Source organism: Mastacembelus armatus, chromosome 23 (assembly GCF_900324485.2).
Source record: "Mastacembelus armatus chromosome 23, fMasArm1.2, whole genome shotgun sequence".
NCBI classification, from domain to species: Eukaryota; Metazoa; Chordata; class Actinopteri; order Synbranchiformes; family Mastacembelidae; genus Mastacembelus; species Mastacembelus armatus.
Genome location: NC_046655.1, coordinates 722916 through 774681, shown reverse-complemented (window position 1 = coordinate 774681; position 51766 = coordinate 722916). Strand labels below are relative to the sequence as shown.

General features: G+C 40.9%; 2 protein-coding genes across 2 annotated transcripts; both read left to right on the top strand.

Moving 5' to 3' along the window:
• Window positions 1-4475: 4475 nt before the first annotated feature.
• mkrn1 (makorin, ring finger protein, 1) lies at window positions 4476-45303 on the top strand. The gene is made up of 8 exons (XM_026326803.1): window positions 4476-4621; window positions 5372-5503; window positions 31550-31731; window positions 39774-39997; window positions 40484-40698; window positions 41608-41718; window positions 42221-42365; window positions 43234-45303. Exons 1-8 carry the CDS (start codon window positions 4548-4550, stop codon window positions 43444-43446), a joined length of 1296 nt encoding a protein of 431 aa, XP_026182588.1. The 5' UTR covers window positions 4476-4547; the 3' UTR covers window positions 43447-45303.
• Window positions 45304-47714: 2411 nt separating this feature from the next.
• On the top strand, window positions 47715-48893 carry tmem121b (transmembrane protein 121B). The gene has a single exon (XM_026327339.1). It carries the CDS (start codon window positions 47715-47717, stop codon window positions 48891-48893), a length of 1179 nt encoding a protein of 392 aa, XP_026183124.1.
• Window positions 48894-51766: the final 2873 nt, after the last annotated feature.

The following is a 51766-nucleotide window of genomic DNA, read 5'->3' as shown; positions in this document are numbered from 1 at the left end:
TCCCTCTCATTTATACACACGTACTCTCTTTTACTGTGGCTAACCTTCATTCCTCTCCTTTCCAGAGCAAATCTCCACCTCTCTAGATTTTCCTCCACCTGCTCCCTGCTCTCACTACAGATGACAATGTCATCTGCAAACATCATGGTCCACAGAGATTCCTGTCTAACCTCATCTGTCAGCCTGTCCATCACCACAGCAAACAAGAAGGGGCTCAAAGCCGATCCTTGGTCCAGTCCCACCTCCACCTTGAACTCCTCTGTCACCCCCACAGCACACCTCACCACTGTGTCTTACAGCTCTCATATATGTCCTGCACCACTCAAACATACTTCTCTGCCACTCCAGACTTCCTCATACAAAACCACAGCTCCTCTCTCAGTACCCTGTCATACGCTTTTTCCAAATCTACAAAGACACAATGCAGCTCGTTCTGGCTAGCTAGAGGCTGAGTTTAGTTGAGTGTGGTTGAGTCATGGCAACTGGACTTTCAGTTCTTTAAGGCTGAAATGTTTGGCCACCCATTCAAGTGGCTTCATCAGTCTGAAAAAGGCTGGACTGGAACCTCCGAATCAATTTCCCAGGTTAGTTTCAATCCACCCTTAGTCCAATAGGCTCGCTAAATTAGCTAAGCAAATCAGGTGAGAGTCGTTAGACCCACGCCCCTGAGTTAGTTTCACTTCACACCTAGTCTGAATAGGCTCATTAAGTGACCAAAGGAGTGAGCTCAGGTGAGGGTCATTAGGATCTAATGGTGGACTACTTCTGATTCTCCAACTGTCCAGTCTGTCCTTCCTGAGAAACATTGAGTTTGTTCCTTAATTTGCTGGGAACAGATGAAAGGGCAGCCTGGTATATTGAAGATAGATTATGTCTGAGTCCTACACCCCTATTGAGAGAGGGTTTCTGCAGAGGACTTAGATAGCTTCTCTAGCCTTCTATACTTGTCCTGCTAGACCTTGCTGCAGTTGACACCATTGACCACATCATCTTATTATAGAGACTAGAGCATGTCACTGGAATCAAAGGAGCAGCATTAAAATGTTTTCAAGCTTATTTATTGGTAAGATTCCAATGTGTTCATGTCCATGATGAACCTTCCACTTCCATCTATGAAACTGTTGTGTCTGTACGAGGGAGGAGGACCCACATGCAAATATGATAAGAAAAAAAAGTGTTTTTTATTTAAATAATATTTGCAAAAGACGAAGGGCATCTTGGTCCATGGAAAACAGCTCCCTGGTGAGTGGTGGTTTGCTGGCTGTAGGCAGAGGAAGTTGGGAGGAAGCCAGCGGCACGCTGTCGGCAGGAGGGGAGGAGAATCCCCAAGTTTAGGAAGACGCAGGTGGCTGAGGCTGAGGTGAGGCGACCTGCAGAGAAATTACTTGGGTGATTAAAAGACAAGCATCAAGTGGTTTAAGCCAAAAGGTAGTTACTACCGGTGAGGTAGACTGACGAACAGGCAATTTGACTGGTGAAGAGCCGAAAACCAACCAAAGTCCAGGGATCTGCCCCTATAATGCCCCAGGATTTAGGGTAACCTGGGTGAACAGCCCCTCAGGTGGGTTGGGACCCGGGGCTGCTCAGGAGGATGACCCCTAGGGAGAGATGGGGTCCGAGGTGAGAGACCAGCCGGAGAACAAAGTGAGATGCAGGCCTGAGACTTAGGTGGGAGGCTTGCTGGAAACTCAAGTGAATGGCTGGCCAACGGCTGGGTCGGATGGCTAGCCAGAAACTGAGGTGAAGGACTAGCTGGAGACTCAGGGGAAGGGCTGGCCAGAGGCTCGGGTGAGGGGCTAGCTGGAGACTGAGATGAGGCACTTGCTGAAGACTCAGGTGAATGGCTGGCCAGAAACTGAGGTAAGAGGCTTGCCAAAGACTCAGGTGAAAGGCTGGCCGGAGACTGAGACAATGAAGTTCTGGGGTCTGTCTCTTCGGACGGCGGCGATTCCGTCGTCGAGGCTGAAGGACAGGGGAGTCTGGTGACGATGCTGGAGGCTCAGGCTGCTGCGGCGCTGGAGACTCTAGCTGCTGTGTGGTGCTGGAGACTCTGGCGGAGAGAAGGCAGCTCTGGGCTCTGGCTGCAGGGCCAGAGATCCGGTTAGCCCTTTCTGACGGTACTGCTGGCAGTGGCAACGCTGTGAGACAAGGGACTGAGGGAGTCAGGGTTCAGGCTGAGGGAGTGAGGGCTCAGGCTCAGTGCCTTGAGATTATTGTATTGTGATTTGGCGCTATACAAATAAAATTGAATTGAATTGAATTGAATTTCTCCACATGCCTTTTGCCTGTTCCTGATCACTTTATCTTTAACATTTGGAAAACTTGAAGTATATGAATTCAAGAACAGAGTGTGGCCTCTGGTATGGGTTAGCTCATTAACATATTGACTAAGACTGTAGGTTTCAAGGACAACAGAAAGTTCTTTGACATTTCTGTCACAGGCCTTATCCATGTGAACATTAAAATCAGCTGTAACAACTAAACAGTCAAACTCTGTGAATACAACTGAAAGCATCTCAGTAAAATCATCAATAAAATTTTGACATTATTGGGGTGGCTTGTAAATGAATATGTACAGTAGCCTATAGAGGGAGATAATTCTAGCTCCAATTTAAAAGATACGTACTCGAATGATGAAAATTCCTGTATTCCTTAAAACGACACAGACAGCACCACCCTTTTTGTGTGAAATGTAAAATTGGGTGAGTTGGATTCAGTAAGAACTGCATTACCCATCTTGCTGTCTAACCATGTTTCTGTTAAAAACATAAAAAATTAAGATTATAAGAGGAAATACAATTGTTGATTAAAAATTATTTGTTACATAAATATCTGACATTGAGCACTGCAAGTTTTAAACCAGTTTGAGTAGGTCCTGAAACTATCTGTTTGCAAGGGATTTGAATCAGAGTCTAACTGTCACGCTCTTATGCACTTGACAACTTCTGACTGGAGCTATAGCTCTGAGAGTGCTTTCTCCCTGTGCCTCAGGTTGAAAAGTGGTTTATTATGACAAAACGTCCTGGAACAGCAGAGTCCCTGGGTGTCCTAGATGCTAGTCAGGGTCTTTTGTCTGGAAGCAGGCTGGGAGGTTTAACAGGGGTGCTTTGAGGAAAGACAGGTGTTGGCTGAGGTGGTCAGGCCATCTGCTCAACTAATACACTTTTGCTTCTATGTTTGAAGAGCTGTGTTTTCAGCAGTTACTGTGAGACTCTTCAAAGGGGTATAGTAAAATAGGCATGATATAACGTACCTCTGTGGCTTACTTGATTAGGTTACATCTGGGTTTTAAGATAAGATGAACCTTTATTTGTCCCACTATGGGGAAATTCCAAAAAACTAACAATGAAACACAAATACTATAAGTACTACAAGTACAGGTACTACAAGGAGAAGGAAAACAAAAAAACCAAGAGAAACATTAGGAAAAAAATTCAGCAGCGAGCAGGAGCTGCTGCAACAGGCTGCCACTCTCGGGGAGTAAATGTCTGCTTTGTGACTGTTCTTAATGGAACCAAAATCAGAAACATTGTCTTTCTGAATCACCTTCTGCTAATGATAAACATCAATTTGAACACCTTGTATATTTATATGCACAGAAAACTTTACTTTTTATTCATTTTACAACACTACAGTACTTTATCAAGCCTATTTGTTGTGCCTACCTTATGAATGTCAAAATCTGATTGGATTTATTTTACAGAATCTCATCCTATTTGTCATTGCTAATGGTATTAGGGAAGATGTTAAATAAGTGTGTAGTTTAGAGAAGCTATTTAGGCGTAACTTTAAGATATCTTTTACAAATCAGTTGAATGAAACAGTTTCTGTTTTTTTTAGTTTTTCACATTTCTCAAAACAACAGTGTATAGAAATGGAAGATAAAGATCACACAGGATTATTTAACAAAAAAATAACAGTTTAATGCAGACTTTCACTAATCTGGAGAGTCCTGTTTTTATGTTATACAGTACCAGTTAAAAGTTTGGACATGCCTTCTCATTTAATGGCTTTTCTGTTTTTCCTACTGCTTTTTCCCCCCGCTATTTTTCTGCATTGTAGATGCAAGAAACAAGTTATTGTGGTGACCCAGGACATCCCTCCATATATGGAGGGCTATATGGAGGAAGGAGAGTGATGGAGTGCTGCATTAGATGACCCGACCTAAACCTGGGGTGGTTGTGGAACTCCTTCAAGACTGTCATTCCAGCTTACTAACGCTACCTCATGAAGTTTGCTGAAAGAATGCCAATGCAAACAAATGGTGGTTGTTACAATTTAAAACATAATTTGCGTGGTTATACATTTTGCTAGCTGCTTAATTCCATGTGTTTTATTCCATAGTTTTGAAGTCTTATAAATATAATATAATATAAAATATAAATTGAAGACTTATTTACAATAAGTGAGTGTGGCAATAGTGCCCCGTAGTGGACAGTGGACTACGCGAGTTAAACTTCGATTTGAGCCGTACATATGCGAAAAAAGCCGAAGCTGGAGCGAAGCTGTACGGAACATCCGGTTTTAGCTTCTCAACATAAACAGCAATGGCGGAGGCAGCAGCAGTGTCAGTGGCGGCTTCAACAGTAACAGGAGGTTGGACCAAACACGTTACCTGCAGGTCAGAAAAGATAAACGATTATAAAAATATCGAAGGTGTTTGTGTTATTCTATATTTTTATATTAACCATCGTCGCCGCTATGGTAGCAGGCGAAGCGACTACTAAGCGATAGTTTTCTGAGGCTGGGCTCAGCTGTTGGCTAACGTTGACGTTAACTGTTAACATACTGAGTTGTACGTTAGACTACTGTGTTATGGGCAAACAGCAGACTTGTTCAGTAGGTTAACCGTTAGTTTATTAGTTGCGTTTTACAGTGAAACACGGCTAGCATTAATGCCACTAGACTTAAGTAAAACAGCTGTCATAACTTAACATTACACCAATGTGGTACATTTCTTAACATTTTTGTACGCAGTATCTTACCAACCTATATTTTAAAACGTTAAAACCAACGACCTTTCCTGCGATGTGCGTTTAAATTTCATATTAGCCATAGCACCTGCTACGTGCTAACGCCACTTCCAGACTAGATTACCTAACGCTATTGGTCGCACTGGTGAGTATGCTAGGATTAACTGGATTGCGTTACGAATGTGAAAGTGAAAGCCGACTTTCAGGCCACGGTAACCTTGTTAAACTGTTAGATCTAGGGGGCAGCTAGCATTTTTAATCTTATAAGGTTCACTTTGAGATGTCGGTTTCAATTAACTAACAAAGCTCATTTTCGTGCCCCTAAAATTCTAACATTAGCTAGTTTACCTGATGAAAATCGTCCATTAACCATGCAATTTTGTTCTTTGTATTTTCAGATATTTCATGCATGGTCTTTGCAAAGAGGGAGACAACTGTAGATATTCTCATGATCTGACCAACAGCAAACCTGCAGTCATGATTTGCAAATTCTTTCAGAAGGGAAACTGCGTGTTTGGGGACCGTTGCAGGTAACACAACTGAAAATTAAGTGTTAAAGATAAATCACGTGTATATGTATTTATAAAGGCAAGGATGGTTTGTATTCAAGTATCATGTTCAAATTCAGTTGCCACAGCCTAAAAAAGCGTTCCAGTTGTCAGTTGAGTTTCATTATAACTTCCTTTCTAAAACTGGCCATGCTCTCAGCCAAGTAACAGCACTGCAGCTTTACAGGCAGGTTTCTCAGAAGTGTTTCTGTTTGGTCCTCAAGGCGATCTGACACCTTAGACTACTGCTTTTGAATGTCATCATGTTATTAGTCTGCCTGTGGCAGCTCAGCACATGTTCCAGGAAATGGAACAACTTGTCTATAGCATAACATTACTCTCCTGGAAGAAACAATGTTATATGTAGTATGCTCTCTGTCTTGAGTGTTTGTAGATTTAGTGTATGTTCAGCATGCCTGCCAGCATTATCGCCCTTCTGGCTTTTTCACCATAGGTCTTTGGGGAGAAAACAGGACATGTCTAGGGTACAGGCCTGGCACTTGGCTTATCATAGCTTTTTTTTGTGTGATTTTTATGTTTTGTTTATTCAAAATCTTGCCTGTAAGATGTACATGTCTGGCTTGAGTCTGAATGTGGTGAATGGAAGAGTTTTTATCTTAAAGTGTATGGAGCCAATGTGATGTCTCTAAGTTTTGGCATTGTAAATGAAGTTTGGCATTGAAAAAAGAAGCATTGGCATTGAAAATAAACTTTTGGCATTGGAAAAAAGCATTGGCATTGAAACACCTTTTTTGCAAATGGGTGTTAAAAATATTTTATTTTGTATATTTTTGCATTTTGGTGTGTTTTTCAGTGATAATCTTTTGATACTACTTTTTTTTTTTTTTTTCAATGATAGAAAGTCATCGAAAAAAAGAATTTTCTTTTTTCTTGTACGATTCCGCTTTTTTTTTTTTTTTACAATGCCAGTGCTTTTCAGTTCCAACTTTCTCACACCGTTTTTGGTGTGGAGGCCCACCGCGGGCCGCCGAGTAGCCAAAGGAGAAGCGGCCAACTTGCACTCCACTGACTCAGCCTGTTGCTCACCACGGACAACGTACAAGTTCTCCTGGAGCTCCTAAACCACAAATGAGTCTGTATTCTCTGCCATTCTTTATTCAGAAAGAAGTAGGATCTGTTAACATTAACTTCTAAATGAATTTTGGCTGCTTTAGTAGCAGCTGAAATAACCTAACAGCTAGCGTTAGCTAGTTAACATTAGCAATAACATTGAGTATATAACGCTATATATTGTAATGGCTATGGTGTTTTGTTCTGTTGCCTGGGTTGTTCTTTGGGGGGCTGGGAGGAGGAGCTAGAGAGATGGATGCTGCAGGGTAGAAGAAGAGACATACTGTGTGCGCGTGTGTGGATGGTGAGACAGTGGAGAGAGAGTGGGTGGTGAGTGAGAGCTAGCTAGGATCGTTGTTCAGCGTAGGCTACGGCTGAGACAGTCTCTCTGTTCCTATTTAAGGCTTAAATAAAGGAAGGAGTTAAAAAGATAACGACTCATCTGGTGGCTGGAGGTGTAATGGCCATTGCAACATTTTCAACAGCACTCCGTGGTGGAGTGAGCACCTTTTTCCCCCAACATGAGTTCACCAGGAGCTGTTTTAAATCAAGAGTATGAACTTTTACGCTCTTTTCAAAGTGTTGGCACAGAAACACTTAAATGAGGTTTGGGAGCTCCTGGTAAACTCATGTTGGGGGACAAAGGTGCTCACTCCACTACGGAGTGCTGTTAAAACTATATAGCGCTATATAATTCAATTAAATTCAGTTTTATTTGTATAGCGCCAAATCACAATACAAATCATCTCAAGGCACTTTACAAAAACAAAAAACCCAACAACAAATCCCATATACTCAGTAATGTTGTTGCTAATGTTAGCTAGGTAACGCTAGCTGTTAGCTTATTTCAGCTGCTACTAAACAGCGAAAACTCATTTAGAAGTTAATGTTAACCGATCCTATTCTTGCTCATAACTCGAACTTCCTTCAAACATGAAATTGGTTGCAACCTCTTTAAATATAATTTGTATGTAAATTAGTTGCATCATTTCCTATGACCATGCCTAAAAATAATAATTTAAATAATTATATTAAGCCAATATTTTTTAAACAGCTTGCAGGGCTGCAACAACTAATTGATAAAATTGCTAAAAATTGATTATTAAAATAGTTGGCAATAGTTTGCCACAGCTCACATTGATATGGTGAGCAGCTGCAGAGATGAAATGGCAGAAGCAGAGAAGAGTACAAGTCACATTTTCCCCAATTAAACAATTTTTACACTGTCATGTGGATAGCAGTGATGCCTTCTTGTTTTTCTGTTGTTGGACCAGATAATCAGTCATTAAGTAAAATGTTTACATTTCCAAGGCTAATTCAAACAGTGCATCTCACTGAGCAGACAGACTTCTGTTTTATGTGTCAGTCCACTCTAACTGTAAGACACAGGCATGAAACCCATTTATACCTTAACCTCTGTGTTTTTTAGGCTTCATGTCTGTATTTTATTATCTGACCAACAGCAAACCTGCAGTCATGATTTGCAAATTTTAAAGCTGCTGTCTGAAGGTGAAAATGCCATACCCACACACTCCGCTGTACTGATGACCAAACGTGGGTTGTAGTGGATTAAATGTTAGCGTTTTCACATATAAACTCTGGACACTGTCATGAGAATCACACACAGAGATAGTTGTCATTTTAACACATGCAGTACGCATCAGGAGATTTTCCAGGAAAAAAATCCTGTTGATTCAGTCCCCGAATTTGACTTCATCCCAGGCCACTCTGTAAATGCGAAAGATATTGGTCGACAAGCAGGTGGACAGGTGCCTTGCATTATATTTGCAGAATCGTATGCGCACCATTTGAGTGGCATAAGTCTAGCTAACTGGTTTGTGTTATCAGGTTTCATAGACAATGTGAGTGTCATTTGCATAGCAGTTAGGGATGCACCGAAATGAAAATTCTTGGCCGAAACCGAAAAAGAGGAAACCAAGACCGAAAAAGAGGAAACCAAGGCCGAAAAAGAGGAAACCAAGGCCGAAAAAGAGGAAACCAAGGCCGAAAACCAAAACACTGAAAGAAATTATGCCAATTATTAGTACCATTGCATTTATGGCTGTGGCTGTGTACTAACTTTACTAAAATCAAGGCATTGCAATTGCATAAATTAATATTAAAGTTTCAAAGACTAAATCAATTACAAATTATGCAAATATTTTGCTTCAGACAAGCACGTGCAGGTCGCTGTTTCTGTTTGCGTCATCATAACATTTCGGCCGCAATGTTTCGGTGATAAAAGTCTTTCGGCCGAAAACCGAAAATGCACCTTTGGGCCATTTTCGGTGGCCGAATATTCAGTACATCCCTAATAGCAGTGGTAATTAATAGAGTGCTTCCTAATAACGTTGCCTAAAGGAAGCATGTACAAGGTGAACAGAATAGGTCCTAGCACAGAACCTTGTGGAACTCCATAACTAACGTGGAAGGTTCATCAATCACATGAACAAACTGGAATCTGTCCGATAAATAGGATTGGAACCATTTTAACGCTGTTCCTCTGATACCAATCACATGCTCCAGTCTCTGTAATAGGATGCTGTAGTTGATAGTGTCAAATGTCTAGCAGGACAATAAATAAAGAAATTAAATTAGAAATAAATGATAGGTTGGAATTTGGTCTATGATTAGCCAAGACTCCTGGATCAAGACTAGGCTTTTGAGTAAGGGTTTGATTACTGCAGTCTTAAAAGCCTGTGGTACGTAGCCTGATAATAGAGATAAATTTACTAAAAGGCAAAGGCAAATTTATTTGTATAGCACCTTTCATACACTACGCAATTCAAAGTGCTTTACAAGGCATATAATTACATTAAAAGCATTGAAAAGAGCATTTAAAAGTAAAGACATTTAACATAAAATAAATTTAAATCAAGTAAAGTAAATTAAAATAAAACATAAAAGCACATTAAGAAAACAAGGATGAACAATTATTCGAAGGCAGCAGTAAACAACAGAGTTTTCAGTCCTGATTTGAATGAGCTGACAGTTTGAGCAGACCTCAGGTGTTCAGGAAGTTTGTTCCACAAGTGAGGAGCATAGTGACTGAATGCTGCTTCACTTTGTTTGGTTCTGGTTCTGGGAACACACAGTAGACCTGTCCCAGATGACCTGAGGGGTCTGGAAACCTCATAGGGAACCAAAATATCTTGGATATATTTCGGTCCACAAACATTTAGTGCTTTATAAACTAGCAATAAGATTTTAAAATCTATCCTTTGACTAACGGGAAGCCAGTGTAGTGATCTAAGAACTGGTGTGATATGGTCCAGTTTCTTGGTGTTTGTAAGGACTCTGGCAGCAGCATTCTGGATTAGCTGTAGCTGCCTGATTGACTTTTTGCTAAGACCTGTGAACAAGCCATTACAATAATCTAACCTACTGAAAATAAATGCGTGAACAAGTTTTTCTGCATCTTGTTTAGACAGAAAACCTTTTATTCTAGCAATGTTTTTCAGGTGGTAATAGGAAGATTTAGTGATGGATTTTATGTGGTTGTTAAAATTCAGGTCTGAGTCAATGATTACACCAAGGTTTCTGGCTTGATTTGTAGCTTTCAATGACATGGAGTCAAGGTGAGCAAGGACCTTTGACCTTTCATTTTTGGGGCCAAAAACAATCACTTCTGTCTTGTCTGTATTGAGCTGGAGAAAATTCTGGCGCATCCATACTTTGACTTGATTAATACACTCACATAATGAAATTAGAGGACTATAATCATGAGATGATACTGATATATAAAGTTGGGTGTCATCTGCATAGGTATGGTAGTCAATGTTGTAGTATTCCATAATCTGAGCAAGGGGCAGCATGTAGATATTGAATAAGAGAGGACCAAGAATAGACCCCTGAGGAACCCCACATTTCATTTTTGTTCGCTCAGACTCATAGTTACCAAGTGAGACAAAATAGTCTCTATCTTGTAAGTAAGATTTTAGCCAATTTAACACTGAGCCAGTAACTCCCCCCACGCTTCTAGTCTATCAAGCAGCACATCATGATCAACTGTGTCAAATGCAGCACTGAGATCCAGTAGTACTAAAACAGATTTAACAAACCATAAATCTGAATTTGTTGAGAAACTACTTTTTCAATTATTTTTCCCAGAAATGGAAGATTTGATATTGGCCTGTAGTTACTTACTGCTGAAGCATCTAGATTAGGCTTTTTAAGAAGAGGTTTTATAACAGCAGTTTTTAAGGCCTGGGGAAACTGCCCTGACTGAAGAGAACTATTGACAATCTGCAATACATCTGGAGCTAAGCTGTTAAAAACATTTTTTTAAAAATTTGTTGGTAAAATATCAAGGCAGCATGATGTAGATTTTAATTGTAGAAGCGTTTCTGCCAGAGATCAAAATGTTCTAGATTCACTGGAGAACAAGGAGGCACAGGTGATATTGTCATGTTCCTAGGACTGCAGCTAGAGATAGTTTGTCTTATCTTTGATATTTTGTCTGTGAAAAAGGCTGCAAAATCATTGCATGACTTTTTGGACAGCAGTTCAGAAGGAAGAGAGGGTGCTGGGTTTGTGAGTCTGTCTACAACAGAAAACAATGTGCGGGCATTATTGCTGTTTCTATTGATAACCTCTGAGAAAAATGATTGCCTTGTATTTTTTAGTTTTTGGTTATAGTTGTGAAGACTCTCTTTGTACAAGTCGAAATGTACCTGGAGTTTGGTTTTTCGCCACTTGCGTTCTGCTTGTCTGCATATTCTTTTCTGAATTTTAACCACTGTGGCTTTTCTCCAAGGTGACTTTGACTTTTTTCTTGCTGACAATACCTTGATTCTAACTGGGGCAATGGAATCAATAACAGTCATAACTTTGGAACTGAAACTTCTTACAAGATCATCAACAGGGGCTGATGGCATGGTTGATGATGGTGCAAAAGCCTGAATGAATAATGCACAGCTCTTCTCATTAATATTCCGCTTTTTGACTACCTCTGTTTCACCTGTGTTCAAAACAGCAGGGGTGGTTGTTTTAAAAAAACACAGTAATGATCAGAAAGAGCAACATTGGTCACCACCACCTCAGAAATATTAAGACCTTTAGAGATTATTAGATCCAGTGTGTCCCTTGATGTGTGTTGGATATGTTACATGCTGAGAAAGCCCAAAGTTGTCCAGGATGTTCAAGAGCTCTTTTGCACTTGCATCATTGAGATTATCAACATGAATGTTAAAGTCACCCACTAAAACAATACAATCAAAATCAATGCATACAATAGATAGTAATTTAGCAAACTCGTCAAAAAAATGTGCATTGTACTTTGGGGGTCTATAAATAGTTACAAATATTGCTCGACAGGAGGATTTGGTATGAAGAGCAACATATTCAAAGGAGTCAAACTTTCCATATGATATGTTTTTGCGTTTGAGGCTATCACTAAATAAAATAGCAAATCCACCTCCTTTCTTATGTATTCTTGTTTCACTCATGAAACTGAAATTTGGAGGGGTTGATTCAATAAGAACTGCAGCATTATTATCTTGTCCTAGCCATGTTTCGGTTAAAAACATAAAATCAAGCTTGTGCTTAATAATAAAATCATTGATTAAAAATGATTTGCCTACCAAAGACCTGACATTTAAAAGAGCTAAATTTAGTGTGTTAAAAACATTGTTTTCCCCATGTTCTGGGACATACTGTGGTTGGCAAGGGATACATAAATTTGCAGAATGCGTTGGGTAAGTCTTATTTCTCTGTAGATTTACCAAACTTTTTCTGTTACCTATCAAAACTGGGATTGAAACATCTATTTGCATATTGGGCCCCGGCTTTTCCTGGAGAGAGCCATGACTAACAGTATTGCAGCCTGGACCCAGCACATATCAGTTAGAGCTTACTGTGCTGTTATCAGGCTGTGGAGACAAAGAATGATTTTGGTGACGGCGTGGAGGAGGGGTTGGTGGATGCTGCAATTGTGATTGCAGCAGAGCTTGCTGAGGAATTGGTGGGGCATGCCGCTTTGAGGGGCTTCTGGGGGTGAAAATGACACTGGGGGAGGAGGTCAGTTTGGGCCCAGTAGTGATGTGCTTCATCAGGTTGGCGAGGTTCTTGGTGATGGGGAATGGGATGCCCCGGGAAGATGGTGAACTAGGTAGGGTTTGCGGGGTTGTGGGAAGTGAATCCTCACAGGCAGTGTCTGCTAGTGGAGGGGTGTGGCCTCCTCATCTTTGCTCTGACTTCTCTCCATGTTAGAGCATTCGGGGGGGGGAGTGTTGGCTTTGGATGTTTTGATGTTTCTTCATTTTGTTTAGATTCCCGTATCTTGTCCTTGGCAGATTCCCGTCGTATCTTGTCCTTGGCAGAGGGAAGATTGTGGCGCAGGAAGAAAAATAGGCTGGAGGTGAAAGCTTTTACTCCTGATTTATTTAGAGACAATCTGTCTCCCTTAAAAAGATGCCTGGGATCCCAGAAATGGTTAAAATTATCAATAAAATGTACTGAGTGGACATCACATGCAGTTGAAAGCCATGTGTTCAGTGCTAGTAACCTGCTGAATTTCTCAGTTCCTCCTCTTACTGGTGGTAGAGGTCCACTGATTAAAAACTTCTGCATTTAGCGACCTTACTGTGTTTAACAGATTATTAAAGTCCTTTTTGAGGATTTCGGACTGCTGCTTCACAATATCATTTGCCCGTGTGTAGTACGAGGTTTTTCACAGTTGGGTTTTCTGCAACAATGCTCAGGATTTTGTCAATAGTGTCAGAGACCATATCTTTTGGGAAATACAGCACTTTTGTGTTGTTACTGCACATCCGTCTCACATCTTTTATGGCCAAGTCGCCCACAATCAGAGTCTGAGGCCCTGTTAACTTTCCTCTTAGTTTTATGTCTTCTGTTGAGTTTTCAGACCTTACCCCTCTCTGTGGATGTGGAGGATTGGAGCGAATCTATTTTGTAGCTGTACAGTTAGTTTCTTAGGAGTTTTGTTGCTCCTTTTCCCTTTAGCTGTTATCCATGGCTGTGCTTTCCTCTGCACAGGAGTTGAGGAGGATGATAACGCTGGCCAGCCTGTCGCATCACAGATTTCTGGGCGCTGAGTTCTGCCTGTTGCTTGTCCTGATTTAGTCTTTGGCTTTGCTCCTAGAGCGTGCCAAGGAGCACTGATACCAGTAGTTTTATTTATCCGGACACAACCCTCCTGTTGCTCGGTCTTGTTAGTGCTAGTTATCTGTATACTAGCATGCTCTTGTCTGCTACTATGGTAGAGTGGTAGAGTAGTGTCCTCTTTCCCAGATAGTCCATTTATCTCCACGTACATCTCTAACCTTTGCACTTTAGTTTCCAGCATAGTGATTTTCTGTAGGAGTTTGCTGTGATCGTCCTCAGGGAAGGGAGGCATGGTCATCGGAGGTTGATCAAAAATAAAAGTAAAAATAAAGTCTAATAAAGATGAGTTAATTAATGGCAGGGTGTCTTTAAGCAGTCTAGTCGGAATGGGATCTAAGAAACACATTGATGATTTGGATGAAGCAACTACTGATGTGAATTCAGAGAGATCTATGGGAGAGAAGTAATCTAAACATAACTTAGGTCTTGCAGATGATTCAAGAGCTACTGTAGTAGAAGATTCATTTATGGCAGCTATAGTAAGCATCTGCTGAATTTTATGTCTAATAGTTGTGATTTTATTTGTAAAGAAACTCATCACTGCTGAGAGCTAAGGGAACATTGGGCTCAACATAGCTGTGACCTTTTGTCCACCTGACCACAGTGCTGAAAAGAAACCTGGGATTGTTCTTAATTTCCTCTATTAGTGATGAATAGTATGCAGTTCTGGTTTTATGGAGAGCTTTTATTATATGTTAATAGATAATAATGTTTTCCCAGGCTAGATAAAATTCTTCTAAATTTGTGGAACGCCACTTCCATTCCAGCCTTCGTGATGCCTGCTTTAAGGTACGAATATGTAAATTATGCCATGGGGCTAATCTCGTCTGATTCGCTAACTTCTTTTTCAGAGGGGCCACAGTATCTAGTGTTTCACGCAGTGAGACTACAGCACTGTCAACAACATGATCAAATTGGTGGGATTGAGGCAGCTGCCCTCCACTGTGTTGGCACATGGCATAGATGTAAATAAAGATGGAATAATTTTCTTAAATTTATTAACAGCGTTGTCAGCCGTAGTGGAATTTTCTTCCAAACCCTGCATGAGCCATTATCTTAAATTCGAAAGTTATTAAAGAATGGTCTGACAAAATAGGATTTTGGGGAAGAACTATTAGATGTTCAATTTAGATGCCATAAATCAGAACAAGATCAAGGGTGTGATTGAAACAGTGGGTGGGTTTGTTAACATTTTGAGTGAAGCCAATTTAATCTAATATTGAATTAAATGCAGTGCTGAGACTATTATTTTCAGCATCTACATGAATGTTAAAATCTGCCACTATAATGACTTTATCTGATCTAAGCACTAAATCAGACAGGAAGTCAGGGAATTCAGTTAAAAACTCTGAGTAAGGAACAGGTGGACGGTACACAATCTCAAGTAAAACTGGTTTTTGTGTTTTCCAGTTCAGATGTACGAGGCTAAGAGTGAGGCTCTCAAATGAGTTATAACAGTTCTGAGGTTGAAAGTTTAATAATAAGTTTGAGTGGAAGATTGCCGCTACTCCTCCAACTCGACCTGTGCTTCTAGGAACATGACAATTTTTATGACTGAGGGGGGTTGATTCATTCAAACTGAAATGTTCATCTTGCTGCAGCCAGATTTCAGTAAGGCAGAGTAAGTCAATTTGGTCATCAGTTGTGAAATCTATGAAATCATTTATTAACAGAGATTTATACAAAAGAGACCTAATATTTATTAATCTACATCTGACTGTTCTGTTTTTCTGTTCAATGAGAGGAGTTGTCTTAATTTCTGTTAGGTTTTTATCAATAACTCCTCTTGTGTTAACTTCTGATTTATATGATTTAGATGTTCGAGGGGCAGACAAAGTCTCTATGGGGTTTTTGGGGGGGTTGACGGCTCTAAGGAAACTGCAGAGAGGCGTTTTAGACTGAGTCTCTGTGTCCCGGTCCCCACTTTGGATTGTCAAACTTTAGGTTGGCTAATAAACTCGGCCAAATTCCTAGCGATGAGAGCTGCACCATCCAAAGTGGGATGGATGCCGTCCCTCGCTACCAGACCAGTTTTTCCCCAGAAAGTGGCCCAATTGTCTATGAAGCCCACATTGTTTGCTGGACACCACCTAGACAGCCAGCGACAGAACAACGGCATGCGGCTAAACATGTCATCACTGGTCAGATTGGGGAGGGGTCCAGCCGCTCTGGCCCCAGAAATGCATTTGACTATGGTCACTGGTGTCACTAGCTTCATGTTTCTGACTAAACATAAACGTAAACAGTTAGGTGATGAGCCATGGGCTTCTGCTTAGGAGTATGTTTCCGTCGGACTGTCACCCAGGCTAATTCTCTGGGCTGCTCCGGAGCTGCCCTTGGACAGCTAACAGACCCTGAGCTCGGTGGCTCCACACCTGCTAATGGGGCTAGCCTAGCTCGCTTTTGTTCAAAGGTGTGGAGCCGTGCTTCCAAATCAGTGATCCTCGCCTCCACAGCTAGCAGAACCTTACACTTATTGCAGGTATCATTATCACTGAAGGAGGCAGAGGAATGACTAAACATGTGGCACACCAAGCAGGAGAGAGAAGGAGAGGGAGAAGCCATCCTAGCTAGCTAAGCTAACTGATAGGCTAATAAGCACTAAGTCTGGAAATAGCAGTAAATACTGGTCAAAATAGAAAGGTAGTTTAGTTTTGTTAGTTTTTAGGTGTGAGACTAGACTAAAGCTTGTCTGTTGCTAATATGTAAACAAATTGTAAACAATGTAAACAATTCAGCAGACACAGCACAACACGCTTGCAATAGGAAGTGAATTCACTTACCAGAAACAATCCTCCTCTAGCAGGATGGTGGTGATCAGTTGATAGCTCTGCCCCTCAGATGACACGACCACAAAGTCGATCATCGACCTCCGGCCTAGGGTGTCCTGGTGGTGTGGTGTCATAAAGACCATTCTACCAAAGCTGCCCTACTTACTTATGAAATTTTGATGGCTGCTGATGCAGGTGGTTGTTCAGTGTTGGTTCTGTTAGATCTTAGTGCAGCATTTGACACTGTTGATCACTCCACTTTGATTAATATATTGTATTCCCTAGTGGGCATTTCCGAGTTGCCTTTGGATTGGTTATCCTCCTTAGAGGTCGACCGATATTGGATTTTACCATAAAACAAAAAAGCAGAACTGAAGTTACTACTTTTAAAGTAAAGTATTAACTTCAGTTAATATTATATATGGAGACTTACTGTAAAACGTTAACCACTTCCCATAAATACAAAGTCATGTAATGCAAATTTATTGTAACAATCATGACATTAAACATTAGGGTCGGATTTGCATGTATTTGTCACATTTTTTTTTTTAACTGCTTGAGGTACTGCTAATGTTGGTGTCCTCTCAGCCTTGTTGACAAACATACTGCTGTTCTTTCTCCAATGCAGCATCTAGTTAACAAATTAATTACTTTATATTGACATGAAAGTATGTACTGTATTGTAAGGGTTTTTAAGTAAGTAAAAGTGCATCTGAAATGTCAGCGCTGACCGTGCACCATGCTCTCTGCAGGCAGTGTGCACTCTCCATGCAGCGCGCACTATCACGTGTCAAAACAAATGCTGGTGCTGTCGGTGATTTTTCGCCTCTAGAGACGGCTCTTGCCTTAGATATGCTGGCTCTCACACGGTATAATGACAACGGACCCTTTTCAGCCGCTCCAGCAGCAGACGCAACCTGGAAAAACTATCGCTGTGAGTTTTTGCCAATAACCGATAGTTCCGGGAATAAACTATTGGCGCCAATCAATCGGCAAAACCGATATATTGGTTAACCTCTAATTCTCCTATGTGATGTATCTGACAGGAGCTTTTCTGTGGCTATAGGACTTTTTATGTCAGATTCTGTCCTGCGTTGTGCCACAAGGCTCTGTGCTCGGCCCTCTGTTGTTCAGCCTGTATATGCTTCCTCTTGGCAAGTTTATTAACAGTTTTAAAATAATATCCTATCATTTCTGTCTAACATTGTTATATATTTCTTTTATTCCTGATAGTCTAGATAAACTGTCAGTTCTCCAGAACTGTCTAGTCTCCATTAACAAATGGATGCCAGACAACTTTTTACAACTTAATAATGATAAAACTGATGATTATATTTGCCCCTGAAAATATTACACTTAACCCTCTGGTCTGAGGGGGTTTTGGGGGCCTGGACAAATTTTGACATGTCCTGACATTTGTGCTTTTTTCAGTGTCTTTTAAACATATTAATGTCTAAAGTCTGATAACACTGTAATCAGCGCAAAATTGGCTACAATAATATGTGAGCAGCAAGTTTATACATGATTGTGTTTTTGAGAAAAAAGTGTTCATGCATGGTTAGTGAAAAACTAAAATTTTTTACTCACTGAAATAAGACCATAAAACACAAACAGAACATTGGTTCACAAGACTTTGGAGACCTTCATGTTGTAGGCTAAAGTGTTTACTTCACAGTGTTGTGAATGTCATCTTGTTCACACATTCACAGTAAACAATACACTGATTTCAATTTTCTAAGACACTTTTTGTCCAGAAAGGCCATATGCAAGAGGGTGTGTCTTAGGATGAATAGTCATGTGATTTACCTGAGAAGACAAAAGACGCACTGAACGACCAGACAAAGACGCGCATAATGAGCCTTTCAGTCAATGTAGATTGACTGAAGGGAGGGGAAGGGAAAAGGGGGGGGGTTGGGCTAGGGGAGCTCAGTGCACCGATGGTCCTCGGGCAGTCTAGGCCTATAGCAGCATAACTAAGGGATGGTTCAGGGTTGCCTGAGGCCAGCCCTAACTATATGCTTTGTCAAAGAGGAAGGCTTTAAGTCTAGCCTTAAAAATACAGAGAGTGTCTGCCTCCTGAACCCAGGCTGGGAGCTGGTTCCACAGGAAAGGAGCTTGATAACTAAAGGCTCTGCTTCCCAGTCTGCTTCTGGGAACTCTGGGAACCAAAAGTAGATCTGCACTCTGAGAGCAAAGTGGTCTATTGGGATAATATGGTACTATGAGGTCTTGAAGGAGCTTGATTATGAAGGGATTTGTATGTGAGAAGAAGGATTTGCAATTCTATTCTATATTTTACGTTCATACGGATTAAATAAAAAGTGATGATTTGTTTTTGAATTGTTTCACTTAAAAGAAAACATTTCAAGCTTTCTAGCCATATAATTCTTATTTTTATGAGGCAAGTATTCGCTGAGATTGTGTTTGTTTTATTTACGCGTCTGTGAAGAGAAATGGCAGAGACAGAAAAGGCCGAGAGCGCACCCTGTCGGCTTTCTTTATTTAAATTTATTTATTTATGATGGTATACCACTAAAACTAGACCCTTTACAGATTTGAATGATATACTTCTTTTATCTGTACGATCAGAATTGATGGAGAAATTTAAGTTTGTTTCGGCCTTATCAGGAAAAGATGCGTCAAAACGCGCCGGCACGTGCGTCGGCCCCAGAGAGTTAAGATTAAGCAGGTTATGGGGTTTAGCATTCTGTGACCACAGTGACATAAGAAACCTGGGTATAGTCTTTGACAGAGGTATGTCTTAACAGTCATGTAAAGTCAGTAGTTTGTTCATGTTTTTTTCATCTCTCCATGTCTCAGGAACATTAGCTCATATGAGGTCATTGGTTTCAAAAAAGTGAAAGTGAATTGTGTAGCCAATTATTGTGACCCATACTCAGAATTTGTGCTCTGCATTTAACCCAACCCACACAGCAGTGAACACACACCCAGAGCAGCCATTGCTGTGGTGCTTGGGGAGCAGTTCCAGTGCCTTGCTCAAGGGTCTCACCTCAGGCTCAAGGTGGACAGAGCGCATTGACAATTCTCGAACCAGCAACTTTCGGGTTACAAGTCCCTCTCCCGATCCATTAGGCCATGACTGCCTAATGAAGAGAAGAGAGAGAAGAGATGCTTGTTCATGACTTTATCTCATCACGATTAGATTATTGCAATTTTCTGTATACTTCTTTGAGCAAATCTTTGTAGCGACTACAAGTTGTACAGAATGCAGCTGCAAGGCTTTTGACTAGTTGCAGCAAGAGGTCCCACATTACCCCTGTACTTAAGGACCTTCACTGGCTTCCAATTGCTTTCAGAGTACAGTTTAAAATTTGTCATTACTTATAGAACCTTGCATGGTCAGGCATCCTCCTATATTCAGGATCTATTATATGCACATCCTCCTGGTTGATCTTTAAGGTCTTCTGACCTGAACCATTTAACTGTTCCTAGAACACATCTTAAGACAAAAGGTGTGCTTTCTGTGCTGTGGCTCAGAGGTTCTTGAAATCTCTCCCTATTAACACTGAGATCTATGGGCTCTGTAGAATCTTTTAAAAACACCTGAAGACGCACCTTTTCGGAGAAGCTTTAAATTAACAGTACAGTTAGGTTGTTATTAAATTTGTGCGATATTTGGTCTCTTATTGGTTTTGATTTTTTTCTTGTATATTTGATTGCATGTATGCTTGACCTGTTTTACTGATATTATAAGGCACTTTGTGACTCCTTGTCTGTGCTATATAAATAAATGTCACTGACTTACACTACTAAAGTCCTCAGACCCTTGCTCTCAACAATGCTCTCGTCTTTTGAGCCCTGGGCTGTCTGTTTGGGTGTTTTCATCATTATCTCTGACATTCGAGTTGTCAACATTTTCTGTTCTGTTCTCTGTGATCAGGCCCCCACTCCTGATGTACTGGCTTACACAGAAACAGCAGCCCAAACATTAGCACGTGAGCTGCTGCTGGCTGCTCCTTCCCACTCTGTGCTGAGTGCAACAACCTAACTGATGTGCTGTAAATCTCTTCCAGCCGCATGATTGGGTCAGCGCAGCGCTATTTTCATTATCAGTGGCTGTTCATGCTTTCTGTCAAAATGTGCACGGAATGAGTTGTCAGAGCAACGCTATATCACAAGTGCGTGGTAACCATAAATACATGCGTAAATACATACAAACTTGTGCCTTGCTGTTCAGTCTTATATTTCTGCTGCTTGATTGGCTGGAAAACGAATACAAAGTGGCCAACTCTTTTCGCGATCGAACCTAATCTTATCGCAGTGCAACATAAAATTCGGTATTTGGCACATCCTGGAAACTGTCTGTATAGCCTGGTTGCTTGTATAGACAGCGTCTGCTCCATGTCTGGCTTGAAGAGCATCCCCATAGTTACCCAGGCTCTATGAACACTACCCCAATAATAGTGTGGATGTAATTGTTATTCACATACTTCATTTTTATTGAATTGTTGACCTATTGCACGTAGGAACCCTGCAAGCTTCCGCTTGTATTGTGTTGTCATTTTCCTCCATCCTTGTGATGGAGCTGCAGTAAGGAGGGTGTTCTTATTATTTCTGTGAACCACGTGGGGCTGTGCACCCTGTATTAAGAGTCAACAGAAAGGAGCCTTATAGTTGGATTCCCTGGCTGTATCTATTGTGATGGGTCCTGTCTTGCTGTCTCACTGTGTCTCTGCCCCCAGGGCGAGACAGAGTACACTGTAGCCTGCATTGCAATTGCATAACACCCTGTGTTTCCCTCCTGTTCTCTTTTTGTTAGCAGCTCCCCCTCCTTCTCTGCTGTTGTTGTTCTTTCTCATTTCTAATGAATTTATGCATAGCTTGAACAGCCCTTGTCCCCTCCCTTCTCATGTTGTGCATCCATTGGCTTTCTGGGAACAGACTGGTTAAAAGTGTGTTGTGATGGAGTTCACCATCATGGAGGAGGCTGGAGAAGACAGGCTAGTTTCATGGAACAAATGGTTTCATGTAGACAGTTTAGTATTATTTATCAGTGTTACAGCATTGTCTTATAATAATTTAAACATACATATTTTTTGACTTTTGATTTTAATTTAGACTAAAATACTGTAGTGTTTGTGTTAGCAGCAAATTAATTGTATAATGGAAGGATCTCCGTGATTGTCTGACTAGTACAGTGCATGTTTTTTTTTTTTTTTTTTTTTTTTACCTTAGGAGCAGACAAACCCAAACCTTTACTTGGAAAAGGCTTAAAGAGACAGGTGTTGATTCTAAATTTCCCCCCTTCTTGATTAATGTGCACTTAGAACTTCTGGCATAAAAAATTGATTTCCTCTAGATTTTTTTTTTCAGCAATTGGTGCTGTGTGCATTGAAAACCATGCAATACTGCAGTTTTTACATAGAGGAATATCCTAAAAGAGCCTTAGCATGATTATAGGTTTAATCATGTTCACCTTGTTGGTGTGTTAATTTACCAAGAGGTTTTGACAATTGAAGGGCTCTTTTTGACAGGGCCCATGTAGTAATAAACAAAGTAATAAATCCTGAAAAATGAAATGCCTCAATTCAGAAATAGGTATTTCATTCTGGTTGCAGCAGCCAAGCACAAGTGGCATGTGAACACAGTGTCCCTGGCAGGGATATTACAGTACCCTAATTTAACCTTATTCTACTGTATCATACTGTCACAAATGTAGTAGTACCACAAATACAAAACCATGGTGAGGCCAACCTGCACAAGCTGCAAAGTTAGCTATTTATGCAAATTATAAGATAAGATAATTCTTTATTGATCCCACAGTGGGGAAATTCAATTGTTACCACAGCTACAGGGCAACAGTACGGTGCAAAGAATGAAAAATATAAAGAGTGTGCAAAATGTGTGCAGAGATTAAACATTTTACAAATTTACAAATATTTACAAATAAGAATGTTACACACAATGTCTAAAATAAAATAAACTACACAAAATAAGTTAACATGAAAACCTCTATGTGCACAGTTGAGTTTGTTAGATTGATTGGTTGTATAATCTAACAGCGGTGGGAATGAAAGACCTGCGGCACTGCTCCTTCCTACACGGAGGGTGTAACAGTCTTCCACTGAAGGAGCTGCTCAGTATCTCCACTGTCTGGTGCAGTGGATGAGAGGTATTGTCCATGATGGATATCAGCTTGACCAACATCCTGCAATCACCCGCCTCCTCCACAGAGTTCAGTGGACAGCCCAGGACAGAATCGGCCCTCCTGACCAGTTTGTCTTTTTCTGTCCCAATCTGTGCTATGAGTTAAAAACTTAGTGTAGTGTGAATACAGGTTGTGAACAGTGGAGTTAAAAAAAAAAAAAAAAAAAAAAAAACCTAAACTATACTGCAACAACAAAGCTGATAAACCAATCACTTACAGCAATTTTATGTAAAAATTATTTTGGACTCTCATACTTATTTTCTCCTCTGTTATCTGAGAGAGTGCTCTTTTTCATTACAATGTCATATCTTTTCAGTGAACTTTTTCCTCTCTGTTACATGACAGCAGTTCCTGCAGTGATTACACTCTGTCCATTAGCTTCAGCCTGTATGGTGGATTTGTTTTAAGTACCACATGGTTTGATTGGCAGTGGTTTGATTGTTGCACCGTGTTAGCAAAATACATCGGTCCAGAAGTGGACATTAGGGCTGCAGCTATCAATTATTTTTGGGGTTGAGTATTCTAACGAATATTTCAGCAATTACTCAAGTAATCAGATGAAATAGACCTGCCTTTTTAAACAATAATGCTATTGTGTAATGCATGACAGAAATGACAGGTTACCTTGAAATGACATTACCGTGCGTCGTATCTGCCTGGTGAGCCGGTCTGGTTCACAACTTAATGTTTTACGAGTTAACTTATTTGGTGGATTGCTTACTTGCAGTTTAACATGAGTTATTAATTTAGTTCACTACTTTGTTTTCAATTGTCTGCTTTCTGTTCAGATGTTGAAGCATTGACAAAGTGATGTTGTGGTTCACCACTTCTGCTTTACAATACATGCATTGCACCGTGTTGTCATCTATTTTGAGTTTGAAACAATCCCAGGCTTTGGACATTTTCTGCCTTTTACAGACAGTTTCGCACTCTGCCATATTTGATACTGAAACGTTGTGAAGCATTGTGCGACAGTCATTACGGTCTGTGTGGAACAGTGAGCACTAGGCAGAGCAGGTCTGATAACGCAAGTGATGGTAATTAAACAAATACTCAAGGCAAAGAATTTTCTTTGAGTATTGGACAAAAAATATGGACAAAAAATATATATTTACATTGCTCTTTTACAAGCAGTCCCAAAAATAAGAACAAACAGCTCTTTGCTGACTATTAAGGTGTTATCTTCTCTGTAACCAAATGACTGACCAACCAACTCGCACACCAACCAACCCACCTTGGCTGCTGGAGGGGGTCTCCTTATAAAGCTCCTAAACCCCTCCCAACTAATTCCATCTAAAAAAAAAAAAAAATACAGGTGAATGGTGAGAGGAAAATGTTGAGAGCTTGGAATGATTATGGCTGGTGTTTGTGCAGTTAGAGAATCAAGTGTGTGCCCTTGATGCCCCGCAATGGATGCGTGTGACCAGGTGATGTTACGAAAAGGCCGGGATGAGAGATGAGTTATGAGTGAACTTTTGTGTGTGCGTGTTTTTAATCAGTGTGGTGGCGGCCGGTGCGCATATGTGTTCGTAATAGCCTGGATGCAGGCTATACGCCTGTGTCCGTGCCCATACCATAAAATCAGTGATGAGCTACTCTGTACATTGTGTATTTAGCCTCCACTACAGCCCTGAATCTCTTGTGCCCACCTTGGTTCTAGCAGTTGCTTACTGTGCAGTGTGGACAGCACAAGTTGCACTGATGATGTTGTAAGGGTTAATGTGAAGTTTCAGCAGTGGCAATACAGCCACCTAGAATTTTGTCTCAAAATTTAACATGATGAAACTATGAAGGCTGCCATAGATTCTGTGCAGCCTTGCTACACAAGCATCCCAAACAGGTCTTGAACAGTGCATCACTATACCTGAGAATCACACATTGACACAAGTAACTTAACCCTCTGGGGTCTGAGGGGGTTTTTGGGGCCTGGACAAATTTTGACATGTCCTGACATTTGTGCTTTTTTCAGTGTTTTTTAAACATATTAATGTCTAAAGTCTGATAACACTGTGATCAGCACAAAATTGGCTACAATAATATGTGAGCAGCAAGTTTATACATTATTGTATTTTTGAGAAAAAAGTGGTTATGCATGGTCAGTGAAAAACTACAATTTTTTACTCACTGAAATAAGACCATAAAACACAAACAGAACATTGGTTCACAAGACTTTGGAGACCTGCATGTTGTAGGCTGAAGTGTTTACTTCAGAGTTCTGTGAATGTCATCTTGTTCACACATTCACAGTAAACAATACACTGATTTCAATTTTCTAAGACACTTTTTGTCCAGAAAGGCCATATGCAAGAGGGTGTGTCTTAGGATTAATAGTCATGTGATTTACCTGAGAAGACAAAAGACGCACTGAACGACCAGACAAAGACGCGCATAGTGAGCCTTTCAGTCAATGTAGATGGGACGGATTAGTGCAGCACAATACAAAACAATGAGGAGCCAAATGATCCTCATTTGAGTTAAAATCAGTGTTTTTACTCTGAGGTGAAGCTAAACTATTTGTCTCTGTGTGGAATACAAGAAGCGCTTCTTCACGTCCGTGACGCGCCATCATCCAAACGCGCAGAAAAAGTGAGTAAATTCTATGATGAAGTTTGATATTTTGTGTCACTTCTCGGGGGTATGCACATATTTACCTGGTTCACCTGAGATTATTTACATGTGAACAGTGGACAGTGTACAAGGCGGGACCGCATAATGAGGTGAGACAGGAAAAAACGGACTTCTCCTTATGTTCATACGGATTAAATAAAAAGTGATGATTTGTTTTCGACTTGAATTGTTTCAGTCAAAAGAAAACATTTCAAGCTTTCTAGCCATATAATTCTTATTTTTATGAGGCAAGTATTCGCTGAGATTCTGGTTGTTTTATTTACGCGTCTGTGAAGAGAAATGGCAGAGACAGAAAAGACAGAGAGCGCACCCTGTCGGCTTTCTTTATTTAAAAAAAGCACAACGTTTTGTTGTTATTATGATGGTATACCACTAAAACTAGACCCTTTACAGATTTGAATGATATACTTCTTTTATCTGTACGATCAGAATTGACGGAGTAATTTAAGTTTGTTTCGGCCTTATCAGAAAAAGATGCGTCAAAACGCGCCGGCGCGTTCGTCGACCCCAGAGGGTTAAATAGGTAATATTGACATGAAATTGTCTAAGTTTGTTAGAGGCTCAGATAGAAAAGGCTTGCTATGCAGTCAGCCCTAATCCCTCCCTTAACCTCTTCCATTGTTAGAGACAGGAGGAGCTGTTCAGATTGTACTGGAGGGATGGTGGAGCTAAAGGGAGCAGCTGCAGAGGTGCAGATCAAGATAGCAGTCATAGAGGATAAGGTGTAGGTAGGAGCTGCGGAGTGGGGGGGAGATATTGAGTCATGGCAACTCGACTTCTACTTTTTAGGTCGAAACGTTTCACTACTCATCCAAGTAGATTCATGAGTCTAAGCGAAAGCTGGTATGGAATCTTAAATTTATCCTTCAGGTTGGTTTCACTCCACACCTAGCCCAAATAGGCTCATTAGGTGAACTATGTAAATTGAGTGAGAGTTTTTAGACCCACACTCCTGAGTTGGTTTCATTTCACACCTGGCCTGAATAGGCTTGTTAGGTAAACAATAGAAGTGAGCTCAGGTGAGGGTCATTAGGGTCTAATGGTAGATTCATGTGACCCCTCTGACTCACCAACTGGCTGCAGAGTGTGTCCTCCCTGGGAGACATTTGATGTGTTCCTTAATTTCCTGGGAACAGATGAAAGGGGAGCCTGGTAGATTGAAGACAAGTTATGTCTGAGCCCTCTACCCCTGTTAAGGTAGGGTTTTTCCACTTGAACATATATAGCTTCTCTGACTCCTCTTTCAAACCGCCTATCTTCTCTGCCCAAAATATGTACATCACTATCGAAAGGGGACAGCACTCTCTCTGCCAGGAGCAGCCTCAACCTAGACTAAATTTGCCTGCTACTGGGCCTTTGTCTGAACACCACATACTTCTCATACAGTAGAATGCGTTCCAGAGAGTTGCCAGTAGAGTTGCCTTCCACTCTGCAGCCAGTTGGTGAATCAGAGGGGTCACATGAGTCTACCATTAGATCCTAACAACCCTCACCTGAGCTCACTTCTATTGTTTACCTAACAAACCTATTCATGACAGGTGTGAAGTGAAACCAACTCAGGAGTCTGGGTCTAACAACTCACTCCATTTGCATAGTTCACCTAATGAGCCATCTTGAGTGGAGTGAAACCAACCATGAAGGATAAAAATGGAGTTTCCATACCAGCTTTCTCTTAGACTGATGAAGCTACTTGGATGAGTAGTGAAACGTTTCAACCCAAAAAGTAGAAGTCCAGTTGCCATGACTCAACCTATAGATAACTTCACCTGGACGACTGAGAATCTTCACATAGCTGTTGGCTGGCTTGTGACCAAAATTGTAAACTTCTGTTCACTTACTTCAGCTAAAAAGCAGGTTAAATTTGAGGTGAGAGCAAGTTAACTTCTTAACTTTACACCTGTGAGCTTAAATAATAATAATATTTACATCTAGTTACATGCTTATTATTTATAGGAGGACAATGAAGTATTATTTTCAAGTACAAGCTCTGTCAAAGTCTGCTTTATTGTCAATTCTGCCACATGTAGAGCACATACAGAGAATCGAAATTTTGTTACTCTCAGACCCTTGGTGCATATAGATAAACTCTAAACACTAAATAGTGCAATGTAATTCTGCATAAATTCTTGACCATTCCAAGGGTTTTGTGGATGAGATGGGTGCTGTTGATTTCCTGGAGGGAAGGGAGAGAGACACTGACGATCTTCTTAGCTGCTCTTCCTATGCGCTTCACATCAGTGAAGGGTGGCTCCCAGTTGACAACCCTGCGGCTGGCATCCATGCTGTGACAGCATCTTCATGGGATGGTGATGGCATTCACCACTTCAACTTCATCAACTACAAGCACAAGATAAAGAAGAAAGCCTGGCGGTCCACCGAGAGGTGGGATGGAAGATGGAGCAGTTAGGACAAACAGCACAAATGATCTCAAGATCCTTAGAAAACGTGGCTATGGGTAGTTCAAAGAAACAACACCACGGCCTGCGTATACACCAAGGGAAGGCAAAGTGCGGACGGAGAAACCATGTACAAACTTGCACTGCTTAGGCAGGTGAGACAAGGAGGGCTCAAAGCCCAATTCAATTCAATTCAATTCAACTCAATTTTATTTGTATAGCGCCAAATCACAATACAAATCATCTCAAGGCACTTTACAAAAACTAAAACTAAAAACCCAACAGTGCTGTTGAACCCGCTATTGTAGATGGTAACAGAGAAGAACCTCAGCAGCCAGGAGGTTGCAGGAAGTGCAAAACCAACATGAAGAACATGCCTCCCTACAAGCAGTGCACTTTGAGCCTGTAAGTAGCTAACCCATGAGAGAAGAACCGCCAAAGGAGAAGCCAGACCGGCACATCATGGTCAGATGGCCAAAAACCAGCAACCAAGAGGCATGAATATGCTTCGAGCAGGACAACATCAATCTCTTTGGGAACATCATTTTGATTGAAATCTGTGAGCTTCTCAGGGAGAAGAAGGCTGGGATGCTTGAAACGATCCTTCAAGTGTTAGAGCGCCACATCAAGGAGCAACTGGGTGACAGCGACAAGCACATCCCCCTGGGATCACCAGGATCCGTTCCCTGTCCTCCTGAACCTGCCTTCAGATTTGACACCTAACTGCCTAAGTTGATAGAAGGGGTTCCCCCCCCCCCCCCCCAAAAGACACATAAGCAGTTACCTGCTGGCCAACAACTTCATTGGCACCAGCTGCCAGACAGCAGGGGTCCCAGGGCTTCCCGGTTTCATTGAATACTCCGCCAAGATCATGGCAAGATAGAGCTAGACCTTTGTGTTGAATGGCTGGATTTGGCAAATGCCTACGGTTCTGTTCCGCATCAACTCAGACCAGGCCTACCTGTATCCAAAATCTGGCCTCTGCCTACTTCAAGGGCCTTTATGTTTTCTAAACAATCCAGGAAACCACAACCAATTGGCAGCACCTTGAGAAAGGCATAGCAACGGGTTGTTCAAGCTTACCCATCCCGTTCACAGCAGCCTTTGAAGTCATCCTCAATGCTACAAGACAGATGGTTTGAGAAGGGAGAACTGAGGTGGACAGAGGCTTCCAGCTATAAGAAGCTATATGTACAATGTTACAATAGTCCAATAGACAGTTGCTTGCACAGCACAACTTTTGAAGAGGCTGGAACAACTCAACTGGGCAAGGATGAAAATGAAATCAGCCATGTCTCAAAGCCTGTCAATTCAGAAGCAGACCAGGAACAATGACATCGCCTTTTCTGTTGGAGAGGAGATCCTGCTGTTGGCAGAGCAGCCACTACGAAACCTTTGGGAGGCTGTACGCCACCAATCTTCCAGATAGGCACATGGCTGACTCATGGCACTGCTCTCAGAAGGCCTGGTGAAGACGAAAAAGCCCCCTCCCAGGCAAATTCAAAACTTGGTGCTATCAGTTCAGCGTGTACCATTGTCTGATGTGGCCACTGAAGCTCTGCCTATGTCGGCAGTACAGAAGATGGATCTGAATGTCAATAACTACATCTGTAAATGGCCTACCTTGCTGCCTCCTTGTTGCTGCCCTGTTTGGAAAGAACACACTCCAGTTACCTCTGAGGCCAATCAGCCTAGCTGGAAAAAGTGAGGCTCCTGTTCGAGCTGAGGGACATCCAGCAGTACATCAAGACAAGGCACTGGCTCAAACAGGGTGTAAATGGAGGGTTAACCAAGCAGTGGATCAGGCTACTGGACTCAAGAGCCACACCAGATTCCTGGGATGTCCTGGGATGAATAGGGCACAGCATGAGTGAAGGGTGGCCCTGTTTTTTGTAGACATTTTTGCTGTTGTAGCCTAAAAAGTACTTGGTCATTGACACAAACATTGTACATTGTTCTTATACATTTGCTAATAGGTAAAAGTCTGAAGATTAACAGTTTGAAGCCTTTTTTGTTCAGAACACAGAACAGTTCAAAGAAACAGAAAATTAAGAATTTTAAACATGTTTATATGGCTAACAAAGGAAAAAAAAAAAGCATTTTGTTGTAGAAAGGTGTTGGGCCATTAAGTGCTACTAGAACAGCTTTTTGGTACTTTACCACTGATTAGGCTAATCATATTGCCACAATGTTAAGACGCTTAAAAGGTTAATAAGGCTAAATTTAATTCCATTGCTGTAGATTATTGCAGGCTGTTGACCTCTTTCTTCTTTCTGAAAAAGGACCTTTTTGTCTAACTCTGAAAAGCACATTATTTTTCAGGTTTTGCTTACTTAAACTTTTTTTGTCCCACCTCTGGCAGTGTATTATTTGCTGGACTTGAAATTCTTAAAATTCAGTAATGTAATTCAATTTACATTATTTACTGATCTAAATTGGACCAAAATTTCCTCATGTTCACTTTTGATTTTCTTAGTCACCAGGCTTTGAAAACAGTACATTGGTTATACTGTTTGACTCAATTTTAAATTTTTGGTTTATTACTGATATTAATTTTATGTCAACTATGGACAATGCCATGTTGTAGAAATATGGTATTTTAGGGAAAGTAACATTACCTTCTTATTATATGGGTTTGTTTTTAACCCTTTATAACCTACCATAGAATAAATCCATCCAATGTCTTTTTACATGCTGTAATGCCATTTTTTGGAGCTTTGCATCAGTACAACCCTTATACCCTGAATTTTAAGGAAAATCTTTTTTTGTATTTTCATTTTTTTTATTATACACATTTTTTTTTCATAATGTGATGACACATATGGAATGTAGGAAGTACCGTAGCCAGCATATCAGACCTACAGTAAAGCCGCGGTTTGCATTATAGTGGTTTCATTGTGTGTACATTTTTACGAGATTTGTGCAAACCCATTTGTGGTAAGAAACAATGCTCTGGGACATGTTGAATGTGTGATATTAAAGTGTAACTCCTCTGCTTTTATATGCAAAAAGAATTATTGCTTGATCTTATTTGGTTGCAATTCTAAAGGCATTTAAAAATAGATACCCCAATCAGATTGCGGGTGCTCTCGTTGGTTTAAAAAGGTTAATTAATGTTTAGTGGAGTTTAGTGGTATTTTTTCTTACTCATTGCCAATAATAAAGTACTGCACAGAAGATTTAGGCCATTTTAGATGTTTTAGATTCTCATCAAAACATCATCAGGTGTCTGAGTAATCCCAGATTTATAGTGCATCCCATTGTGCAGGACAACAAGCACATAAAGAACCACTAGAGTTTATGAAGATCTGTTTTCAGAGTCAAGATGAACCAGGAGAACTGTGTACAGATCAAAACTAAAGTGAATATCTGCTGGTTTAAGGGAAAAGGGATTGCTGCAAATGCTTTAGATTTAGGTTTGGTTCCCTTTTTATGCACTTTGTCTAAAGTAAATTGATAAAGGAGAAATGAATTGTAATTTATATTAAAAGAATCTGCTGTGAATATTTAGTGCCTAAAACCTTTGCACGGTACTGTATATCTACTTTGGACCTTGTTAAACATTTAGTGCTTACTGATTCTTAGTCTGTTTGAAATTATGAACCTTTTGTTAATGTACTGTCTGCATGGTGAAAGTTTGTTTTATGACCTTTTGCAGATGAATATTCAGCAGCAGGGTTTTAACAGTATTAATGCACATATTTAGTGCCTTTATGTTGATCAACTTTGGTTTGGCTATTTGTGGTCAGTTCTGCCATTTCCCTCATATTTTGCTGGTCACTGCTCTGGTTGTAGCTTTGCTGCATTGTTCTTGTTGGACAGTAGATCAGTTGTCCTGTAACAATGTGAATCTGGTGTGGCTCCTCAGGTTTGAACATTGTAAACCAGGGAAGAATGAGGAACTGCCGACGTCTCAGACACTTCCGCTGCCATCCGGCTCACTGGCCAGCCCGTCAGACCCAGAACTCAGTGGGGTAACACCTGGCCCAGGGGCGCAAGACTGGGCCAATGCTGCTGAATTTGTTCCAGGACAGCCATACTGTGGACGGGGTGAGAAACCAGCACTGATTACATCAAGTGTTATATTGATACTCACCTTGCATATGAACCTAAGTTATACCATCTTGCCTCATTTGATGCCTAATGATTTGATCCTTTCAGTTTAATAAATGCAACAATACACACTGACTCGCATGTGAAATGCATGTGTGATGTACATTAAGACACAACCACCCACTTTTATTTTATACAAATCCCATCTATATATTCTGAACTTATAAACTTCCTGTAATGCTGAATGACTGGGCTCATTGTAGACAGAATATAAATGTATGGTCAGAAGGAAAATAAATCGGAGAATAAAACAATTCCTCAATCAGATAAAGATAGTTTGACCCTTGAGCATAAAGATGCTATACTGGAGGCTGGAATCAATTGAGATGATCAGTTGAATATTTCAGTAGTACTTATCACATCTGATGTGAATTTAGGGTTAGAGAAATTTCCTTACCATTTGTCTATCTGGCTTATTTAGGCTTCTGGAAAATTCTTCGGGTCGAAATCTACAGTGAATCTGATTGACCAACTGGATTAAGAGTCTTGGTCTCTAAGTGATAATCTATGTTTACGCAAAGGCTAAGCAATGTGTGTCTTTTTTGTGATAGGTACTAGTGCAACAACAGTAATAAACAAATCATTAATGATGCTGTGTAGCTTGGATGGATAGGGTCCCCCGCCCCCTATGCGCAATATGTCTGCACCCCCCACTTAAGGAAATAACTACTGCATACTCATATCAAGAGCAAATGAAAGTATGATTTCTTTACGATCTACAATTTACGATCTACAAGTGGATTAAGAAGAAGAGTACTTTATTAATCCCCAAGGGGAAATTCAATTGTTACAGCAGTTATTCTAATTTAAAGTTATTAAATTGAATATTATTTAAATAATATTAATTAATAGTAATAAATAAAGTAATTAATTTGGATGGAGAAAAGTAATAAAGTAATTATTTATTTGTGGGGGTTAGTGTGTGTGTGTGTGTGTGTGTGCGCGTTATTGTTTATATTGTGGAATTATAGTCTTATGGCCGTGGACACAAAAGACTCCTCCTCTCAAAAGACATCTCAGTCTTGGTCAGGAACGCCACTGTCTACTTAATGAAATCAAAATGAATATGTGGATAAAAGCTACTTTGATGTATATAAATGCACTCAAAATGTTAGCTCTTTTCCAAGAAGCTCTTTTTATACAAATCTATCAGTTCTCACTACACCTTGAAAAATTAGTATCTCTGTCACATGTTTTTAGTGTAAGCACATTGTTTTGTTAGTACTTTGAATTTTAGATCACATCATATGACCAATTAATGCAAATAAACAGGTAATTACATAAGCATATAAAAAAATAAAAATAAAAAAAAAATCCCGTCTCACCCCTATGGGTGGTGTGTGTGTCTTCCTCAATCTCGGGTCCTCTACCAGAGACCCTGGGAGTTTGAGGGTTCTTCGCAGTATCTTAGCTGTTACTAGCACTGCGCTCTTCTGGACTGAGATCTCTGATGTTGTTCCTGGGATCTGTTGGAGCCACTCTCCCAGTTTGGGGGTCACAGCCCCGAGGGTGCCGATTACCACGGGGACCAGTTTTGCCTTCACCTTCCACATCTTTTCTAGCTCTTCTTTTTCAGCCCTTGGTATTTCTCCAGCTTCTCGTGTTCCTTCTTTCTGATGTTGCTGTCACTTGGGATCGCTACATCTACCACTACGGCTTTCTTCTGTTGTTTGTCCACCACTACTATGTCCGGTTGGTTAGCCATCACCTGTTTGTCGGTCTGTATCTGGAAGTCCCACAGGATCTTAGCTCGGTCATTCTCCCTCACCTTTGGAGGTGTGTCCCATTTTGACCTTGGGACCTCCAGCCCATACTCGGCACAGATGTTCCTGTACACTATGCCTGTACACCTTAATAAAATGGGAATGGTTGGTGATATTAATGTCCTGTTTGTGGCACATTAGTATATGTGAGGGGGCAAACTTTTCAAGATGGGTGGTGACCATGGTGGCCATTTGGAAGTCGGCCATCTTGGATCCAACTTTTGTTTTTTCAATAGGAAGAGGGTCATGTGACACATCAAACTTATTGGGAATTTCACAAGAAAAACAATGGTGTGCTTGGTTTTAACGTAACTTTATTCTTTCATTAGTTATTTACAAGTTTCTGACCACTTATAAAATGTGTTCAATGTGCTGCCCATTGTGATGGATTGTCAATGCAACCCTCTTCTCCCACTCTTCACACACTGATAGCAACACCACAGGAGAAATGCCAGCACAGGCTTCCAGTATCCGTAGTTTCAGGTGCTGCACATCTCGTATCTTCACACCATAGACAATTGCCTTCAGATGACCCCAAAGATAAAAGTCTAAGAGGGTCAGATCGGGAGACCTTGGGGGCCATTCAACTGGCCCACGACGACCAATCCACTTTTCAGGAAACTGTTCATCTAGGAATGCTCGGACCTGACACCCATAATGTGGTGGTGCACCATCTTGCTGGAAAAACTCAGGGAACGGGCCAGCTTCAGTGCATAAAGAGGGAAACACATCATCATGTAGCAATTTCAAATATCCAGTGGCCTTGAGGTTTCCATTGATGAAGAATGGCCCCACTATCTTTGTACCCCATATACCACACCATACCATCACTTTTTTTGTTCCAACAGTCTTGGAGGGATCTATCCAATGTGGGTTAGTGTCAGACCAATAGCGGTGGTTTTGTTTGTTAACTTCACCATTCACATAAAAGTTTGCCTCATCACTGAACAAAATCTTCTGCGTGAACTGAGGGTCCTGTTCCAATTTTTGTTTTGCCCATTCTGCAAATTGTGTGCGCCGATCTGGCTCATCCTCGTTGAGATGCTGCAGTAGCTGGAGTTTGTAAGGGTGCCATTTGTGAGTAGCTAATATCCACCGAAGGGATGTTCGACTAATGCCACTCTCCAGTGACATGCGGCGAGTGCTACGCTGTGGGCTCTTGCTGAATGAAGCTAGGACAGCCACTGATGTTTGTTCATTAGTGACAGTTTTCATGCGTCCACATTTTGGCAAATCCAACACTGAACCAGTTTCACGAAACTTAGCAGTTTGCTAACTGTAGCATGGGAGATGGGTGGTCTCATAGGGTGTCTTGCATTGAAATCTGCTGCAATGACCCGGTTACTGCGTTCACCAGATATCAACACAATTTCGATCCGCTCATCATGTGTTAACCTCTTCGACATGTCAATGGCTGTGAACAAAGAGAAACTTGTAAATAACTCATGAAAGAATGAAGTTACGTTAAAACCAAGCACACCATTGTTTTTCTTGTGAAATTCCCAATAAGTTTGATGTATCACATGACCCTCTTCCTATTGAAAAAACAAAAGTTGGATCCAAGATGGCCGACTTCCAAATGGCCACCATGGTCACCACCCATCTTGAAAAGTTTGCCCCCTCACATATACTAATGTGCCACAAACAGGACGTTAATATCACCAACCATTCCCATTTTATTAAGGTGTATCCATATAAATGGCCCACCCTGTATATGTACATATACACATACACATACATACATACATACATACATACATAACCAGGGCAACCTGATGAGAAATGGGCTACTGGAACAAGACACTCGTGGACGAGGGCTGATAACAGAGAACTGTTGGAGTGCTACTACATGAGTAACCCCAGCGAAAGGGGTTACATGAAGAGGATGTGGGACCTATGGAAACTTTGAAACCCACCATCCACACTAGGGCCAAAGCATCTAGTAGCTCAGTGTTCCAACATTCGCAAACGGCAGCTGCTATCACAACTAGAGATTGAAGAAATACAACACAAATGCTACGGCAAGGGGGAGCCAGGACGCCAGGTCAGGGGGGAAACAACACCACCCCCACCCGAGATTGGGTATCAAGCCCCAATGACAAGCCCCAACACGCTCAACACAAGAGCAGCTGACCTGAGAATGAAGATAGTAGGCAAGATGGACACCTGGAACCTCCGCAGCCGGTTACCAAGACTAAGTGAAGTACTCTCTGAAAGTCTACTAGAAGATGTGAATGCAGCATTACGAACAATCCCCACTGTGACCATCACCGAGACCAACAAGCTGATATACACCACGGCAACAGTGATCCTTGAGATGCTTGGCCACAAAATACATTCCACCACCAAGGAGCAGTACCCTGCATGGAGAAGGAGGTTAGAGGTAAAAATAAGGGCAACACGGAGAGAAGTTAGCCAACTATCAGAACTGCAGAAGAAGGGAGATGAAGTTGGGTAAGAAATACAGCAGGCTGTCCATACCAGAGGCCCTGGAGACTGCCAAACAACGACTCACAGCCTGGCCACACGCCTGAAGAGGTACACCAGAGAAATAGAAGCATAGAGAACAAACAGGATGTTCTCCACCGAACCATCCAAAGTGTACTCTCAGTGGGGGGCGCAGTAACACGAGAGCAGACCCACCAAGGCTGGAGACTGAACAATACTGGAAAAACATATGGGAGAGGGAGGCATCACATAACACCAATGTGGCTGGCAGACCTGAGAGCAGACCACAGCAACCTCCCTGAACAGGAACCAGTAACCATCGCAACGGCAGATATCCGAGAAAGGGTCTCAAACATGAAGAACTGGACAGCACCGGGGCCTGACATGATCCACTCCTACTGGCTAAAGAAGCTACCTGCCCTCCATGAGCGCCTGGCAGCTCAAATGAACAAGCTGCTAATGGATGGGACTCAGGACAGTCCTGATCCTGAAGGACCCCCAAAAGGGAGCAGTCCCATCCAACTACCGTCCGATAACCTGCCTCTGCACAACATGGAAGCTCCTGTCGGGCATCATAGCGGCTAAGATGAGTAGGCACATGGCTCAATACATGAGCGGGGCCCAGAAAGGAATGGGTAAGGACACCACGGGGGCAAAACATCAACTACTGGTGGATAAAGCGTTCGCTCGAGACTGTAAGACCAGGCAGACCAACCTGTGCACCGCCTGGATTGACTACAAGAAAGCCTACGACTCAATGCCTCACACATGGATCCTGGAATGCCTGGAGCTGTACAACATCAATAGGACCCTAAGAACCTTCATAAGGAACTCGATGGGACTGTGGAAAACAACCCTAGTAGCCAACCTCAAGCCGATAGCACAAGCCTCCATCAAGTGCGGCATCTACCAAGGAGATGCTCTGTCCCCGCTGCTGTTCTGCATAGGCCTGAACCTCCTCAGCCAGCTCATCACTAAGACTGGCTTCGGATACCGACTGCGAAATGGGGCAACCATCAGCCACCTCCTGTACATGGGTGACATCAAGCTGTATGCCAGGACCGAGCGAGACATCGACTCACTGATCCACACCACCAGGATATACAGCAACGACATTGGAATGTCATTCGGACTGGACAAGTGTGGTCAAATGATAACGAAGAGAGGGAAGGTTGTCAGGACTGAAGGTGTTGAACTCCCAGAAGGCAGCATAGCGGATGTTGAGGGGAGCTACAAGTACCTTGGAATCCCACAGGCAAATGGGAACCAAGAAGAAGCCGCAAGGAAAGCAGCCACAGCCAAATACCTACAGAGAGTAAGGCAAGTCCTAAGAAGTCAGCTAAATGGGAAGAACAAGGTCCAAGCCATCAACACCTACGCCCTGCCGGTCATCGGATACTTCGCTGGCATAATAAGCTGGCCAAAAGAGGACATAGAAGCCACTGATGTCAAGACAAGGAAGCTCTTCACAATGCATGGAGGACTTCACCCCAAATCCAGCATCCTGAGACTGTACGCTAAGAGGAAGGAAGGAGGCCGGGGACTGGTGAGCGTCAGAGCCACCATCCAAGATGAAACAGCCAAGATCCATGAGTACATCAGGAAGATGGCCCCAAGCGATGGAATACGTAGTGAATATCTCAGGCAACAGAAGCCCGATGCAGAGGAAGAAGAGCAAGAACCATCATGGCAGGACAAACCCCTGCACGGCATGTACCACCGACAGATACAAGAAATGGCTGATATCGAAAAGTCCTACCGGTGGCTGGAAAAAGCTGGACTGAAAGACAGCACAGAGGCACTGATCGTAGCGGCACAAGAACAGGCCCTGAGCACAAGATCGATAGAGGCCGGGGTCCACCACACCAGGCAGAACCCCAGGTGCAGGCTGTGCAAAGATGCCCCTGAGACAATCCAGCACATAACAGCAGGTTGTAAGATGCTAGCAGGCAGAGCGTACATGGAACGCCATAACCAAGTGGTGTACAGGAACATCTGTGCCGAGTATGGGCTGGAGGTCCCAAGGTCAAAATGGGACACGCCTCCAAAGGTGAGGGAGAATGACCGAGCTAAGATCCTGTGGGACTTCCAGATACAGACCGACAAACAGGTGATGGCTAACCAACCGGACATAGTAGTGGTGGACAAACAACAGAAGAAAGCCGTAGTGGTAGATGTAGCGATCCCAAGTGACAGCAACATCAGAAAGAAGGAACATGAGAAGCTGGAGAAATACCAAGGGCTTAAAGAAGAGCTAGAAAAGATGTGGAAGGTGAAGGCAACAGTGGTCCCCGTGGTAATCGGCACCCTCGGGGCTGTGACCCCCAAACTGGGAGAGTGGCTCCAACAGATCCCAGGAACAACATCAGAGATCTCAGTCCAGAAGAGCGCAGTGCTAGGAACAGCTAAGATACTGCGAAGAACCCTCAAACTCCCAGGCCTCTGGTAGAGGACCCGAGATTGAGGAAGACACACACACCACCCACAGGGGTGAGAAGGGAAATTTTTTTTTTTTACGTAAAACTCCAGACAGTGTCATCAGAGTTGTCGTTTTTAACACGTGCAGCACTAAGCGGGACATTGTTTAAGTGACAGCATTTGTTGAGTAAAAGAGAGATACAGCAGACTTTTAACAAGGAAGCTGCCGTCTGTGTAATGTCTGGTCCATTTTCCTTCCATTTTTACATGTAGCTCACCAAGATAATGTGTAGTAATATTCAAGTGCATGTCTGAAAGCATGTTGGACATTAGGGTTAGTGTGCTACTCACTTTTACTTGCAGTGTGAAATTCTAGTAAACCAGTTTTTTTTTGTTTGTTTTTTTTTTTTTTTATGAAATATATATTTTTTTTTATTATGTTTAGCAAACTCGCTATTAAAAGTTCGTATTTTCACAAAATATTTATCTTTTTTATATTTTTTTCAATTAATCAATTAATTGAAAACATAACCAGCCGATAAATCGATTATTATAAAAGTTGTTTGTTGCTGCCCTAACTATGTTATAGATGTCCTCAAATACAGTTTCTACTAGTGAGATATTGTGGATTTCTTTAATTAACACTCTGACTAATGAAAATACAAATTTGACTAGGACAAATACCGCCATGGATATCTAAAATGAACATTAACTCTGTGGGTTGAGGATGCCTCACATTTTGTATTAGCACATTTATGAGACCTTGTGCAGCAGCAATCACACTGGTCCTGTGAACTGAAGCCAAGTTACCACAGAATGGGCGATTTAACTAATGTTACCATACTATACTATATTGTTAAGATATTTTTTTCAGTTTAGCACTTGATCCAAACCAGTATATTGTCATTAAGCAAGCCCGGTTAGTTAAAAGGTAACTTTAAACCAGCTCCGTTTTGTGTGGGGAGAAAAAACACAATAGGACAGAGACTGACTTAATTCCAGTTTGGAATTCCAGTTACCACATTTTCTTGCTGTGCAGATTGCTGCTGAATATGCAGTAATCATTCTTCTTAGCCCCACCCCTCAGAGGCCTTTCATCCCCACAAAAACAGAAAGTGGAAAATTTTACTTTGGCATTGAGGCTGCAAATTTATTTCTGTATTTATACTTTTTTCAATGTCAAAGTTGTTTTTCCACCACAAATCCTTTAATGCTAATGTTTTATTTTTCAGTTCCATAATTACAAACAGTGTACATGCTTTTGCTCGTCACTGTAACCATGCAAAGTTTGTCTTTTCTCATTAACATAGCACGAAAAAATGTTTGTAATGATTGGTTGCATCTATCTAGCTGAGCTAGTGAAAGTGGAGAGCACCATCCCTCTCATTGAAGAGTTTGACAGTGACGCAGGGCTGGACAACAAAGAGTTAAGGAAGCAGCTCTGTCCATACGCTGCTGTTGGAGAATGCCGCTATGGAATCAACTGTGCCTATCTCCATGGTGACGTGTGTGACATGTGTGGCCTCCAGGTGCTTCACCCCACTGACAACAACCAGCGCTCAGAGCACACTAAGGTATTTGTTACAGATAACCTAGTGGTGGTTTCAAATTAACCCTGCTGTGGTGTTTGCCTTTTTTGCTACTTTTTTGCCATGGATGTTTGAGGATATCGGGTGATTTCATGAATGCCTTCATAAAATATATACAGGGTATCTGCAGATCTTGAAAAGATCTTGAATTAATTAAGTTTAAATGGTGATAAGCCAATCCCACCCTGGAAACGTCTTGCTATGAGGCAACAGTGCTAAACCTGCTCCACCATGGCCACCATGACTTTGCTCATAAACTCACAAGCCGTCAATGTTAGCAAAAACATACTTTGTTTTTTAGTTTGCCAGGTGACATTAATTGGCAAGCAATAAACTGCTACTGTTTGAGCAAAGCTTGTGAAAATTATCTAATTTATAAGGGGTATAGTAAAAGGTCTGAGCACCCTCAGTTGAAGGGAACAGAGATTACATGAAGAAAATGTTTGTTGGTTTAACTGTTCCCTTTCCCAGGCATGCATCGAGGCCCATGAGAAAGACATGGAAATTTCATTTGCTATCCAACGCAGCAAAGACATGATGTGCGGTGTGTGTATGGAGGTGGTGTTTGAGAAGGCTAACCCAAGTGAGCGCCGTTTTGGCATCCTATCCAACTGTAGCCACTGCTACTGCCTAAAGTGCATTCGCAAGTGGAGGAGTGCCAAGCAGTTTGAGAGCAAAATCATCAAGTAAGTCTCTTATACATGATAAAAAGTGTAGAAAGGAAGGAGCATTTTTCATCCAGAAGAGCTCTGTTTTGTTGGAGATACTGAAGAGTCATTGTGGCCTCACTACATTGAAGGTTCCATGACTTTAAGGCTGAATAGCAAATGATTTGAAATCTGTATCTTTAATAGTTTATCTCAAGAGATTGTCTAATACGTCTTAATTGGGTCTTTATCAGCAGCATATAACCACCACCCCACCCCTCTGAATACAACTTTTAGAAGCAGTATATACACATTTTATAGTTTTAAACACACAACAGTATATTGGTGAGTGGATAAACGCTATTACCTGTGAGCTGATATAAAAATGACAATATGGAAAAAGACGATTGTAGTAATGGAAAATGTTTCTTCTGTAAATACTAAATGGACTTATAGTGTTACCAGTATTGAGTTTAATCTGTAGAATTATTATTCATACCTTTTAACTCAAAGCTTTTGTTAAATATGCACTTTTAAGATATAGCACAAAATTATAGTTATTTCAAGCTTTATGTTATGTAAATAGATATTTTTCATATTCAGAAAATTACTGATGCAGACATTTGCAAACATTGAACGAACACACTCTGAAATAATTTACACGTGATTTATAAGTAATAAGTGTCATTTTGAAAGCTCAAAATTATTGCTTATTGTAGGTTTTTCCCTCTATAGTTCTTTATGAGATCTGTTTTCTGATAAAGATGTTATTGGCAGCCCCTTTACAAAGCAAGGGCTGTTGCAAGTAAATATGGGTTTTTCCAATATGTGAGGATGGTACGCTTATCCAGTCCAATTGTTTTTCTTTAGTCTTTACCAGTTTACCAGTTTTTAACAGTACCCAACTGTGGTATTTTTGGACTAGCTTTTTTTTGTTTGTTTTTGCAGGTCATGTCCAGAGTGTCGAATCACATCCAACTTTGTCATCCCAAGCGAATACTGGGTGGAAGATAAGGATGACAAGCAGAAACTCATCCAGAAGTACAAGGATGGCATGGGGTACACAGACCATTTCCTATATTGTCAGGAACAGAGAATACACATCCATACACTCACTACACAAACCCAAAACAGTAACAAGTGCCACTGCTGCACTGAAGCACAAACTGGCAACAAATAAATCAGGCACAAGGACTTAGTCGATAAGGATTAGTTTCCACTGAATGTGAAGCTGATTTTTCTCTCACTTTTAAAAGGGATTTAATGAGACTTATTTTCTGTAGGATGGAACTGACAATTTGTGAATAGAAAACTGCCATGGGTGGATGTGATCAGAATCATCACAGGAGAGAGCTGGTCTATTCTCCTTCTGCACAGTGTGTGGTGATGGTGGGTTGGAGTGGGTTAATGCAGAATTGTGGAGGGAAACAAACTCACCATCATGTGGGAACATTCTGAAAATTCGTCCGTCATTGAATTATTCATCACCCAAAGATGATGGCTCTATGTTTTTGTTATATTTTGTCTTAAATTGCTGTGTGTACTCTTTCGTCTTCTCCAGGAGTAAACCTTGTCGATACTTTGATGAGGGTCGTGGAACATGCCCTTTTGGCTCAAATTGCTTCTACAAGCATGCCTTTCCTGATGGACGACTGGAAGAAGCTCAGCCACAGCGAAGACAGACCGGATCCAATAGTAGAAACCGGGTAATAGTTCACACCCAGTTCAAATATTCATAACATAAGTAACAATGGTAGTAACAGATAACCACCTCTTCCTCAACTGCAGCACCCTCTACTGGATGTGGAGAGCAATATATGCAACAACCAGATAAATAGAAACACTTCTGAGATATAATGTAACAATAATCCTGCAAAAATATGTTGCATTTGTTGTTTCTTAGTTGTGTCAGTATTTGGAATACCTTGGGAACACAATCAGCTGCTATTTCATTTTATGTTTCACAAACTAATTTTCTTCATAGCAAGAGGAACTTATGTAAGGGCCATGTGAAAACCGGTTTAATCTGATCCACTCCTTTTAATAATCTAGGGGTTTTAAAAACTAATGTGTTAATTGCATTTTCAGTTTCTCACTGTCTTGTCACTGTGTTGGTTCAATTTGTCAGTATATTAAATAAATGAAATCTGAAATACTTACATCATTCCAAACTGAGTGTGATGAACAGATTTGTGATCCACAGTGGATGTTTTTTTTGTCTTGCTTAATAAAATCAATGCAGTCTTTCATATCCATTGAACTTTTAGTCAAAATTTTGACATAGGAGAGAAATGGGAGAAATTAAAGTTTTTACTTTTGAAATCAAGATTGTGACATACTGACAAATCATCTTGTGATAAGTCAAAATTACAAGAAATGTTTTTATTTCACTATTTTGACTTACAGAATTTAGGTTTAATCAAATTTCTCACATTATTGTAATTAATGTAATATTTGTAATTGTTTCTCATTTCTTCCTTTCAGAAATTAGATGACATAGCATGGCATCTTTTAGAAGGCCTAGGAGCATGATACCCTATTATTTGATGATAAAACTTTCTTTTTCCCCAACAGAACTCGAGGCGAACACCACTATGGGACATCTTAGACGAGAGGGAAAGCACTGACTCCTTTGACAATGAGGACGATGAGATGGTGACATTTGAGCTGAGTGAGATGCTTCTCATGCTGCTTGCTGCAGGAACTGACGACGAGGTGACAGATTCAGAGGATGAATGGGACTTGTTTCACGAGGAGCTGGACGATTTTTATGAGATTTACCTATAGCAACCCCATCCACTAAATTTCCCCATCTATACTAGACACTAAAATGGACTGTCTTGTGTGAGTGATGGACAGTAGCTTTTCCCCCACCCTGTGTATTGTGGCAGTGCCTTTAAGCAGGCCATTAATAAATTAATTCACAGAAGATTAAAAAAAAAAGAAGAAAAAAAAAAAAGTCAGTGCACTCGTGCTAAACATTTTCTAGACGTCTTTTCTTGTGAGTCTATCTTGTGCAGTTCATGTTAAAATGAATAACAAAATGACAAAATAAGATTTAGCAAAAATTATAGCTTTCTTCAAATATTGCTAATAAAAATTGTCTATCTAGTTTATTTGTGGGTGTGGGTTGACTTGTAAATCATCTCCCCAGGCATTTGTACATACTCTGGGGATGCACTCGAACTTACTCAGCACCATTTACTGTAATCATGATGGGCATGTTGTAAGATTTTACATATGGTTTCTGAAGGCCGGAACTTCTTATTTCTTTTTGGTCCTATTAAAGCTGCTGATGATCAACATATGTGCGATATTTAATAAATTTACAAAAATCATTATGTTCTACTCCAAAGTATTTACTGTGTCCCCTAGAATTCCATCCTTTTTTCATCATTTAAATTTTTTTTATGAAGTACTTGGATCATAATTGATCACAAACTGTCAAAAGCTACAAAAATAAGTCTTGTGGGTTTTGTTGCTGTGTGAAGCAGGGTGACCTCTAGCCCTGATTACCATCTTTGCTATGACATTTTAGTCACTGCATTGCTAATAAAATAATTTACAGGAAGAATGTTAAAAATTTAAATCCATTATACAGACTGATAATTTTATTTATAGAGTGCCTTTCAAAACACTTTACAGGAATTATTGAGACATAAAAACACAATTAGTAGGGCTCCTTACTTGGGTGGGACAAAAGGGTCAGCAAGGGCAAAGGAATACATCTTATTTTGGAAAGAAAATGAGAAGTGGGTGCAAGATTTGTTTTACACTAAACAGCTCAGTTGTGTGAGGTTATGAAAGCAGTGAAATCAACATTTGGTTGTGATTTTACAGCTGGAAGTACTTGTTTTTAGTCACTTAATGTAACTTCTCAGTTAATAAGATTTTTACCTAAAATCCTAGTACATTCAAAAGCTTCAGCTTCTTATTCAGAGATTTTTTTTAATAGGTTTACAATGGCTGTGCATTGAAAATGTTCACTATGCCACTAGTGACTAGAAGCTGTATTGTATTAAAGTGTTAGTCACCTTTTATATATTTCAGTCACTAGTGGTAACCTATTCAGTAACAAATCTTATGAGATAGTGACTGAAGTGTTTGGCTTAGCGGAATGGTGATCTTGTACCCTGATACACTGTACGACAGGTCTTGGATTAGGATCTAAATAACACCCCAACCCCACCCCCCAAACACACACACACACACAGACAGGGAAACATACTGCTTTTGGATGAAGCTTGATTTTATTCTTCAATTAAGGTAAAAATCTTGAAATCTATTGAATTGCACCAACATGAATTTGAGCATCCTGTGGTACCAAGTCCTGTCCTGTTCTGTCCTCCGGACCAGGTTAGAATCAATATTTGTTTAAAAATTCATATACAGACAGTATGGAGGATCCTGGAGCTGAGATTTTTTTAATGTTCCCAAACAGTGTGAAAAGTAGATTCACTGTGTGTTGGCTTCACTGAGTAGTGCGTTTAAGCCCTGCAGCTGAGATGCTCTTGTACTGATTCCTAATGGTTGATCCTAATGTGTTGAATTCCATTGGAATGCGTATGTTTATATTGAAATGTGTGTTTTCTATGTTTCACAGCCATCCATCTTACCTTGAAATTAAAGTTTATGATCAACCTCTGTACAATATGGGCTCTAAATGTTTTTGTGCCCGTCTTTGTTCTATTAAAACTAATTGACAGTGCTTTGTTTAGAGTTTCTTCAGAGTAGGGTATTGTTTGCTGAGCATTTTGTAATCATATGGTAACCCAAAGCTGATCTCTTTGCAAGTGCAGGTTACTTCAGGGTCAAGAGTTGTATACAAAAGAGACAGAGAAATAAATTAACACTAGCAGTGGAAATAAATGATCTCTTGCCACATTTTTTCTATTATGACATATGTTTGTTGAATAATACTGTGTACAAGGACCTTTGTCGTTATGTTATTCTATACTTTATGTCCACGCACCAATTAGCATGGGCTAAAAAGGTAAGTTCTAAGGCAACAAACAGCAACGTGGATGATCACCTGCTTTGTTATAATGATAAATGTGGAACTATATACATGTGGAAATTAAAAAAAAATCAAATGTAAAAATGAATTTAAAAATAAATACATTAATTTGTGAAAATTTAGTTTTTTGGGAGTTTTTTAAAATGAATATACTCACTTTTCGTTAATTGCATTATTTTGTTTCTCTGTTCCTTTCTCTGCCTCTCTGCATTTGTGCTCCCACAGTGGTAAACTTCTGAAAAAACAAAATACTACTCCAATGACTTTCTTGTGATTTTTACATGGTTGATTTACAGTCTGTATCAAATATTTCCTACAACAATAGTTTCCACCTATGGACAGCTATCTAATATCAATATAGTATGTTATACTGGACACGCTTACATCCATCTGTCCATTATCTATACTTGTTTATTCCTATGCAGCCTATCTCAGCTCTCTTCAGGTGAAAGTTCCCAGTCTGGTTCAGGCAGCAGACACACTCTGTATTTTTAAAGCTAAACCTAAAACTCTCCTTTTTAACAAAGCATATAGTTAGGTCTGGCTTAGTTGACCCTGAACCATCCCTTAGTTATGCTGCTGTAGGTGTAGACTGCCTGAGGACTCTCCATCATGAACTGAGTTCCTCTCTCCTCCCTCTTCTCCTCCCAGCCTCACATATATATGTCACTAACTTTGTGCGCTCTCTCACTCGTAGTTTATGTTTTCTCTCTCTTTCTGCACCTTCTACAGGTATCTCTGGTCCTGGAGCTGTATATTGCTGATGTACAGTTACTGGATTAATATGTTTTTGTTCACTGAAATGCTCATCATGGGATTATGTGTTCTCAGATTTGTAATTTTTTATTCAATTTTTGTTTATATTCAACAGGCAACTCTGCACTTTAGCATGCTAGCCATAGAGGCATTGTAAATGGTGCCTTTTCACTTTGTTTCAACTAGACATACCCCCTGAGATAACTACCAGCTCACCCTGTAACAGCAACCCATAGTGCAATGTATTACCTTTTCGTTTAACATGTACTTTTGCTTGTGAGGATACTTTACAGGACACTATTTTATTTATTTTTATATATATATATATATATATATATATATAGATATATCTATATATATATAGATATATCTATATATATATATATTCTTTTACTGATAGGGTAGCCAGGGGCTGGGATGCCCCATGTAAGGAGCATGGCTGCTTGCCAAAAAACAAACAATAATTAAGAAACAAAACTGCACACTTGAAGACTGACAAAGAGCACTTTCACACTCACTGTAGAAAATCAACTTCTCAATGACCTATGATGGAGGCAGCATCATGATTTTGGGCTGCTTTACTGCCTCTGGGTCTGGACAACTGCCATCATTAAGGGGGCAAAAGTTGGTGAAGGCGGAGAGGAAAAACTGCCTTTAACAGAAGAAACCTCCAGTAGAACCAGGCTCAGTTTGGGCAGCCTCAACTGGTTGGGGTAATTAAACTTTTTAATTTACTTTAAAAGATGTCAGGGTGGCTGTTCGCCAACCAAAGCTCAGTACAAGCTGGTTAATTCAAAAGGATAATAACCCTACTAAGAGTGGAGTGGTCCAGTCTAAGACCAGACCACCAACTAAAAGAGATTCTGTGCAATGAGCTCAGAGGTACCAAACATCCTAAGAATATGTCTGAAATGAAGCAAATCTGAAAAAAAAAAAAAAACTTCATCTTATTAGTCCACTCTGAATGTGTAATGTTTATACTAAGCAAGTAGGCCTGCACATTTGGTCAAATGAATTCAAAAAATGTTACCTTTTTTAAACGATTCACCTTTTCAGTCTGTTTGTACTAGATTACTACTATAGCTCAAGCATTTCGAACATTTAGAATATGTAAAAAACGAATCAATAAATCAGTGAAGCTAATTTCTATAGGCGTAAAAGCAGATGTAGTCCGTTCCATCAGTCTGAGCCTGTGTCGTTCTTTGCGCGTCTCTGCCTCTCCACCTTTAAACGCATCAGGAAGGAATGAAAGGAGAGAAAGGCAGGCGATCGCAGAAATACAATGATCTCAGAAATTGGGAACCACAATCCGAAGGCCGACCATCTCCGACACGAAGCGAGCTATTGCCCAGACTCCCTCGTCTCATCTGTTCCGGAAGCCGGACAGCTGAACAGGAGGCGGGACACCCAGACCACCAGCGACAGCATCATCCCGGAGGATAGCGGTAGCATCCAGCCCCTGGTCTCCTTAGCTGCGGCCGCTGCCTGCATCATGACATCTGGAGAGTTCATGCAGACCGCTCCCTTGCTAGTGCACAAATCCAAGAGGAGCCTCCTGTACAAGGCGCTCTGCTTCCTCCTCCTCATTTTCCAGGGCGGCATCCTGGACTTCTACCTCATCATCTTCACCGATCTGTACTGGTGCTCATGGATAGCCACGGACCTGGTGGTGATCTCGGGCTGGGGGATCTTCTTCATGAAGAACGCGCGGAGCAAGAGGGAGCGGGCCTGCGGCTTCCACCAGAAGAGTTCCATCTTCGGCTGCAATCTCGGGGAGTTTACCTATGCATACCTGGCCTGGCTCATCTATGTCATCGCCTGCACCCCTAAATTGGTGCTTATTCTGGAGACCTCCATCCTGGACCTGATCGCGCTCAAGGTTCCGTGCGGTGTGACAGGCTTTAAAATCGTCATGCTGCTTTCTGCACCGCTTCTTTTCTGCCTCCTCAACTCCATCACTGAAGATTTAAACGGGGCGATTCGGCACCATTCTCAAAGCTGCTTCATGAGCACCTGTCTGGACCTGCTGGACAGCTTCACGCTGGTGGAGATGACGTTAAGGAACGAGATCCCTACCGTCTACCTGAAGTACATCGTCATCTCGGTGTATTTCGTGGCCATGGCCGTGCCGGTAATCTGGCTGTACGAGTTGACGGCGTCAGAGCTGTGCTGCCGGTGGCTGTGGGCCCGCTTCTCCACAGGCCTGCTGGTCAACGCACCACTGCTGATGGTCAGGTGTTTCCTGGTGTACGTTTACAAGTCCCCGGCGTCGGTGTTCATGTTCAAAAACATTTTTTTCTTGGCGTCTAAGTTCCTGGAGTTGTTGGAGCAGTGTGTGGCTGTGACGGGGGTCCGGAGGCTAGCTGGCAGCAGCAACCCAGCCCAGTTCTCGCACTGCGTATCAGAAAACGACATGTGTCCGCACGGATACGTCAACACCCTGGCTGTCACCCAGTCCTAAAGGCCCGGGCAAAGTGTGGAGGATTCGTTCCAGACAAAATTGGAAATTGGAAAATTCAGTTAGATCCGAATTAAAGCCCCATGTTTTTAGATACTGCATAGAATACCAGCAACAAGTCTATGTATAAGGTTTGTTTAATTAACCATCCAAATAGAATAAATTTAAAGATTCACACCACCTAAGTTGTAGGCATACATATTTTCTCAGTTATCACTTGTGGCTGAAGTGTCACCTGCTACCCCCCCCCCCCCCCCCCCCCGGACAGGAATCAACTAAAATGGCAAGGCTGGATTAATCTGCTGTAGGCCTTATGGGCAAAAACCTATGTATGAGCCCCGCTGAGCTCATGCACCATCCAAGCTTAAGACATTAACAGTAGGAAAACTTGATTTTAATACTTGTACACATATGGAGCAGCTCAGATACTAACATAGTACTGGCCTAGTGACTCAAATAAATAGGTTTGTAATGAATTACAAGTAATTGCCACATATACAGTCTGGGCCGCTGAAGGTCTATTCAATTCAATTCAATTTTATTTGTATAGCGCCAAATCACAATACAAATCATCTCAAGGCACTTTACAAAAACTAAAACTAAAAACCCAACAATTCCCTTATGAGCAAGCACTTGGCGACAGTGGAGAGGAAAAACTCCTCTCTGGGGGCCCTGACGCAGTTGCCTAGTAATCCAAATATTACCAGCTGTTTTTAACCAGTAACCATAATCAAGTTATGGTGGACTTTATGTCATGTGATGCAAAAAAAAAAAAAAATCTGTATATCCATTATGACAGGATAAAAACAGGTGGTCAAAACAGTCTAATTCTGTTTAATGTTACTATGTATGCTGCTCTATTGATAACTGCAGATAACGCTGAAACATATGACCTGACTAAACTTTCTGAGGGTTCTACACAGAATTCTGACTTTTGGGGCAGATCACCTTTTGCAACAGAAAAGTGGATTTTCAGTTTTTTTTGGATATGTCTGGAACACATCATCTCACCAGCCTTACAATGCTCCTTTTCAGATCAGGTGCTACTATCAAACCCAAACTGCTACAGTCTACAACCAATGGAGAACAAACTGTAGTCCAATGGACCTTGTTGGGTTGTGTGTGTTCAATCTGCATTTGAATGGAATATAGAGATTCTGTGTTATGTTGTAACATGAAATGGAATTAGAAGAATTTGCACCTGGGATCTGCTCCATTCCTGTACACAAGTGTTTTCTGTTGATGACAGTGTTGTCTGCTGGTCTGTGTTAGTTCTAAATGCTGTCTCTGAGAATAGACAGGCATGTGTAAGTTAATGACATTCAGAAATACCCAACAGTGCCATAGCAAACAGATTTTCTACAGCGCTTTTCAAATGGACCCCCAACTGGCAGGAGTTTCTTTTGGTATCACTGGCTCTGCTACTGCTTTTACTATTCTTGTCACTTTTGGAATTATTAGTCCCAAAAGATCACTTGCTACTGTTCACTCTGTCATTTGTCATTTTAAAAGCTGTTGTTCTTTGTGTCACCTAAGGGCCCAGCTCTCAATTTCTCCAAATCACCATTCATTCAGAGGCCTACAGTATTTTCAACACACCTGTGAAGCAACACTGAGACTACAAATATAATAATATATAATATAATAAGATGAAATATAATGAGATGAAATTATCTTCTTTAAACTTTACACTATTTAATTTTTCGAGAAAATCAGTTTAGAAAGAGAAAAAATAGTAATGGTAAAAAGGGAAATAGCTGTCTTACTAAGTCTTTTCAGAGATGTGAATTTCTTCCGTTGACCTCAATTCAATTTTTAATTTATTTTATTTGTATAGCACCAAATCATCTCAAGACACTTAAAAAAAAACAAAAAAAACCCAACACACCCCTTATGAACAAGCACTTGGCGACAGTGGAGAGGAAAAACTCCCTTTAACAGAAGAAACCTCCAGCAGAACCAGGCTCAGTTTGGGCGGCCATCTGCCTCGACCGGTTGGGGTGAGTGGATAGAGGAGAGACAGAAAAGAACAGCAACAATAAACAACAAATAAACACTGCAGGTTGGTGGGGCCAGTAACTGCACATCAGCAATATACAGCTCCAGGACCAGGGACACCTGCAGAAGGTAAAGAGAGAGAAGACTGAGAGAGAGAACATAAACAATGGGAGAGACAAGGCACAAACTTAGTGATTCAGTGCATGGTGACCTACTAAATCAGGGATCAACGTGCTATGTAAACTCTCTATAGGGCTCTATACCTTTTTTAGTTCAGGCAGCTGTTTTCAGTAAAAAAGATCTGATAAAGATATAGGCCTATTAAATGCAATGCATCACATTTGAAGCATTTTCTGTGCCTCTCCAAGGATTGTTTGGCTAGCAGGTGACACTGGACTGACCAGGGAAGAAAAAAGCGACATTGATTGATAAAATAACATTAACTCTCTTCCTGTTTGTGCCAAAAAGCAATTCAACAGACTTCTTCCAAAATTTGATCCAGTGGCCCACAGTCGTCATTATGTCAGTTTAATGTGATTATTGTAGCTTCACTGTAATATAGTGACTGTTTACTGATTTTAAAGAGATAATTTAACATTTTGGGAAATACACTTTATGTGTTTGGTCAACGCATTTAGAAACTAACTCAAATAGAATATATTGGTGTATTTAGACTTGATCAGCTGTTTGTTGAAACGTAATAACTTAATTGGCCTGTGTTTATTTTTTTCTGAGGTACAAGCCTTAATGGGCTCTCTGTCTCATGGACAGGCAGAAGTATGCATGACACTGCTATTATGCAAAAAACCTTTTCTGCTATCTAGTGTGTGACTTTTGACACCAGAAACTGTCCACATTCAATGCTGGTACTTAATCCA

Excerpts from the sequence above, each read along its gene's own strand:
- mkrn1 (XM_026326803.1), top strand. The coding sequence starts at position 4,548 with ATGGCGGAGGCAGCAGCAGTGTCAGTGGCGGCTTCAACAGTAACAGGA. Across the intron at positions 41,719-42,220 it reads AAGTACAAGGATGGCATGGG|GAGTAAACCTTGTCGATACT; the intron begins GTACACAGACCA and ends CGTCTTCTCCAG. Across the intron at positions 42,366-43,233 it reads GATCCAATAGTAGAAACCGG|AACTCGAGGCGAACACCACT; the intron begins GTAATAGTTCAC and ends TTTCCCCAACAG.
- tmem121b (XM_026327339.1), top strand. The coding sequence starts at position 47,715 with ATGATCTCAGAAATTGGGAACCACAATCCGAAGGCCGACCATCTCCGA.